This window comes from Staurois parvus, unplaced genomic scaffold, assembly GCF_062004578.1.
Source record: "Staurois parvus isolate SC_StPar_1 unplaced genomic scaffold, SC_StPar_1.0 ptg000556l, whole genome shotgun sequence".
Classification (NCBI taxonomy): Eukaryota; Metazoa; Chordata; class Amphibia; order Anura; family Ranidae; genus Staurois; species Staurois parvus.
The window spans coordinates 23,287-95,375 of record NW_028318352.1 but is presented as its reverse complement, the minus strand read 5'-3'; the positions used below and the strand labels follow the sequence as shown (position 1 = coordinate 95,375).

The 72,089-nt window shown below is 40.8% G+C and overlaps 1 protein-coding gene across 1 annotated transcript; it reads right to left on the bottom strand.

Annotated features, from left to right (window-relative positions):
* Positions 1 to 51,283: 51,283 nt before the first annotated feature.
* SELPLG (selectin P ligand) lies at positions 51,284 to 65,289 on the bottom strand. The gene is made up of 2 exons (XM_089691211.1): positions 64,949 to 65,289; positions 51,284 to 59,390 (listed from the first exon to the last, which is right to left on the bottom strand). Exon 2 carries the CDS (start codon positions 59,386 to 59,388, stop codon positions 58,240 to 58,242), a length of 1,149 nt encoding a protein of 382 aa, XP_089547337.1. The 5' UTR covers positions 59,389 to 59,390; positions 64,949 to 65,289; the 3' UTR covers positions 51,284 to 58,239.
* Between the last annotated feature and the right edge of the window lie 6,800 nt (positions 65,290 to 72,089).

Here is a 72,089-nt window from a genome sequence, read left to right as displayed (position 1 = left end):
TGAGAACATCTGTCAACCTCCAACTTCCACAAATAATATACTTCCTGTCTAAAAAACAAAAGGAAGCTAAGGTGAACCCAAAAATGACTGTAGCTTTATGCAGTCAGTCTTCAAGAAAAGAGTTCTTGGGCAAACATACATCTACAATTACATGAAGTGACGCAATTCTCATTATCTGGATCAAAAGAATTACAGTTGTGTTCAAAATAATAGCAGTCAGACATCACTAACCTGATCAATCACTGTTTTTGGTAGAAATTATATTTCTACATGGCAAATAATTTACTAGCAGGTGTAGTAGAGTAATAGAAATCCAACAGACCCAACAGTCATGACATGCATGCTGCTGATTCTGTGTAATTGAATCACTAATTGAAAGGGGCATGTTCAAAATAATAGCAGTGTGGAGTTCTATTAGTGAGGTCATTCATTCTTTGAAAAACAGGTGGAAATTATTGCCCTTATTTAAGGAAGGAAGGCAGCAAATGTTGTACATGCTGGTTACAGTGCATTTCTCTCTGAAATTCTGAGGAAAATGGGTCGTTCCAGACATTGTTCAGAAGAACAGCGTACCTTGATTAAAAAGTTGATTGGAGAGGGGAAAACATGTAAACAAGTGCAGAAAATGATAGGCTGCTCAGCTAAAATGATTGCAAATGCTTTAAAATGGCAAGCAAAACCTGAAAGACGTGGAAGAAAGTGAAAAACTACCATTCGAATGGATAGAAGAATAGCCAAAATGGCAAGGACTCAGCCAACAATCAGCTCCAGGAAGATCAAAGAAGGTCTAAAGTTACCTGTGAGTACTGTTACAATTAGAAGACGCCTATGTGAAGCCAAGCTATCTGCAAGAAGCCCCCGCAAAGTCCCACTGTTGAAAAAAAGACGTGCTGAAGAGGTTACAATTTGCCAAAGAGCACATTGACTGGCCTAAAGAGAAATGGCACAACATTTTGTGGACTGATGAAAGTAAGATTGTTCTTTTTGGGTCTAGTGGCCGGAGACAGTTTGTCAGACGACCGCCAAACACTGAATTCAAGCCACAGTACACTGTGAAGACAGTGAAGCATGGTTGCGCAAGCATCATGATATGGGGATGTTTCTTATACTACGGTGTTGGGCCTATTTATCGCATACCAGGGATCATGGATCAGTTTGAATACATCAGAATACTTGAAGAGGTCATGCTGCCTTATGCTGAAGAGGAAATGCCCTTGAAATGGGTGTTCCAACAAGACAACGACCCCAAACACACCAGTAAACGTGCAACATCTTGGTTCCAGACCAACAAGATTGACGTTATGGAGTGGCCAGCCCAATCCCCGGATCTTAATCCAATAGAAAACTTGTGGGGTGACATCAAAAATGCAGTTTCTGAGGCAAAACCAAGAATTAGAGAAGAACTGTGGAATGTAGTCCAATCATCCTGGGCTGGAATACCTGTTCACAGGTGCCAGAAGTTGGTTGACTCCATGCAACACAGATGTACAGCAGTGCTCAGAAACAGTGCTTATACAACAAAATATTCATTAAGTGATTCAAAGGAAAGCAAAATCTTCAAACATTTTTCAGTTTATATAGTGAATGTTTGAGTTTGTAAAGAAGAATACAAACACTGCTATTTTTTGAACAGTCTAATATTCACTTTTCTTCAATTTTTTTAGAGGAACAACACAAATTTGATATATTTTTCTTCATGTTTTGATTTGGAATAGAATGTGTGTTTTGATTTGGAATAGAATGTGTAGTGTTCCCAATGCATTTGTGTGTATGGAAATAAAAGTTATTAGAAGGACTTTGAGCTTTATTCACTTTTTTCAACACACTGCTATTATTTTGAACACAACTGTATATATATATATATTTATACACACAGACACTATGGTGTCCGTTTATGAACCAGCGGTAATAGATCGCTGCTCAGTTCTCCGGCATTCTCGGAGAACACAGTTATCCTGTGAATGCCTTTTATGAAGCAGTTCTCCGAACAAAGGGAGAACGGTCTCCAAACGCTGGAGAACGGTCTCCAAATGCTGGAAAACGGCTGATTTTACTATAATCTCGTGAGATTACAGTAAAAGATCAGTTTACTAAGCAGAGGTAAATTATCTCTGCTTAGTTTGGGGTCCCTCCAATTCTCCAGCTCTGGGCTGGAGAATCTGGAGGGAGAACACAGATCTCCAGTGAAGGGCTGAACATGTTCTCCGCTGATCTCCTGAGTGTCATAAACTGTGAATGACCAGAGAATAGCTGCGATCCTCTGAATCGCAGCTATTCTCTGTGTCATAAACAGACACCTATATTGCCAAAAGTATTGGGACACCCTTCCAAATCATTGGATTCAGGTGTTCCAATCACCTCCATGGCCACAGGTGTATAAAATCAAGCACCTAGGCATGCAGACGGCTTCTACAAACGTCTGAGAAAGAATGGGTCGCTCTCAGGAGCTCATTGAGATAAAGTGTGGTCCCATGATAGGTTGCCACCTGTGCAATAAGTCCATCTGTTTCCTTGCTACTAAATATTCCACAGTCAACTGTTAGTGGTATTATAACAAAGTGGAAGCAACCACGTAAAATGACAGAGCGGGGTCAGCACATGCTGCAGCGCACGGTGAGCAGAAGTCACCAACTGTCTGCAGAGTCAATAGCTAAAGACCTCCAAACTTCATGTGGCCTTCAGATTAGCACAACAGTGCATAGAGAGCTTCATGGAATGGGTTTCCATGGCTGAGCAGCTGCATGCAAGCCTTACATCACCAAGTGATATGCAAAGCGGCGGATGCAGTGGTGTAAAGCACGCCGCCACCGTTCTCTGGAGTGACAAATCACGCTTCTCTGTCTGGCAATCCGATTGACACGTCTGACACGGTGAGTGAGTTTGGTGTGGAGGAACTTGACTGGCCTGCACAGAGTCCTGACCCCAACCCAATAGAACACCTTTGGGATGAATTAGATCGGAGACTGCGAGCCAGGCCTTCTTGTCCAACATCAATGCCTGACCTCACAAATGCACTTCTGGAAGAATGGTCAAAAATTCCCATAGACACACTTCTAAACCTTGTGGACAGCCTTCCCAGTAGGGTTGAAGCTGTTATAGCTGCAATGGGTGCGTCAACTCAATATAGAACACTACGGACTGGGATGCCATTAAAGTTCATATGCGTGTAAAGGCAGGTGTCCCAATACTTTTTAGCAATATATTGTATACAATATTTACATATATATATATATATATTGGTATAGAGAGCTCAAACTCCAATGCAACTTCTGAGTTAAATGTCTTGGAAACCTAAAGTGGAATTTTACCCATAAAAATTATGTTCTTTACCAAGGAACAATCAGTACATTCCACATTCATAATTATGCTACCAAGATTAGTGTGTGCTTTAAATTGCCTCCAGCATTGCTTCTGATTCTTCTTGCTGAAGGTTGCCATTTTGCTGAAGCCCAGAGCCCCTGAGCAGAAGTAAATCATAAAGCAGAACTAAACCCATTTAGACACATTAGCTTATATCCTCAACCAAACTGTCAGACCATCAATTTGCTGATATGATGATAGGTTAACTGGTTCCTGTCTAAATTGCCCTTTATATGTGCATTAAATGTGAGTTAGGGACCTTAGATGGTAAGTTCTTTGAGGGTAAGGACCGATGTTAATGTACAGTATACTGTGTATATATATATATATATATATATATGTATATATATATAAAGCACTGCGTAAATTGCACTATAAGCCTGGGTTCACACTGATGCGGTATGAAATTTGCACCGGTTCCTGTGTGAATTCCACACCGCATCATATTCGCACCCCGTTCACACGAACCATTGCGAGTGTGTATTTTAAGTTAACGACACCCCAAAATCAGTTTGCAAAACGTGGTGCAATGTGCAGAATCGGATTGCATGGGTGTGAATACCCATGCAATCCGATTCTAGTGTGAACCAAAAAAAGGGTCCTGCACCTTTTTGGTGTGAATTTGGTGCAATTTGAGCCATACAAAATGTATGGCTCAAACCGCACCGCACAGAATTAGTATGTGAATTGCACAGGGATGCGGTGCGGTTCCTGTGCGAATCACATGCGTTATACTGCACAGGTGTGAACCCAGGCTAAGCACCTGTAAAAATATAATGTACAGTGCTTTGGCAGTTGCAGATCAAACATAGGCAGCTTCCTTTGCTGCAGGATAGGAGGGTTTAATTCCGCTTGAAGACTGTCAGCAGACTGGCCTCTTCAAATTCAGCAGTGCCTAGAAATAGAAAGCAACTGAGCATGTGCAGAGTGGGGTGTAACAGTGTATTACTGGATTTTAAACAGCATAGGCACTTATTTTCACTGTTTTATATAGCTATAACTGCACAAGTAATCTAGCAGGACCTTATTTTTGGACTAAAGTTCCACTTTAAAAGAAACTTGTGCTTTGGCCTGAAGTACAAATTGTCCTGTGTATTAATTGACCTATGAGCCACCAACACCAAAACCTGGTCTTTTATTTAACCCCTTCATGCCGGTGCCTCCCAGCCCTTTAAGAGTTTCAGAAGCCGGCAGGCGGGGTAGGGTTTAGGGTCATGTGACCACCGTGACACGCCGTCACGGCGGTCACATGATCGGAAAGGTCCCGATCGAAAGAGGAGATCAGGACCTTTCCGTGAGTACTGGACATGTGTGCTGGGAGCACACAGGGCGCGCGCTCTTGGCACATATGTCCTTTTTTTAATAGAATGCAAATGTGCGGCTGCTCAGCATCTAGGCCCAGATGCCAGGAGGCCGCACATTTGCATTCGGCCGGCATGAAGAGGTTAAAGAACATATACTCGTTATGTTCAGATCACCACCTTCATAGTGTTGTGCAAGCCTCTATTTGCAATACTGTGCAAACTACAAGTCACTGAAGTTGTATTTTACATAAAGCTGTGGACCCCCACCATGTAGCACTGCTGCTGATTGGCCTAGCAATCACACATGGAGTGAGTCATATGCGCATTGATATCCAGACATACCAGGTATTTTATTTTCTCCTGGCAGCTGAATAGAGTAGTGGAGAAGTGAAGGGGGAATAAGTATACACTGTTGGGGAGTGGAGGGAAGTCAAACAAACCAGTGGCTTTGCCCTACATATGCAAAGCAGAAGTATGCTTTAACCACTTCAAGTCCGGAAACTTTCACCCCCTTCCTGTCCAGCCCAATTTTCAGCTTTCAGTGCTATCACACTTTGAATGACAATTGCGCGGTTATGCAACACTGTACCCATATGAATTTCTTAGCATTTTTTGAGACAGATAAAACTTTATTTTGGTGGTATTTATTCACCACTGGAATTTTAATTTTTTTGCTATATAAATGAAAAAGTTCCAAACATTTTGAAAAAAAAAGTGTTTTTGTTATAAAATTTTGCAAATAAATAATCTTTCTTCATAAATCTTGGGCAAAATGTATTCAGCTATCTTTTTAATAAAAAATAGTGACACTGTACTACTTGTGGGGGGTGATGAAGATTTTTTTTTTACAGCCATAAAGGCTGTAACAGCAATCATTTCTCCATCTCTCTGGCTGCATTCTTGCAGCCATTGAGAAATACTGTGAGAGCTGTGATTGGTCACAGCTTGTCACATGGTACAAGGCTGTTGTGAATAGCCTTGTACCATGTGACCTCTGTGATCATTCACAGATTTCACACATAGTAAGCAATGATGTCAGAAGTGATATCTTGTTTACTACTATTCATGTGATCACTGATTGGCCATTCAGTGATCACATGATCGGGACCTCACACAGAGGTCCCGTACAGGGAGCGCGCACAGGCAGGGAAGCAGGAGGACGTTTATAAACGGCCACCCGCTCCTGCACTGCTCCCGTCCAGCCCATGTACATAAACGATTAAATACAGTTGTGACCAAAATTATTCAACCCCCAATGCTGTAAAGGGGTTTAGGGACTATAGTGTACATTTGGAATTGTATTCAGAATCAAATCCTACAAGGACGTTGTAACTACCCAAATGCAACTAAAATGACATCAATTGTTTATGTAATACAGTAGTAAATGGTTCTTATGTGGTTTCTTCATTGCCACAATTATTCAACCCCTTAAAGACTACCACTCTGAAGAACAGAGGTTCATACAGGTGCTTTCCATCAGGTATTGAAAACACCTGTGGATGTCACCGAGCAGCAATCAAGCATAATAAGCACCAATTAGGCAGCTTTAAAATGACTGTGATACTCAGCTCCTTCTAGACATTTACTGGTGTGGTTACAAACATGGTGAAGGCAAGAGAATGGTCCAGGAAGACAAGAGAAGAGGTGATTTCTCTTCACAGGAAGGGCAATGGCTATAAGAAGATTGCAAAGATGTTAAACATACCAAGAGACACCTTAGGAAGCATCATTCGCAAATTCAAGGCAAAGGGCACTGTTGAAACGCTACCTGGTCGTGGCAGAAAGAAGATGCTGACTTCGACTGCTGTGCGCTACCTGAAGCGTAGAGTGGAGAGAAGTCCCCGTGTGACTGCTGAGGAACTGAGAAAAGATTTGTCAGATGTGGGTACAGAAGTTTCAGCCCAGACAATAAGACGCACACTGCGTAATGAAGGCCTCCGTGCCAGAACTCCCAGGCGTACCCCCTTGCTGTCTCCAAAGAATAAGAAGAGTATGCCAAAAGCCATGTGGACAAACCACAAAAGTTGTGGGATAGTGTTCTGTGGACTGATGAAACAAAATTAGAACTGTTTGGGCCCATGGATCAACGCTATGTTTGGAGGAGGAAGAACAAGGCCTTTGATGAAAAGAACACCTTGCCTACTGTGAAGCATGGTGGAGGGTCAATCATGCTTTGGGGCTGTTTTGCTTCTGCAGGTACAGGGAAGCTTCAGCGTGTGCAAGGTACCATGAATTCTCTTCAGTACCAGGAGATATTGGATGGAAACGTGATGCAGTCCGTCACACACCTGAGGCTTGGGAGACGTTGGACCTTTCAACAGGACAATGATCCCAAGCATACCTCCAAGTCCACTAGAGCATGGTTGCAGAGGAAAGGCTGGAACATTTTGGAGTGGCCATCGCAGTCACCAGACTTAAATCCGATTGAGAACCTCTGGTGGGACTTAAAGAAAGCAGTTGCAGTGCGCAAGCCTAAGAATGTGACTGAACTGGAGGCCTTTGCCCATGAAGAATGGGCGAAGATACCCGTAGATCGCTGCAAGACACTTGTGTCAAGCTATGCTTCACGTTTAAAAGCTGTTATAACTGTAAAAGGATGCTGTACTAAGTACTAAGATTGAATGTCACTTGGGGGTTGAATAAAACTGATAATGCTGTGAGCACAGAAAAGACATTTGTGGTTATTTCATTATAACTGTTATGTTATATTTGTCTGACCTACAAGTGCCTCTTTAATGTAAATGTAAGCAAGATGACTGAATGATCAAAAGCAATGTCAAACTGGCCAAAACACTCAATTTCAGTGGGGGTTGAATAATTTTGGTCACAACTGTAAGTGGTTAAATAAGCCTTCATGCACACTGTATGTTTTGATAATGCTGGTAACGTTAGCTGTGTAAAGTCACGTTAAAACCTGAGTTTTTCAACTTTTTTTGCATTAGCGTTTAGCCGCAATTAGCGGCGTTTTTCCACTTTTGCGGGTTTTTTTGTGTTTTTTAGAGGTTTTTTTTTTACCAAATTTACAAAAATGCCGGTTTGCGGCGTTTTACCATGTTTTGCCACTTTTTTCAACGTAGAGTGGTTTTACAGCTAAAAAACTCCAGTAGAAACCCACTAGTCCTTGTTTTTTTTTCCAGACAAAAAACGTCCCAGCCAAAAACGTTGATTACAGTCAATGTGTGCATGGACACATAGGATAACATGCTGGGGGGTTTACTGGCTGTAGAAAAACGTCAAGTGTGCTTGAGGACTTAAAGGTAAAAAAAATTAAGATTTTAAATTGTAACAAGAATTTAAAAGAAGTCTTTACTGATAGGGACATGGAGACAGATCCAATGGCTTTAATTCTTTATTATTCACTGACTAGAAAATTAGAACTTCTGATTTGCATCAGAAGTGGTCAGCAGCAACAATTTTTCTACTTCCTAAGTACTGGTTTCCCTTTAAGCAGTTAAACAAAATGCTAGCATTTTTGTAACTTTAATTCATTAATTTAATTGATAATAATTATCCCAATAGATAACTTAAAAAGCAGAACTAGAGCGTTACTATTTATACATTAATACATATTTGCAAAAGTGTTTTTTCACTGGCTGTATGTATGTTTTCCAAGGTTGCAGTGAAGGTGCTGATGCAGCAGAACTCCTGCCTTGATCTATTCAAGCTGTGTAGCTTAGTGGTCATAGGCTTTCCTCTGCCTCCTCCTGTATACATTAGGACACCTGGTACTGTGCAAAATAGGACAGTACATGGTGTTGAAGAAATGATCAAAATCAATAAACTCCAACTTTGCGCTTAACAGTGAATTAACCACTTGCCCTTCAGAAGATTTACCCCCCTTGCTGACCAGGACATTTTTTGCGTTACGGTGCTGCGTTACGTTAACTGATAATTGCATGGTCATGAAATTTATGTCCTTTTTTCCCACAAATAGTGCTTTCTTTTGGTGGTATTTGATCACCTGTGCATTTTTTATTTATTGAGTTATAAGCAAAAAAAGACCAACAATTTAAAAAATGTATATATTTTTGACTTTTTGCTATACAATATATCCAATAAAAAAGTTTAAAAAATAAAATTTCTTCATAAATTTAGGCCAAAATGTATCTGCTACATGTCTTTGCTAAAACAAATTCCAATAAGTGTATATTAATTGGTTTACATGAAAGTTATAGCATCTACAAATGGCGGTATATATACTGGAATTGTTATTTTAATTTTTTTTATACTAGTAATGGTGGCGATCAGCGACTTATAGCGGGACTGTGGCAGGCATTCTGACACTGGGTGGAAACTGACTAACTGCCACTGACATCTCCAGTGATGCTAATACAGTGATCAGTGCTAATAAAAAGCACTGACACTGTACCAATTACACTGGGCAGGAAGGGGTTAACATCTGGGGGCGATCAAAGGGTTAACAGTGTACTGTGTGTATTTTACTATGTGTGCTATGTTGTGCTTTACTTGGGAGACATGCTGTATTGTATCTCCCTGCTGTGCAGAGATACAAAGCAGCATATCCATGCTGAGAGGAGAGAGATCTGTGTTGTTTACACACAGATCTCTACCCTCTCAGCCCTGCCGATGATCACTGAGTCCCGGACGGAAATCTTCAGCTGAGATCCGGTGATTGACATATGAACTGCCACTAGCGACCCGGAAATACAAAATCACATGATTTTGCGCAGCGGAGCCACCCTGCAGCGGTTTATCTGCTATGGGGCAGCTCTTAAGTGGTTAAATACCCAAAACTAGTATAAAATAATATTTAAATACACTGCTGCTGCAATAATGCCTCTAAATATGTTATACATTTCAGTGTTAAAGATGAACTCTGGGATAGGCAAAACAATCACCCATTTGTTCACCCCCCTACACACAAAACACTAAACAGTTAATACAATTTTGCAATTACTTACCATTTATGAGAAAAGTATAATTGAATTTTCATGACCTCATCTCTGTAATTCAAGCTGCAATAAAAGTAAATTACAGTTCCGGTCAACCCCAGGGAATTGTAGTGAATGTGGACGGGTACACTAAGCCTGTACATGTTGAATGTGCCAGAGTCTCGGTCCGCCCACCACTGCAAGTGGGGCTGAATGACATCACTGCTTCCTGGAGAAAGAACTACAGAAGGGATGTGCCAAGACCAGTGTCTGGGGGAATAGGAGGCATAGCAACCACCGATCTTACCAACAGGAAACCACGGTGAATTAATGGTTTGATTTGAAAATAATAGGCTATATCAAACCGAGGTGGCATTTGAAACCGAACATTGTACATAAACAATGAGTATAGTCTCACCGCTATGTTGGAGGGTATGTGGATCTAAGGGAACAATGGCACATATATCGTGGGATTGTCCAAAAATACAGGGGTTTTCGCAAGCTGTAATCCAGTTCATGCAAGAAATTTGGGAACAACTATACAGAAGGATCCGTGGGTGTGTTTGTTTTATAGGACAGAAACACCAGTGAAGCAGTATAAAAACAGTGCATTATACCACCTAATCAGTGCGGCTAAAGGGCTTATTCAAAAAGGCAGCTACAGGAGCCTCCAACAATAAGGGACTGGTTAGACATGGTGGAATATATAAATAAGATGGAGGAGTTATACCATATAGATGAAGGTAATATGGGTAATTTTAGAAAGGAATAGGGAAGATGGTCTGACTTCAAGGCATCTGGAAAATACACAGAAGCAGTGGGAGGCCCAGGGATCTGATTTGAGGTAGGAGAATAAAGGGAATGTTTGGCAAGGTAGTAGCAGGAATAGGAGAAGGGAAAAGAAAGGTTGGAGGGAAAGAAAGAATAGTAAGAAAAAGGAAGAGTTGGATCGAGGACCGAGGAGAAAGATCATAGGAATAGAGTGGAAAGTTGGAAAGAGAAGGGAAGAGCTATATGAACCGGGGTTAATCTTTCGGGGGTTTGGGAGAGGGGGGCAGTGGGAAGGTGGGTTTGCAAAATTTAGGGGAATGTTTGTATTTTGGATGTAAATGATATTTTGCTGTGCTTTTGTAATGGAAAAAAAAGTTCAATAAAAGATTTAAATATTTAAAAAAATAGGCTATTTCAGAGCAACTACTGAGTGAACCAGAAGATGGATGACTTATTCAGTGAAGTTAGGAAATCTGCAACAAGAACATGTAAAGACATTTTTGCCCGGAGTTATGCTTTAAATAAATAAACTGAAAAAGCAGAGCTGTGTCAATATGAATGTAATGTAATCAAATAACATCAAACTAAAGTGTTTGCTGAAAAACTATCAAAATACTGTATAAACAAACAAATATGCAATGTTGCACTTAGGTATTCCTCAACCATGCAACTGTGAAAAACACCCAGTGTGTGAATCCACATAAAAAGTTCACTTCTTTTATTAATTAAAGATCTTCCCAGTTGTGTTCACAGACTACCACCGATAACTGGAAAATCACTCATCCTCCTTCCTTGCCTTCTTAATGCCAGAAAGGCAGGCAGCACTTTATATTCAGTGTCTTAACGATCCCCTTCTCATCCAACTCAATAAATAAAAAATCTCCATATATAGAGGCAAAAACACCATATAGTGGAAAATCCATAAAAGTAATTTATTGTGCAAACTATTGTGAAACTACTACTAGCAAAAATACACAATACAATCAGCATTAAGCAAATATTGCCACTGGGCAGAGATCCTGTGAGCTGGCTGCAGATAGAGTAAGGCTGGCCATACATGGGTCGATTTTCTAATGATTTTTCGTTCGAAAATCGGATCTAAGAATAATCGGCCGATTTTTGCTCTGTTAGTGGGGGCAATGGCACTGGCCGATTTTCATAGTTCTTCCTCATTACGTTTATCGGGCATGTTGGAAAATTCATGAAAAATGACCGATTTTCGAAATCATTGGTGGCACCATTGAATTACAGAATTAACAATATTTTCATTTTTCAATCGAAAAATCATTCGTAATTTGACCCATGTATGGTCTGCTTAGGTCCTCTCCCCAATCCTAGAAACCGACAAACAATCCAGGTGCGTCACTGCAAGCCACTCCCTTGTTTCATCACTACTGACTTTTTTAAAGGGGAAAAAATGTTTAGCCTTTATAACCGCTTTATATTTTTTTATTGTAGAAATTGAATGATTACAGAAGTATGGCCATTTACAGCAAAGGCACAACATATGTTGCAGAAAAGATCAAATTTATTAGCAAAGCACTGTTTCAATAGTGATAACACATAAGCTTACAGACTACAGATTGCCTGAAGAGCATTTCCCTTGGAAGAGATTTAACCTCTTCACGCCGGCTGAACGCAAATGTGCGACCTCCTGGCGTCTGGGCCTAGACGCCGAGCGGCCGCACATTTGTGTTCTATTAAAAAAGAACATATGTGCTGAGAGCGCACGCCCTGCGTGCTCCCAGCACACATGTCCAGTATTCACGGAATGGTCCCGATCTCCTATTTCGATCGGGACTTTTCCCGATCATGTGACCGCCGTGACGGCGTGTCACGGCGGTCACATGACCCTAAACCCCGCCCCGCCTCCCGGCTTCTGAAACCCTTAATGGGCACCGGCGTGAAGGGGTTAAGATTACTGGGTCATCATATGATCCCCAAAGTCTTTGCAGATATCCGATTTAGTGGGAGACAATTCCAGAAAGCTGACAGAAGAGACGCCTGTAAGTGAAAGGGCATGAGTCTTCTGGTGGCCCCTGCAGGGGAGTGGGGGAAAGCTGCTTATCTTGAACCTCCTGATCTGAAAATTGATCATTCATTGACAGGACATCCTTGACGGGAGGCTCCTGAAGTAGAGGAATGCTGTTCATCCTAAGCCTCTAGACCAGATTATAGCATATTGGTGGTAATTATCACCACAGTGAGTCTGCAGAGCTGGGAGCAAGTCTCTTATTTATTTATTTATTTCATTTATATACTGCTTTACATATATATTGTACAGTCACATCAGTCCCTAATCCTCAAGGGGTGTACAATCTAAGGTCCCTACCTTACATTCATACATACACATATTAGGGCCAATTTAGACAGGAGCCAATTAACCTACCAGCATGTCTTTGGAATGTGGGAGGAAACTGGAGTACACGGAGGAAACCCACGCAGGCACAAGGGGAACATGCAAACTCCAGGCAGGTGGTGCCATGGTTGGGATTTGAACACTCTTATTAATGAACTAACTAGGGTTGTGGGGGGCGATGGAAGGGAGTCTGCACTGAAGACTGCATGTAGGTTGGGTTAGTTCTGAGGAAGGGGGTAGCTCCCGAAACACGTCAGTTTTCCAACCACTCAGTTAACGATTTGACGGTGGTTACCTACGGCTGGAGTTGTTATTTGACACGCCTGTTTTTACATGTGTTTGTGAGAATGTAATTGTTGATGGTGGTAATGTACCCTTCTGGGTGTGTTTTTGCAGTTTGTTTTAAAATTACCCAATCTGAGGAGGGCAGCATCGCATTAAATATTACTTGCAAGGTTCTATGGGAAGCATCTTTGTCTGAGAGCTGGAGTTTTGGATTTCTTCTGTTCAGCTAAGCAGTTTGCCTGATGGGCATTCAAAACCGCACATACTACCAAGCAGGAATAGATCATCGTAGAGTTAACCATGGAACAAAATGAAGTAGTTCTCACAGGTTGCAAGTTTTCTCCTTGTCTGCAATTTCTTCTTATTATTATTATTATTATACAGGATTTATATATTTCTTATGATATTTCCCCATTATTCACACTTACAAAACGTCCAATCTGTGTCAGAGTCACCGAGAAAGGGATTACTGCCTGGTGGGACATGACCTAGTTCTCGTTTGACAGCAGACACGTCTTGCTGGATGGGAATGATTCGGTCAGATATCTAATGGCACTCTGTAAAGCTGTTATAGGAGAGAGCAGTTTCTTTCTCCATTTAATGGCTTACATGGCCCTCCATATCTCTACAAACATTTGGTTGTTTATATCCAGGCCTGCAGAAAGAAGAGCCACAAAACCAAAGGACAATGACCCAAAGTTGATGGGTGGCCTCCTTTTTCCAAAATGTTTTTTCTCAGTCTCACCTAAGAGTGTATGCTACTCAAGATTTTGGATTTTTGATAGACCACAGTCTGAATGTAAAATGTAGTAGATCACATGGATAACCATTGTGTTCTATTTTTTTTTTTTTAATTTAAATATTTAGTAAATTTTTCATGTTAATACAAAAACCCAAAAAGGGAAATAATTCTCATACAAATCGATATTTATAACATTTCTACCTTTCCCTTACTAAAAACTCTTTTCTTTCCCATCCCAATACCCCCCCTTCCCGCCCCTCATCCCCCCTCCTCCCCCTCTGCAGACTCTAGCCCATTCTAATCTCTTGAGGCTTATTAATTTTTTTCTAACATCCTAGTTCATATTTTCCTATATTTCTCTTTCAATCCTGCTCTTTCCCACTTTTCCCATCTCCTAAAATAAACTCTCATCCTATCTTCCTGCATATGGTATGATCTTTCCATTCTACCTATCTGGTTTACTCTATTAATCCAGTCTTCCTCCTTCGGTACCTCAGCTTTCCGCCAAAACTTGGGTATCAACCCTTTCGCCGCATTCAAGAAGTACCAAATACCTGAATCTTTATATTTATTTACAGATGTCTCCACATTGTGTAGGAGGCACGTCGTTGGGTCTAACCCTATGTCAATTTCAGTTATTTCTTTAATCAATTTGACTATTATCTTCCAAAAAGCCTGGATTTTCAGACATTCCCACCATATGTGAAACACCGTGCCCATCTCTCCACATCCTCTCCAACACATATTTGAGTTTTCCCCATTCATCTTGTGCTCTACACTCGGTGTAATGTGCCATCGTGTCACACACTTATAATTAACCTCAACCTCTCTCATACTAACATTATCGTGTATCAATCTAAACATCTTTCTCTGTCTATCTTCATCAAACACAACTCCCATATCTCTTTCCCATTTTGTGATAAAAATTAACTTTGTGTTTGTGTCTAATTCTGTGAGTATTCTATACACTTTTGAAATACCATGCTTCCCATCCCTTTGTGTCTCTAACAACCTTTCAAACATATTCCACTCCTGTTTTATTCTCAGGGGTTTCGGTAGATTTCCAATAAAACATTTCAATTGATGATATTTCCACTCATCTATTCTAATAAAAATATCGCCCTTCTTCTCTATTAAATCTTTAAGTGGTCTCAATTCCCCCTCCACCAAAACATCTCTCAGTTGGGTATCCTCCTTTCTAAAACATCTCCCTGATATCTTATTCTTTCCCGGGGGAAAGTACTCAGTATTTGTGAGAGGCATTAATATAGAATTAAATTCCCAATTCATGTTTTTGTGTAAATTGTCCCATACCCTAAAAACATTTAAAGTGTAGATACTTGTGCTTTCTTTAATTCCCCTGAACTGTGGTGGAACCCATATCATCTGGCTCAATCTACTGCCACTAAGATCATTTTCAATTGTTACCCAACTTTTCCCCTTATGGTTAAATGTCCAGTCATATATTCTTGCTAAAACAACTGCTTTATAGTATCTCTTGACATCTGGTAGACCCAATCCCCCTTTCTCTTTAGTCCTACTCAATGTTTCATATGCTATTCTAGGTTTTTTATTCTTCCATATGTATCTTGTTAACATTTTTTTCATTATCTTAAAGAAGGCTTCTGGAATTTTAATTGGTACCATTTGAAATCTATACAGTATTTTAGGCATAATTACTATTTTGACTAGGTTTATACGTCCTATCCAGGATGGATTTCCTCCTTCTAGTCTTTTTAAATCTTCCCTGATCTCATTTATCAAAGAGATATAGTTTAATCTATACAAATGCTTAGATGAGGCAGTGAGTTTTATTCCTAGGTATTTTATCTCTTTTTCTCTCCATATAAAGGGGAATTCTTTTTGTAGTTTTTCTTTTTCATTCTTTGATATATTAATATTCAGGATCTCTGTTTTCGTTGGATTAATTTTTAAATTTGATAGTTCACCGTACTCCTTCAGAATCTTCATTATATTTGGGAGAGTTATTCGGGGATTCCCCACATAGAACAATAAGTCGTCCGCAAAGGCCGCTACTCTATGTTCTATGGATTCTATCTGAATTCCCTTTACCGATCCACTATTTCTTATTATTGACAACAGAGGTTCGAGTGACAATACATATAGCAGAGGGGACAGTGGGCAGCCTTGTCTTGTACCATTAGACATTCCAATGGGTTCTGATCTCTCCCGATTTACAGTGATGATTGCAGTAGGCTCCCTATATAATTTACTTATCCACTCTCGCATTCTATCACCTATCCCCAGCACTTTTAAGTTGTCTATCATAAAGCCCCAGTCCACTCTATCAAATGCCTTCTCTGCATCAATTGACAAGAGCATCACAGGGGCTTTCCCTTTTCTACTTTTCTGAATAAGCATCAGGGTTCTCAAGCCGTTATCTCTACCTTCTCTCCCCGGTACAAAGCCCACCTGGTCTTCATGGATCCATTCAGGCATCAGATCCCTCAACCTGTTTGCTAACACCTTTGCATACAGTTTAGTGTCAGTGTTCAATAATGAGATAGGTCTATAGCTGGAGCACTGAGATGGATCTTTTCCCTCCTTGTGAATAAGTACTACATGGGCCTGTAGGGATTCTCTCCTCACTTCCATCCCACCTCCCAGAGCATTCATATATTTCTCCAGCTTGAGTAACAGTACTTCACTAAATTTCTTATAGTACTTAACTGTATAGCCATCCGGGCCTGGGCTTTTTCCCCCCCCTGTGCTTTTTAATGCTATTTTAATTTCTTCCTGGGAAATTTCTGCGTCTAGGGAGTTCAACTGTGCTTCACTTACAGTTGCAAGAAAAAGTATGTGAACCCCTTGGGATTACGTGGAGTTTTGCATGAATTGGGCATAAAATGTGCTCTGAACGTCATCTAAGTCACAACAATAGAAGAACACAGTCTGCTGAACATAATACTACACAAACATTAGACGTTGCCATGGTTTAATTGCACATAACATGTAAACATTCACAGTGCAGGGAGGAAAAAGTATGTGAACCTTTGGACTTAATAACTGGTTGACCCTCCTTTGGCAGAAATAACCTCAACCAAACATTTCCTGTAGTTGCAGATCAGACCTGCACAACGATCTGGAGTAATTTTTGGACCACTCCTCTTCACAAAACTGTTTCAGTGTAGCAATATTCTTGGGATGTCTGGTGTGAATCGCTCTCTTAAGGTCATGCCACAGCATTTCAATCGGGTTGAGGTCAGGACTCTGACTGGGCCACTCCAGAAGGCGTATTCTGTGCCGTTGCAGCCATTGTTTTGTTGAATTACTTGTATGCTTTGGGTCATTGTCCTGTTGCATCACCCATCCTCTGCGGAGCTTCAGTTGGCGGACAGATGGTCGTACGTTTTCCTGCAAAATGTCTTGATAAACTCTGGAATTCATTTTCCCATCAATGACAACAATCCGTCCAGGCCCTGAGGCAGCAAAGCAGCCCCAAACCATGATGCTCCCTCCACCATGTTTTACAGTGGGGATGAGGTTTTGATGTTGGTGTGCTGTGCCTTTTTTTCTCCACACATAGTGTTGTGTGTTCTTCCCAAACAACTCAGTCTTGGTTTCATCTGTCCACAGTATATTTTGCCAGTAGTGCTGTGGAACATCCAGGTGGTCTTTTGCAAACTTCAAACGTGCTGCAATATTCTTTTTGGACAGCAATGGCTTCCTCCTTGGTGTCCTCCCATGTACTCCATTCTTGTTTAATGTTTTCCTTATTGTAGATGTATCAACAAAAATGTTAGCATGTGCCAGAGATTTCTGTAGGTCTTTAGCTGACACTCTGGGATTCTTCTTTACCTCATGCAGCATTCTGCGCTGTGCTCTTGCAGTCATTTTTACAGGACGACCACGCCTAGGGAGAGTAGCAACAGTGTTAAACTTTCTCCATTTGTAGACAGTCTGTCTTACCGTGGACACATGAACATCAAGGCTTTTGGAGATACTTTTGTAACCCTTTCCAGCTTCATGCAAGTCAACAATTCTTGATCGTAGGTCTTCTGAGAGCTCTTTTCTGCGAGGCATGGTTCACATCAGACAGTGCTTCTTGAAACCAGTAAACCCAAAACAGGTGTGTGTTTTTTAAGGGCAGAACAGCTGTCAGCAACATATCCAATATCATCACACTGATTGGAGTCAAGGTTGGCTCACTCCTGGCTCCAATTAGCTCTGGGAGAAGTCATTAAGCTAGGGCCTCACATACTTTTTCCTCCCTGCACTGTGAATGTTTACATGTTATGTGCAATTAAACCATGGCAACATCTAATGTTTGTGTAGTATTATGTTCAGCAGACCGTGTTCTTCTATTGTTGTGACTTAGATGACGTTCAGAGCACATTTTATGGCCAATTCATGCAAAACTCCACGTAATCCCAAGGGGTTCACATACTTTTTCTTGCAACTGTAGTTTTGGTAATCCCGCTTTTTTTAAGTATGTCATCTTTTTTTCATTAATTCCCTCTTGAGCTTCTTTTAGAGGGCCTTGGGGACTAATATTATATAACTTTTTGTAATACTCCGTAAACACTTTAATAATCTCTTTATTTGAGTGGACCAACTCCCCTTTGAACTTTTTATCTTTTCTATATAGTTACTATTTTTCTTTTTATTCAAAGCTCTCATTAGATATCTTCCTGGTCTGTCTCCCCATCTATATCTCTCGTTCAAAACCCTGTTGTATACTCTTCTCTTCTCCTCATCCATCAATCTCTCTAACTCATCTTTTTTATCCAATAACTTCTGTCTCGTATCTTTTGTTATTTTCTTCTTATGGATCTGCTCCAAGTCCAATATTTCTTTTAATAGCCCACTGACCCTCTCTCTTCTTTCCTTTTTCTTCCTTGCTCCTGCCGCAATCAAGATTCCTCTTATGAATACCTTATGGCTTTCCCAGACTGTAGCTATCGATACTTCCTCTGTTTCGTTCTCCTTAAAGTATACCTTAATCTCTTTCTCGATTTTCTGAACTACATCCTCATCCAGAAGAAGCTCATTTAACCTCCACCCTAATCCATACAGAAATTCAGGTCTCCAGCTACTATCAAATGCCCTTTTTTAAATTCCATTAATTTTTTCAACAGACCCTTCATATACATCTCCGGGTTTTTATTAGGGCAGTATATATTGGCTAAAGTACACTCAATCCCCTGAAGTCTACCTTTTAAGAATAAAAACCTCCCCTCCGGCTCGGTTCTTCTATCCTCCAGCTCAAATCTCATATTCTTTGCCAAACCTATTGCAACCCCTTTTGCTCTTTTAATTGGAGAATCTGCATAGTACCATATTGGGTAGTGTTTGGATTTCAATTTCACGTTTGCCTCTATCTCAAAGTGCGTCTCCTGTAAAAATACCACTGACGTCGCCCTATGATGTAACTCATTAAACAACCTAAATCTCTTCCCTGGACAACTCAGCCCGTTCACATTATAGGTTATAAACTGTATTTCTTCCATTGTTCCCAATTAACTCCATCTCTCTTCCAGATTGCCTCTTCCTCTTTATCCCTTCTGTCATGCAGAGTATTGACCCAATACCTCCTCCCCTCCCTCCCTCCGACCCAACTCCCGTCCCCTCCCCCCTCCCTCCCACCCTCCCAACCCGCCCCCCTCCCCCCCCTCCCCCAACCCTCGCCCTCTCTTCTTTTTCCCCTACCTATTTTTAGGCCTATAAACTGCCTACAAATCATTTGTGGATCCATTTCCACCATTGATTTAAAATTTGGGGCGTAAGCTCCGCCTATGTACGGCTCACCTCTCCTCCAACCCCCCCGATTCCCTCTCTCTATCGTCAAGGCTCAGCGAGAATTTTTACTCTTTACCTCCCTCCCCTAACCGGAGCCTCCAAGCGGGTCTCAACCTCCGGAGGGGGAAGACCAGGGGCGAGAGAGGGAAGTAAGAGAGAAAAAAAAAAAAAAATCATTTTCTACTTAATTCTCCCTCTCTTCCCTCCCCAACCCCGAGGCCTCCCACCCCCCTCCCACCGACATGTTGCCAGTCCTCTTTTCTTGTATCATTTATATTTCTTTTGTCTTCTTTTTCTTATTCCCACCCAGCTATCTCCATTCATTGTAAGTTCAGTCTATCACAAAAATCTCTTATATCCTCCGGGAATCTCAAATACGCTGTGACCCCATTTTTCCAGCCAATTAGGGATGCTGAGGTACCCCATCTATACTGCACATTCTGTTTTCTCATTTGCTCCAACAAGGGTTTCAGGGATCTCCTTCTCCTTAGGGTCTCTACTGTTAAATCCGCATAGATTTGGATAGTCAAGTCTCCAAACTTAATTAATGATCTTCCCTTGGTCTTCTTCCAAATCTCATCTTTGACCCCAAAATTTTGGAACTGGACAATTATGTCCCTCGGTCTTTCCTTCTCAGAAGCCTGTTTGAACTTTCCGATTCTAAACACTCCGCCTAACTTGATCCCGTCTGATTCCGGTCTGTCTCTTGTGGAGTTTAGGATTTTTTTAACTAATTCATATAGTATTTCCCCTTTAGCAGTCTCTGGGATTCCTCGTATTCTAAGATTACACCTTCTTTCTTTATTTTCTTGATCTTCCATCCTATAGATCATTTTTTTCTGGTTATTTTCTAATTGGCTTATTTTTTCCTTTAGATTATCTATATTCTGGGCCTGGGTTTTAACTTTCTCCTCCATTTCTTCTATTCTTGATAGCAGATGTCCTAAATCATTTCGAATAGCTGTCATTTCATGTTTTATCATTATTTCCAAATTTTTAAACATTTCTACCATCTCCTTCTTATTTGGTATTTGTAGTTCACCATCAGATTCTTTTTTTCCCAAGCCATCCACTGTTTGTTGGCCACCACTGCTATTCATGCCCAATGATAATCTAGGGCTAGTTCCTGAACTAATGTCCATTTCTCCCTTTGCGCCTTGGGCCCTTTCTGGCGTAGTAATTCCATATGATGTAAGTTTCTTTATTGTTCCTGTTTGGGACCCTTTGGGCCCTGCTCCCTTGGGACCTTTGTTCTTCATATCCTCTATATAACTTAATAGACTTGCAATTTTTCCTATATCCTTTACTCTCCTGGGACACCTGGGTCTCCTCTCTTCTTCTCTTCTCACCCCTGGGAATCCACCCCTCCTTCACCCCTTGGTCACCTGTGTCACTCAGGGGTCCACACCACAATAGGCCCCCAACAGCTTTCACTCACCCTTCCCTTCTCCGGACGGAGAGTCAAGACTTGTTTGGAGGGCCTTCACTGCTGCTCAGTCCTGGGGGGGATTCCTCAGGGTTTCAGGATCAAACAGTCGGCCAGGAGGTACAAACAGCTTCGAGCCGGCAGCCCCCTGTCACCTCAGATCAGCCACCCTCTAGCCGTTCGAATTTCCAGCCATGTAGGGCCGGGGAAGCCGGAGTGTCACTGCCGCCCTGTCAGGAAACCAGCCGGCATCTCCACTTCCCAGTAGTCCTTTGCGGCGAGTGGCGTGCTCACACCGCCCTGCATCGATTCCCCGGCAACCCGACAGCTGCACTGGGATCTCTGCAGCGTGTTCACCTCCCGGATGTCCGAGCCCGCTCTCCGCTCCCTTCACCGTGCCAGCCTCTCCTCCCTGGGGGCCCTCCTCAGTCAGGTAGGGCTTCGCACCATGAGGGTCTCGGGATGGTCAGTTTGGAGGTTATTGGAGAGCACTCACATCGTGCTCTCCGTCGCCGCCATGTTTAGGCTCCACCCCCAAAAATGACCATTGTGTTTTATGACCAATGTAAAGGAGCTTTTAATATAGCTACACAAGAAGGTCCCAATACCTTTATTGTAGATCTCTTTTTAAAACCAGCTCTTATTATACTGAAAATAAAAGTTACGTTAGCAGTCAGCTTATAGTTCCATGGCCTACATAAAATACAGGGCCTGCATGCTAGTCATTTAGAAGATCATAGTACTCATTGGGGTCATGGAATATCTGCCTTCATCTCGTGCTATTTTACAGTATTAATTATACTATCCATATTATAAAAATGTGAAAATATTAGTCTTTGCTCACGTTAATCTGAGCTTATCCTACAGGGCTAAATAAAAAACAAAAATCAGATATTTTACCTTGTATTTTTTTTTAATTTAATTAACCACTTCCTTCCAGGTGCCTGGAAAATGGTTAAGTCAGCACCAAAGTGTACATGAAATGTACAAAAAAGGATTGCCAAACAGATTGTATTCTCCTCCTCATCTGTATTCAAACCGCAGGGTTTTGAAGTAGATAAAAATAGCAAGAGAGGAATGCACAACGGTTTGGGAAGGAGGCTATGAAGCTGCTGCTGTCTGTAATTTTACAGACTTTGAACTCTAGGCTTATTATTTGCTTAAAGCAACAGTGATTCTTTGGAAGAGAATGTATTAATGTGACCTATGCTCGAAGTTGACAGCGCTGATAAAAAGTCCAGAGTCATCTAATGAAAATGTCCAGCTTGAGGTTTAAAAGGGGTATGATAAGTTTAGTAAACATGCCCAAGGTTAATAAACACATTACTGATGGAAAACAGATTACAGTTAGAATAAATTAGCTAATCAAAGTTTCCTTTATGGTCAGTAAAAAAGAAATAAAAATAAGAAATATTGTGCTTATTACATAAGGTACTGACAAAACAATGAAGATGTGTACAGTAGAAGATATAGTAACTCAAACAACAATAACAATGAGATTTTACCTTTCACTCATCAAAATGATGCAGGTCAATGAGAAATGATTACTGGTTGAATGTCTTATCAAATATTTCTGTAAATGTGACTTTTCAATGTACAATCGTGGTTTAGTAACATGGACCTTATAAACAGCTTCTGAATTACGTCCAGCAGACAGATGCAAACAGCCATCCAATATATTATGTTAACCTTCATAATTATCTTTTTTCATATTAAATGCAAAGTCAACATACAAGGAAAAGCAATACCAGCCAACCTGCAGTATGTAGACCAGCCTATCTCAAGCTTTGTAACACAGAGGAACCATTTTAAAAAAGTTCACATTTCAAGGAACCCTTTCTAATAGTCATCTCACTGTACTTTTGTATTAACAGTAAGCTAAGACATAAGAACTAATCATTAATAGGGATGTTCCATACGTATTTTACACCTAGGATTGTTTTACACAACAAAATTAATCAATGTAACAATTTTAATAAAATGAAACAAGTGACAATAATAATGGTTCGAAAAGAAAGGTCAACAATGAACATTTTCGTGTTCTGTCACACTGGTGGTCAGTTGAGAAGTTCCCCCGCACATTGGTTTTCAGTGGAGGAGGGCCCCCTTAGTCTAATAATCAGTGGGAGACAGACCACCATACATTGTGTTGCCATTGTGTAAAGGGCTTTATTACACTCGTGGTCGATGGTATATTGGTCCTTAAAGTGGTAGTCAGTGGAAAGAATGTCTCCCTTTCAGAAAAAGGATCAATGGTTACTTATCTGGGAGTCAAACCTCTGGAGAAACTCTAGGTTTCCACAGAACTCGGGATGAGAATGACTGATGTAGACCTTCTAAAAGTGGGGACATCATTATTTTGCAATTAGGTTTTGTGCTGTCATACTGGAGATCCCAAAAGCAGTGTTTAGAAGTTGGAGTTTGGACCTTGAGGTTGCACACATTTAATATTAATCAGGAAGAGAAACTTTCTCCAGCCCTTGTATACTAGCATAATGGATAGTTATTAACATACACACTTACCCAATGCTTTGTGTGCATCTTTTACCTGGCAGGTTGTAAATCACATGGGGTACAGTAATAACAAATCTCATTATGCACAATCTGCATGGACTTTAATCTGTGAAATACACATGTATAAAACCTGTACAAAGGGACTTTCACTATTGAACTTCTTTTTCCCAACTTTTAAGAGTTATAAACAATTATAGAAGATAAAGGCTGTTTTTCATGATACAAATGAATTAACTAAAACAGGTCTGAAGTTTTAAAAATTCTATTCGATAAATGATGTGTAAAGTGATCTCTTTGACTAGCACAGGCTTGCCATTGAAGACAGATCAGTGATTTTGTACAGCAAGGGAGGCAGAAGCACCTGCTGCAAAGAGCTATTAGAGGCAGGCCAATGTCTACGTAGGTGGCATGCCATCACTGGTACAGAAAGCAGAAGATAAACCATTATAGGCAGCATAAGCAGAGGAAAGATTTTAGCCAAAGGAGGCAAACACAACCAATTAGCCTTATCATGATAGAAGCAGTTTATTGTGGGCAAGAGAGAAAGTGTACCAAGTGTGCCATAGGGCACAGAAATTAGTGGCATGGTGATATAAATGGCATAATTTATTGTGACACTCATTTTCATATTTCAAGTATCATACATCTTTTTGGCTTTAGCATTCTGTTATATGATATCTCCTTCAAAGAAAGTTAGTGTTGGAAGACTTCCTTATGCCAGATGCTGTGATTGTTGGTTTAAATGAGGAGGGCATAGCTATATAGCACCCAGCATGTGTCACTGACTGATCAATGTTGCAATGGTTTCATTTCTCTACTTAAAGCTAAACCAGCTAAACAGGTTTTTTTTCAGTACTGGCCTGGGGAACTCATTCCGAGTGCTCAATTTGTTCACAAGCTGAAATCAGAGGAGATGGTACAGATCAGCTAATAAGACAGGGTCAAGACTAGTAGGTTTCTGGGTAATAATAAAGCATCAAGGCAGGACTCAAGCCTCGGCCAGGCACAGAAGAGTAGAGGTACTGATCAGTATGACAGGAACAAGAGTGGAAGACTGTCAGAAGCACAAGTCACAGGCACAAGGCACAATAAAGACTGAAGGTTTTTTACCATCATGCATTCTTTGCATGAAGGTAAAACACCTTTTGTGTGTTACAGTCCCCCATCCCCCCTAATACTTACCTGAGTACCATTGCAATCCAGCAATGTGCATGAGAGTCTCGGCTCTCCAGGGACTGTCCCTCCTCATTGGCTGAGACAGAAGCAGGAGCCATTGGCCCCTGCTGCTGCTGCTGCTATTAATCACAGCCAGTGAGCCAATGAGGGGAGAGAAGGGGTGGGGCCGAGACACTGTGTGTTTTATGGACACACAGAGCAGCGGCTCAGGAGCGAGCCTGCTTGGGTGCCCCCATAGAAAGCTGCATGCTCTGGGGGCACTCTGCAGGAGGGAGGGGCCAGGAGCACAAGCAGGGGAGGATCAGGGTTGATCTATGCAAAACTACTGCACAGAGCAGGTAAGCATAACATTGCCTTTAATATTGCTTTAAGAATGAACACCTCCAATTTGCTCCCTTTTGGTTTGCTAAATATACCACTGAAAGTATTATATTATATTATATCTGTTCAAAAACTGCAAAATATCTGTTGCTTTTCCAGTTATCCTGAGCTGATAACTTCCTGTGCTCTCTGTGTGTGCACAAGTGGGGTTTTGTAGATGAGGAGGGCAGAAGAGATATGGAGAAGTCTGTGATCTTTGTAATCCATCAAAAATGAAAGAGGCAGGGATGACACCCAGTGCTTAGGAATTCAGAACTAAAAATGCACTGTGTTGTCATGCTAAAGGGGAAGGTGGGTGAGCACTATATTTCTGGAATCCCTAAACTATTATTTTTCTGTACTTGCAGCATGTATAAAGGTATAAAACATGGGAAATGTGCATGTATTGCAGAGATGTGCATGTGAATTAAATGACAGTAATTGATTTATCACCAGTCAATATTTGATTAAAGTCACATTTGCTGCCTTTTAAATATGCCCTTGAAGCTGAAGAGAAGCAGAGCTAGGAGCAACAGTGAAGAGATCTTACCACTGAAGTCCTTAGGCTCCATTCACACCGGGCATTTTGATAACGCTGCGTAAAGTCACGTTAAGAACGTGAGTTTTTCAGCTTTTTTTTAGCATGTTTGCATTAGTGTTTAGCCGCGTTCAACGGCAATTAGCGGCGTTTTGTGTTTTTTTACCCCCCCCCAATTTTTTTGTTGTAGAAGAAAAGACAAAAAATGCTGGTTTGCTGCGTTTTACCATGTTTGCTGCGTTTTTCAGCATTAGAGCTAAAAAAACTCATCTAGAAACCCACCAGTCCTGTTTTTTTTTCCAGACAAAAAACGTCCCAGCCAAAAAACGTTACTTACAGTCTATGTGTGCATGGACACATAGGATAATATGCTGGGGGGTTTACTAGCTGTAGAAAAAAAACATCAAAAGCCAAAAACAGCCGCTGTAAAAACGTCCAGTGTGCATGAGGACTTAAAGTGGAACTTTAGTCAGAAAATGAAGTCCTGCTAGATCACTTCAGGCTGGCTCCTTTTCCAAGTATAGCTATATAAAACATTTAAAATAAGGGCCTATACTGTTTAAAATCCAGTAATACATTGTCTTACTCAGCTCTGCACATGTTCAAGTGCTCTCTATTCTTAGGCACGGTGCCAGAAATCAGAGCCACTAGAGGCCGATCTGATGACAGCCTATTGCTTTTGCCAAGGGGGTTTTGGCTTCAGCAAAATGATAGCCTCCAGCAAGAAGAAACAGGAGCAATGCTGGAGGCAGTTTACAGCACACACTCATTTTGGTTGCAATATTATTAATGTGGAATGTATGATTCTTGCTAAAGAACATTATTTATCAGTTGTTATGGCTAAAGTTCGGCTTTAGGAGATATGAGAAGTGAACCTGTGATTCGATGCACCAGACTCGTAAAATGGTAACATCACTTTTGGAGTGGACTGGGTCTTTATACACAAACCTGTGCCATTGGTAGCTTATTTGTGTAGATGAAATTTAAGATACTAAAGAAAAAAAAAAGAATGCAGACTAAAAGCATTCATTTCAAAAGCTTTATTGTACAATAATCACAGCGTATAGTAAATTTAATTATATTTCACTTTGATGCATGGCAATAACTGATTTTAATGCCATAATAATGCAGTTTAAAAACATCTTTATACTGGGATATTGCCAATGCTGTATATTATATTTTTGCTTGAAGCAGGATAGACTTTTCTATTTATTTTATTAGCGGTACAGTTTATGCAGAACTTTATATATACAATGTGTCAGGTCCATAAATATTGGGACATCGACACAATTCTAACATTTTTGGCTCTATACACCACCACAATGTATTTGAAATGAAACGAACAAGATGTGCTTTAACTGCAGACTGTCAGCTTTAATTTGAGGGTATTTACATCCAAATCAGGTGAACGGTGTAGGAATTACAACAGTTTGCATATGTGCCTCCCACTTGTTAAGGGACCAAAAGTAATGGGACAATTGGTTTCTCAGCTGTTCCATGGCCAGGTGTGTGTTATTCCCTCATTATCCCAATTACAATGAGCAGATAAAAGGTCCAGAGTTCATTTCAAGTGTGCTATTTGCATTTGGAATCTGTTGCTGTCATCTCTCAAGATGAGATCCAAAGAGCTGTCGCTATCAGTGAAGCAAGCCATCATTAGGCTGAAAAAACAAAACAAACCCATCAGAGAGATAGCAAAAACATTAGACGTGGCCAAAACAACTGTTTGGAACATTCTTAAAAAGAAGGAACGCACCGGTGAGCTCAGCAACACCAAAAGACCCGGAAGACCACGGAAAACAACTGTGGTGGATGACCGAAGAGTTCTTTCCCTGGTGAAGAAAACACCCTTCACAACAGTTGGCCAGATCAAGAACACTCTCCAGGAGGTAGGTGTATGTGTGTCAAAGTCAACAATCAAGAGAAGACTTCACCAGAGTGAATACAGAGGGTTCACCACAAGATATAAACCATTGGTGAGCCTCAAAAACAGGAAGGCCAGATTAGAGTTTGCCAAACGACATCTAAAAAAGCCTTCACAGTTCTGGAACAACATCCTATGGACAGATGAGACCAAGATCAACTTGTACCAGAGTGATGGGAAGAGAAGAGTATGGAGAAGGAAAGGAGCTGCTCATGATCCCAAGCATACCACCTCATCAGTGAAGCATGGTGGTGGTAGTGTCATGGCGTGGGCATGTATGGCTGCCAGGATGAATTCTGAAGTGTTTCGGGCAATATTATCTGCTCATATTCAGCCAAATGCTTCAGAACTCATTGGACGCCACTTCACAGTGCAGATGGCCAATGACCCAAAACATACTGCAAAAGCAACCAAAGAGTTTTTTAAGGGAAAGAAGTGGAATGTTATGCAATGGCCACGTCAATCACCTGACCTGAATCCGATTGAGCATGCATTTCACTTGCTGAAGACAAAACTGAAGGGAAAATGCCCCAAGAACAAGCAGGAACTGAAGACAGTTGCAGTAGAGGCCTGGCAGAGCATCACCAGGGATGAAACCCAGTGTCTGGTGATGTCTATGCGTTCCAGACTTCAGGCTGTAATTGACTGCAAAGGATTTGCAACCAAGTATTAAAAAGTGAAAGTCTGATTTATGATTATTATTCTGTCCCATTGCTTTTGGTCCCTTAACCACTTCCAGACCGGACACTTTTACCCCCTTCCTGACCAAGGCAATTTTCAGCTTTCAGCGCTATCACACTTTGAATGACAATTGCGCGGTCATGCAACACTGTACCCAAATGAATTTTTTACCATTTTTTTTTTAGACAGATAAAGCTTTATTTTGATGGTATTTATTGGGATTTTTATTTTTTTTTGCTATATAAATTAAAAAGTCCAAAAATTTTGAAAAAAAGGTTTTTTTTTATAAAATTTTGCAAATAAATAATATTTCATCATAATTCTTGCCCAAAATTTATTCCATTATATTTTTAGTGAAAAAAAAATCCAAATTAGTTTATAACCAAAAATTATAATTTTTAAACATTTTTTTTTCCATTTTTATTTTTTTATATTATTATTATTTTTTTTTTTATTATTTTATTATTTATTAGTGATCACATGATTGGGACCTCGTACAGAGGTCCCGTCCGACGATCGATGTTTCACTGTGTCCGGAGGACACAGCGGGCACCGGATCACGGTGCTGCGTGCTCCCAGGGAGCGCGCACAAGCAGGGTACGGGGAGGCCGTTTATAAATGGCCACCCGACCCTGCAGTGCCACCGTCCGGCCGTTTATATACACATAGGCACATATGCAAACTGTTGTAATTCCTACACCGTTCACCTGATTTGGATGTAAATACCCTCAAATTAAAGCTGACAGTCTGCAGTTAAAGCACATCTTGTTTGTTTCATTTCAAATCCATTGTGGTGGTGTATAGAGCCAAAAATGTTAGAATTGTGTCGATGTCCCAATATGTATGGTATTTATGGACCTGACTGTATATATATATATATATATATATATATATATATATATATAGGTGTGTGTATAGTATATGCGGTGTATTTAGGTTTTGTGCTGCCCTAGGCAACAACAAAAAACCTTCTGCCCCCACAGACACCAACCAACACAACCCCCTCTTCCCCCTCCTGTGGAGAAAGCCTGACACTGACCAACAACACCCCTGCTCCCCACCCAGGAGAGCCTTCCACTACCTCCACCCCCCATGATAGAGAGACACTCATCTTCACAACTCTGGAAATCCCAGAGAACAAGAGTCAGGCTCTACATACACCATCAAGCAGCCTGCAGCCTCTCTTGGTTCCCATGGTGCGAGTGTCCCTTCTTTCATCCCTTCTTCTAGGGGGAGATGCTTCCCACCTGAAAAATGCCGCCCTAGGCAAGTGCCTTGTTTGCCTTGTGGAAAATACATCCCTGAGTATATTGTACATTTTCAAAAGTCCCTAACCCTCAAGCAGCCTACAACCCAAGGTCCCTAACTCACATTCATACTAGGGTAATTTAGACAGGAGCCAATTATCCTACCAGAAGGTCTTTGGAGTGTGGGAGGAAACTGGAGTACCCAGAGAAAACTCACACAGGCACAGGGAGAACATGCAAACTCCAGGCAGGTCGTGTCATGGTTAGGATTAAAACCAACATCCCTAGTGTTCGTAGGCTGAAATGCTAACCACTTAGCCACTGTGCTGTCCTCTATTTGTAATGAATTCAAAGTGCACAGTACCTAATCCATCAATCTTAGCACACAGCAGGATCTGCACATGGGGCCAATTTCCCGTTTGGTACCTGGGTGTCTTAGCTTCTGTTGTGCTCTAGTATACTCCTATTGAGCCATCTTCCTTGATCAAGAGCCTTGTTCCCAACCTCCTTCCGCCATTCTAACTCTAACCCAGGGAGGCTATGAATCATACAAAAAGAAAAAAAGATATGGGATTTTATTGGTGCTGGTACTGTCCTCTAGAATAAGTCACACAAGATTTTTAATATAAAAACATCACATTTTATTAGAGAATTCCATTAAAAAACATTTCATGGGGAAATCACAAATGGATAAAAAGATGCACTGTAAAGATATAAAGCCACACCCCCCATAGGGGCACCACCCCTCCTTGTAAATTATATTTTATATCATAACATAGACTGACAATATACATATAAGAAAGGGGGTGCATAATTCTGATGCATTTCGCACTCTGCAAAAAACCTAGAAAACCTTAATGGGCCAAAAATGTCAGTAGGCTGCAATCATATCCAGGCTTTCATAAGATGCTCTCGCCTTGCTGCCCTCACGAGACTGGGGAAGTATAGAGATACTGCAATAACAAACAAACATAGCGCTTCACACTCTGGCTTCTTCAGAGGTTCAGGGGGTGCAATCAATATGGCAAATCTGTGAATTTCACTGAGCTCACTCAATTGAAGATGAATCTCAGATGGGTCCCACAAATTACTCTCGTCAGGCCTGGCTTTGAGCATGAGCAGCAATAGATGGAAAATGAGTGCCTGGAAATAACATCCAATGAGCTCATTCAGGGGTACCAGGAGTGCCACATACAAAGGGGGAGGGGGTGACAGCGTTCCCCAAAATATCCAACATAAAGATCTTAAGGAAATCTGTGTTAGTATCAGCAACTCACTGGATAAGATCAAAGAGCTCAAATGCCTCTGAAGATATGCCTGTATTCCTTAATAGTACCTTAACATGTGACCAAACGCCATCCCAGCCGCCATAAGAGAGATGCCAGACAAAATCCCATATCTGTTTTCCTTTTTTGTATGATTCATAGTATTTTGGGGATGTGGTGGTTGAAAGCTGTGAAAATGTAGAATAGACTCCCTCAAGAGTTGGTTCTGGCCAGCTCAGTGGATCGCTTTAAAAAAGGCCTGGATTGTTTCTTGGATACACAGAATATAACTGGATACTAACATTTATAGGTAAAGTTGATCCAGGGAATATCCGATTGCCTCTCGGGGGATCAGGAAGGAATTTTGTTCCCTGCAGGAGCAAATTGGATCGTGCTTTGCTGGTTTTTTTTGCCTTCCTCTGGATCAACTGTGGGTATAGGATTATAACTTTTTTTTTTTAATGGTTGGACTGTATGGACTTTTGTTTTTTTTTTCAGCCAGACTAACTATGTAACTATGGTGACTGACAATAGTTGAAAATACCCTAACCAGAAAAGCTAATGGGGCTTTAAAGGTACCACACCATAACAATAGAAGTATAGTAGAAACGTATGGACAATAGATAAAATTGAACAGTTTTTATTATGTTAAAAAAACCACCTATAGATGGAAAAGATTGATAAGGCATAAACATGGAAAAACATAAAATTACAATCAACAAAAAAGAAACGGTCACAGTAAGCTGTGTCTGACATCCTAGACACAATGGCATCGCGGGTGTCAGCCGCAATGAACAGCAGCCACTACATGAGAACATAAAAGCTAAACTATAAAAATATATAAAGATACATGGTTGACAGTGGAGATATATATTGATGTTGAATAAAACACCTAACTAGACAACGTCAAAGGTGTTCATAAACAAGTGATTGATTGTTATCCACTTGAAGCCCAGAGAGGTGTTTTTCTTGTGAATTCCAACACGTTTCATGGGACGCAGCCTACTTCTTCAGGGAACAAAACAAAACATAAATTCCAGCTGATGATACCAACACATTCTTAGATAGCTCCTGCTAGATATAAATCAGTAGTATCTGGATGAACAAGGAGGGGCCTCCAACAGCAATATGAAGTGATCATCGATTAAGAAAGAGTCCAAATACATTTGAAGACTTGCGGAAGATACAGTCATCATTCATTCAAACAAAAATGTAATGGCCAGGCACTAACAGTCATCAGGTATAGTTAGGCACAGATTGCTTTCCAAAGGTGGGGAAAGGAAGTCTTGTCGAGAGAGGGGGAGGAATAGACTTCAGACCCTCCTCCCTCCTGTGTAGTCTGTGCCTAATTATACCTGATGATTGTTAGTACCTGGCCATTATGTTTTTTGTTATTAACACAGGGAGGCTGCTGATACCACTAATAGATAATCAATGACACCAAGGATGAATTGGGGCTAGTCTCTACCCAGAAAGTTGGGTCAGTATGTTCATACACAATCCTGGGGTGCCCAACTTGAAACTGTTCCCCACAGCTAATAGCTAGAGTTGCCTGCTATATGCAGATGTCAGTTTGCTTATGCTTCATGTTTGCTGTAGCTTCAGAACAGAGATAGAAGCTTGTCACAGCTCAGTAAGAATAGCATTCCTTGTTGGCACTTGGAGAAAAAAATGTACAGGTGGGCGTCACATTCTCTACTTTTACCAGTAAAACTGTCATTGATATTACATTTAACTTTGACCACTTCAGAGGTAGCGACATTACCACATAGCCTAGAAGCTTAACTCTGCGATGTATATCCCACCCAACCAGCCTGGAACCCAACCCTCCCTGTGGCCAGGTTCTAATTAGAAGCATATAAGAATATTGTATATCTGTAATTAACTTCAGAGACCTTCTTCTTTTAGAATAATTGTTCTCGTTGTGTGTAACTCTGTCCTTGCTGAAGACTAACAGGCAGGGAAGGTGTTAAGAGCAGTACTGGCTGACGTAAGTTTTTTTAGGCATTACTCAGAGCACAAAGCATGCTGGGAGTCCCTTGGCACCAGATAAAGCTTAGCTGTTGATGTTCAGAGTTATTGGCAGCAATACAACATGTAAATACATCCTTAGGAGGCTTAATTTGGCTAACAAACCTTATTGGACATTGCATGGTGAATGTATTGCTTCCACTTGATACACTGGACTGAAGAAAAATTTAAGGAATTTACCAATGCCTTATTTAATTTCTGGGTATGTGACTTAGCTGTACTTGGACTTAAATGTCCATTTTAAAGATTCAAATTTTGCATTTAGCCACTTGCTCTCTGAAAGGTTTTACCCTCTTCATGACCAGGCCATTTTTGTTATTTGGTGCTGAGTTACTGTAACTGACAATTGTGCGATCATGCAACACAGTACACAAATTAAATTTACATCATTTTTTTCACACAGATACAGCTTTCGTTTGGTGGTATTGGATCACCACTGGGGTTTTTATTGTATTGCGCTATAAACAAAAAAAGACTGAAAATTAAAACAAAAACTATATTTTTTACTTAAAAATTATATCCAATAATAAATAAATAAATAAAATTTCTTCATAAATTTAGAGCAAAATGTATTCTGCTCCATGTCTTTGGTAAAAAAAATCCCAATCAGTGTTTATTAATTGGTTTGCATGAAAATTATAACGTCTACAAACTATGGGATATATACTGGTAATGGCGGGACTGCGATAGTACAGTGGGCATTCTGACACTGGGGGAACTTACTAATTCTGTGTAAAAAAAAAAAATCCACACCCAGGGTAAACCTATGATCACTGTCACCCCAAATATCTATAGAATGCACAAAATCCAAAATAAGTAAAAACTGACTGGTTGCCACTGACATCCCCAGTGACACTAATACAGTGATCAGTGCTAATAAAAAGCACTGGCACTGTACTAATGACACTAGGCAGGAAGGGATTAACATCTGGGGCGATCAAGCGGTTAAGTGTATGTTGGGGAGTGTGTTTAGTGTGTACTTTGTAGTGTTTTACTAGGGGATGTGTTTTGCAGAGAGATAAAAACCAGAACATCCCCACTGACAGCAGGCAGATCTGTGTTATTTCTATTCCCAGATGTCTCTCCTGTCAACTTCTCCGCCAATCATCGAATCCCGACCATGAATCGCTGGTTGGGACCCGGTGGTTGGCACCTAGAGGAGCCAATGATAGCGCAGGTAGGACTGCACGCGCATCTGCGCGCGCACGCGGCCCCCTACCCGGAAGTGTAGAATCACATAGATATACGTGATTCTGCACAGAGTGGCCACCCTGTAGCAGTAAAACTGCTCTGGAGCGGACACCAAGTGGTTAAATTGACTAATTGTACCAGCAGAATGGCTATGGTTTCCATCCTGGCATTTATTTCGTGGCTGTCTCGCAGTCTGAATCCCTATACTTGCTGGTATCCTTGTCTGAGCTTGTAAAAAGGGTCATTAGTGTAAATGCTGCTTTCTGAGCCCCTTTAGCCTAATAAAAGGTAAGTACTTTAACACACAAAGAAGCCAAGCTGCTGAAATAAAACTTACTGCTGAAATAAAAGTCAATAAGTTTTATTTTATCAGCTTGGTCTCTTAGGGGTTAATTTACTAAAGCTGGAGAATGCAAAATCAGGCTCGCGTCTGCATAGAAACCAATCAGCTTCCAGGTTTTATTGCTAAAGCTTAATTGAACAAGCTGAAGTTAGAAGCTGATTGTTTTCTATGCAGAAGTGAGCCTGATTTTGCTGTCTCCAGTGAGTAAATAATGTTTTAGTACTTACATTTCTTATTACTTCTATTTCAGCAGCCCGATTCTTCAGGTTTTTTTTGCATATTTTCTTTTTTATTCAAATTAAAGTGGAGCTCCAGGCTTCACCCAAGAAGAATTAAAGTCAGCATTTACTAATATTTTAGCTGGTGACTTTTTATAATAGAACACTTACCTGTCCAGGGATCCAGCAATGTCCCCACTCAAGCTGATTCTTCGATGCAGATACCCTCATTCAGCAAGGGAAACCAGAAGTGAAGACTTTCCTACTGCGCATGCGCAAAGCATGCTGCGCTTTGTGAATGTCCCGAAGTCTTCTAAGACCTGTGAAGTTTCCCAGAAGGCTGCAGGAGAAGGAGGGGAGTGGTGAACTTCCTGCTCAGATCACAGTAGCGCAAAACCAGGTACCAGCCAAAAAGTGCCAAATGTGGCAGTGGAGTAGGGGAGGATACAAACAAGCGGACCTTCTCCTTTTGGGTGAATTTCCACTTTAATATACTGTATGTTTACATTTTATATCCACTTTCTTTAATGAATGTAAATGGATTATGTTTTGAACATTCGATAATTCATTCAAGGCAACTGAAGTTCATGTGACAAGTCTGTTGTTATTATGTGATATTCTAGAACAGGGGTGTCAAACTGGCGGCCCTCCAGCTGTTGCCTCTGCCTTTCGGAATCATGCTGGTAACTGTCAGTCTTGCAATGCCTCATGGGACTTGTAGTTTGGCAACAGCTGGAGGGCCGCCAGTTTGACACCCGTGTTCTAGATTATTTATTCTAGATTAACCAGTTGCCGCTCGGCCTATAGCCAGATGGCGGCCGGGTGAACAGCTTGTCCCTCCGGGTGGACGCCATATGGCGTCCTTTCAGGAACCCACATTGCACATGCCTGCAGGGCCGCACTGAGGCGTGATCTGTCACCAGCTGTATACCTCGGCCCCGTTGCCAGTACCATGTGACCTGCTGTGACCAATCACAGCAGGTCACATGACAGTTGTATACAATGGATGTCTTCCTTTCATGCCATCCATTGTATACAAGTGTGTCTAGCTGTGAATGGCCACTGTGATCACGTGCACAAGCTGGGCCAATCACAGCCCAGCTGTGTCATGTGACTAGCCGTGGCCAAATAACAGCTAATCACAAAAAAACCCCAAAAACCCTGAATTAATTGATTTCATTCAGGTAAATGCTTGCTTATAGCAAAGTAATTCTTTGCAATAAGCAAATTGTGTAAAAAAAAATAAAATACTGATCACTTCCCCAAAGTAGTACAATGTTGCTATGGTAAAAATTATACTACTTTGGTCATAGTGAAATATGAAAAATAAAATCTTAAAAAAAGAGAAAAAATTTTAATAAAAAATTAAAAATAATAATAAAAAAAAATGTTTTTTAAAAAATTCTCAATTTTTTTTTTCCGTACTGTCACCAGTCAGTGTCCCTGATCACTGCCATGCCAGTTATATGATGATGCTGTACTGCACGGGTGACAGTATGTAAAAAAAAAATAGTAAAAATATTTTTTTTAATTTTTTCATTTTCCAAAAAATTATGACAAAAAAATTACAACTTCAAAAAACTCGCGATGCCTCTTATGAAGTACATCGGACTGTCTACTTTGCAAAAAGGGGTCATTTGGGGGATATCTGTACTGTTCTGACATTCTTGGACCTCAAGAAATTAGATTGGCTGTCAGTACTTCAGGATTGATCAATTTTCATATATATCCCATAGTTTGTGAACTCTATAACTTTCCTACAAACTAAATCATAAATACTGATTTGGGTTATATTCACCAAAGAAATGTAGCAGAATACATTTTGGCCTAAATTTATGAAGAACAATTATTTATTTGCAAACTTTTATAACAGAAACAAAGAAAAACTAGTTTTTTTTCAAAAAAAAGTTTTTTTTGGTCTTTTTTTGTTAATTTAGCAAAAAATAAAAACCCCAGTGGTGATTAAATACCACCAAAAGAAAGCTCTAGTTGTGTGAAGAAAATGATAAAATTTTAGTTTGGGTACAATGTTGTATGACCGCGCAATTGTCATTCAAAGTGTGAAAGTGCTGAAACCTGAAAAATTGGCCTGGGCAGGAAGGGGGTAAAAGTGCCCGCTATGGAAGTGTATCATATTTACTTGTTTTAACATTTTTTTTTCAGTTAATTCCTGGTTTCCAGGACTAGTCAGGCAAATTATGACATATATCCCAGGCGTCTTCAAGAGGGGTAGATGGGAGGAGGGGTTTTCTCAGATTAAAAACATCCTTCTGCTTGCATGCCTGAGCTAAGGGAAGGTGGATTCCAGGAAGTAAATGCTACATGAATTTTCTGACTTTATTGAAGATGGCCATGGCCAGAGATGCTAGGGTCATGGTTTTCAAATTGAATTCTCAGCAAACAAAGCATTAAGACATGGATGGATGGGTAAGTTTGCTTTGAATATTAAACATAATTTTTGGCTTGTGGTGCTCAGATGCAATGTAGTTCCACGTTAAGAATGCTTCCTAACTACTCTAAGACTGCCCACAGTATATATACTGTTGGTGGGCAGTCCCACTGCGCTGGATCACATACATGTACGTGATCCAACATTTCCAGGGAGAGGGCATGTGGGCGCACCCCTGGCCAATCTGTGCTGTAATTCAGTACGGCTCAAATTGGTCAGCAGGTCCGTGCCAATGATTAATGCCCGGGACCTGCTGATTGGCTTAGCGAATCACAGTACAGAGCCCTGTGTTTAAAAGAAAGCAGTGATGTGGCTGTGTTGTATCCCTGCAAAGCAGGGAGAAAAAACATCCACATTGATTAGTAAAAGCAGCACACATTATACACATTACATGTTATTAGGCACACAACCCTTTTATTGCCCCTAGATGTTAACCCCTTCCCAGCCAGTCTCATTAGTACAGTGACAGTGAACAGTATTAGCACTGATCACTGTATTAGTGTCTCTATTGACGTCAGTGTCACTTAGTGTCCCTCCCAGCCAGAGTCAGCTAGCACCAGATTTCCTGCAACACTATCACAGTCCCATTATAAGTCGTTGATCACCAACATTACAAGTATAGCGTCATAACTGCGTAAATTCTTTTTATCAAAGACATTTAATAGAATGCATTTTGGCCTAAATTTATGAAGGAATTAGATTTTTGTATTGGATATGTTTTATAACAGAAAGTAGAAAATACAGTTTTATTTTTTTATTGATGCATTAAAAAATAAAAAAAACCTAGTGGTGATCAAATACTGCCAAAAAAAGCTCTATTTGTGTAAAAAAAAATTATATTAATTTCTTTTGGGTACATTGTTGCATGACCACACAATTGCCAGTTAAAGTATTGCAGTGCTAAATAGCAAAATAAAATGACCTGGCCATGAAGGGGGTTAAAAAAGTATAGCCAACGGTCTTTTGGCTGTACTTCTCCTGTGGATCACAGGAGTGCAGTTCCTTGAAGCCCGTTGTTGGTCGAGGCCACTCTGGAGCAACTTCTGGCTCAGCCTCTCAACGAGTCGCTGAAAACCTGAGCCAGCTTCTCCCCCCCCCCCCACATCTCAGCGCTCCAGTGAGCCTGGGGGGGGGGGGGGGCTGAGCAGAGAGTGGTGACTGATAGTCACCACTCTCTGCTCACAGTAGCAGTAAGAATATGTGAAAACATGATCAGCAGTCATGCGATTTCTGAGTTCTCACATTTAGAGCCAGCAGGGTACAGATGCAGCATCTACCTAGGTAAGTATAATTTGGGGAAAAAAAACAAACTTCTCTTTTAAGTGGTTATATTTGGTGATCAATGTAGTGCCTCAGTAACACAGGTGGACAACATAAGGGTCCTCTACATGGTGGACAGTGTGGTGCTCCTTATCATTGGTGATCAGTGGAAAAATACCCTCTTATATTAGTATTCTATTTGGTACTGCCTTGTAGTGGCACAGGAACCCCCTTACATTGGGGACCACTGCTAAACTGCTTCTTTAAAGTAGAAGTTAGTGTAGTTCCTTCTTACTTTGGTAAATCAGTGGAATAAATCCTTCTTACTTTTGGTGGTCAGTGCAGTGCCCCCTTAAAATGGGGGCCAATGGGTAGAATGCTATATTAAATTGGGGGTGTATGGGAAGAATATTCATTAACTTAATGGTCAGTAGGAAGAATGACCACCTTACAGACAGCTAAAAAAAAACACTAGTGTCAGTGGTTGCTTACCTGAGTGAGCAGAGACTCCACTGCTCCCATCAGTGCTGACATTATGCAGCCTCTGTCAGGTGGGAACTCAATCAACCACTTCTCACTACTCCAGGAACCCCTAGGAATTTCTGAAGGAATCCTAGGGGTCCTACTTGGGAAAGACTGATTGAGACTGTATATACCCCATACTATGGTGCCACCTGGTGTTCACCACAGTATGTTACAGCTATTTCTACAGAACAATATTTTGTTCCGGAAAAAAAAACATTTTGTAATTATAGAATTATTGAATAATGATAATTATTTAATCCAGTGAATGTATTACTGAGTAACATGGCTTAAAAAAAGTCTATGAGGTTGATTTACTAAAACTGAAGAGTGCAAAATCTGGTGCAACTGTGCATGGTAGACAATCAACTTCTAAATTCAATTTGTTCAATTGAGGTTTGACCAAAAAAAAAAAGCCTGGAAACTGATTGGCTTCTATGCAGAACTGTACCAGATTTTGCACTCTCCCATTTTAGTAAACCAAATCTACAGTACATGTCAGCTGTTTTCGCTGTCTTGCTTTTTCTCCTACAGTCTAGATTTTCCCAAAAATGGATGGTCATAAAATTCTTCACAATGAAAGACAAATATTTCCCTTCCCTTATAAACAAGAAAATATTTGAATCAGAGCCTAAAAATGACATACATTACCCTTGAGTAAACAGGAAAAGAGGGTAAACTGATTCGCATATTTGGGAAACTGAAGCACTATGTTTCCCTGCCATTTGATAAGATACATGTGGAAGCTAGCTTGTGAAATAGGAATGCAGCTTTGCTTTTTTTAAGGAAACTAAAAATTAATGTACAGAACAGAGGAACTATCTTGTCATGTTTTTAGAAGAAAATATCTGTTTTTTTTTATAAATGCAGAATGATGTATTTTACAAAGTATGACCTAGACCACAGGGGTCTCCAAACGTCATAAACAAAGGGCCAGTTTACTGTCTTACAGACTTTCTGGGGGCCACACTGTGACCACTGTTTGCATCAGTAGGAGTAAACAATGCTTTATAATTGATATGAGTGGGAGGAATAGTTGGTATCAGTGGAAGGAATAGTGCCCCATCATTGGTGTCAGTGGGAGGAATAGTGCCCCATCATCGATGTCAGTGGGAGGAATAGTGCCTCGTCATTGGTGTCAGTGGGAGGAATAGTGCCCCGTCATTGGTGTCATAGGAGGAATAGTGCCCCATCATTGGTGTTAGTGGGATGAATAGTGCCCCATCTTAGCTGTCAGTGAGAGGAATAGTGTCCTATCATTGGTGTCAGTGGGGGGAATAGTGCCCCATCATTGATATCACTGGGAGGAATAGTGCCCCATTATAGCTGTCAGTAGGAGGAATAGTGCCCTATCATTGGTGTCAGTGGGAGGAATAGTGCCCCATCACTGATATCAGTGGGAGGAATAGTGCTCCATCAGTGGGAGGAATAGTGCCCCATCATTGGTGTCAGTGGGAGGAATAGTGCCCCATCATTGATATCAGTGGGAGGAATACTGCCCCATCATTGGTGTCAGTGGGAGGAATACTGCCCCATCATTGGTGTCAGTGGAAGGAATAGTGCCCCATCATTGGTGTTAGTGGGAGGAATAGTGCCCCATCATTGGTGTCGGGGAGGAATAGTGCCCCATCATTGGTGTCAGTGGAAGGAATAGTGCCCCATCATTGGTGTCGGGGAGGAATAGTGCCCCATCATTGGTATCAGTGGCAGGAATAGTGCCCCATCATTGGTGTCGGGGAGGAATAGTGCCCCATCATTGGTGTCAGTGGAAGGAATAGTGCCCCATCATTGGTGTCAGTGGAAGGAATAGTGCCCCATCATTGGTGTCAGTGGGAGGAATAGTGACCTATCATTGGTGTCAGTGAAAGGAATAGTGACCCATCATTGCTGTTAGCAGGGGGAATTGTACCCACATTTTTGGTGTCAGTCGGAGGAATAGTGCCCCATTGTTGGTGGGTCAATATAAGGAATTATGCCCCATCATTGGTGTCTGGTGGAGGAACAGTGGCAGTTGTTGAAAACAGGGGAAGAACTAGTGCCCTATCATTGGTGTCTGCGGGAGGAATGGTGCTCCATTGTTGGTGTCAGTCTAAGAATAGTGCCCCAAGGGCCAGATAAAGGCAAGTAAAGGGCCATATCTGGCCCCCGGGCCGCAGTTTGGAGGCCACTGCTTTACTATGTGATTCAGCATGCAGCTCATTCACACTATAATGCAAACTTTAAAGTGAGCATACCTGACTGGTACTCAGTGTAGTCTGTGCTCAAGTCTAGCTAGCTCTGATAAACAAAGCTAGATAATTATAGACCAACAAAACATAAAAAAGAAAGAAAGCGCCAATCAACAATATCAATCCTCTACAGCAGCAAACCTTCAACCCAAAATATTGGTGAAACACAAAAAATCAGCAATTGGAATGCGCTAAATACATCAAAATTAACATCACAAATAATATGTGTATAAAAGTCCCAACATCTTAAATACAAAAAAATCTCCAGTGAAAATAATCCATAAATTTCGTGCATATAAGTGTATAGAAAAAATATGTCCAACACCCCAAACAAAAATTCTTCTTTAAACATATAAATCCACCGTGCTTTATCCACCACCAAATGAATGGAATAAACTCACCAGAGCTCAATGCTGATTAGATTATAAATCAGCACAAGCGTGTTTGCTCTGGGAGCGATGAGAGTAGGTAGATCATGAAGCAGCACTCTATAGTATAGACACTTCCAGATATCAGGAACAATACTCTGCAGTGACTTTTGAGGTATGGCCAAGACTCCTTATATAACGATCCTCCTCCAAATATATAGTAATGTCACTCAAAAATAAAGAAAAGGCATGATGGTGCAGCAAGTAAGAACCATTAAAACTTTTTATTGCAATTTCATCTTACTCACAAAATAAAGTGTCCACCTGACACTGGTATAGCAAGCGATCAGATACCGCTCCGTGAGGACGTCAGAGTGACGAAACGCGTAGGGCGGAGCCTATTGGATGACGTCAGGACGTTCCCTGGAGCTGTCGGCGAGGTGTCCGCGGTGAACGGGGCTCGTCCATTCCGTGTATCTGATCGCTTGCTATACCAGTGTCAGGTGGACACTTTATTTTGTGAGTAAGATGAAATTGCAATAAAAAGTTTTAATGGTTCTTACTTGCTGCACCATCATGCCTTTTCTTTATTTTTGAGTGACATTACTATATATTTGGAGGAGGATCGTTATATAAGGAGTCTTGGCCATACCTCAAAAGTCACTGCAGAGTATTGTTCCTGATATCTGGAAGTGTCTATACTATAGAGTGCTGCTTCATGATCTACCTACTCTCATCGCTCCCAGAGCAAACACGCTTGTGCTGATTTATAATCTAATCAGCATTGAGCTCTGGTGAGTTTATTCCATTCATTTGGTGGTGGATAAAGCACGGTGGATTTATATGTTTAAAGAAGAATTTTTGTTTGGGGTGTTGGACATATTTTTTCTATACACTTATATGCACGAAATTTATGGATTATTTTCACTGGAGATTTTTTTGTATTTAAGATGTTGGGACTTTTATACACATATTATTTGTGATGTTAATTTTGATGTATTTAGCGCATTCCAATTGCTGATTTTTTGAATTATAGACCAACACCTATCAATTTTTTCCATAGTTTTTCCTAGAGTTGAGAGGGTTTAAAAGAGGCTTTTTACCCCTAGGGAATTCTTGAAAAAAATGTTAGGTTCTCAGGGAACCCCTGCTAAAATGAATAATTACCACTCATGGTACATAAGCGTGTCCAGTCATTTGAAGCAGTGGCATAACTAGAACCTTCAAGGCCCTGGTGCAAGAAACCATGAAGGGCCCCCTTGACCCTCGGCCGAGATCCTTCTGGTGGCAGAATTCCAGGGCCGGTTGTAAATGCGACCTTTGTGTCCCTGGTAGCTCTGCCACTGGTGCCAGGAGTCTTTTATTCTTGTTATTTTATTTTTTTACTTTTTTTTTCACAATATTATTTTTTTATATTTTTTACAATTTTTATAGAAACTCCATTGGGGGCTTTGGAGACATATCAGGGGTCTAAACAGACCTCGGATGTTTCACCTCTGGACAGAGAAAGGAGATTGAGGACACAGCCCTCAATCTCCATCACTGCAGCCTCAGCAGTGCAGAATGAATGGACAGAAATAGCTCTATACAGAGCTTCCTGTTTATTCACAAACTGAAGCACAGTAAATATAGTGTACTATGTTTCAGTTATGGATCAGTATGGATCACTGACTCTCCATTCACGAAAGGAAGGGGCTGGTAAATAACAGCCCGCTCTCTACCCTACACATGCCCCGTAGCAGCCAGCGGGAGAGGGGAGGGGGAAACCCACAGCAATGCAGAGGGCGAGGGGGGGTGGAAAAGGGCACACAAGGGCCTGGAGGGCACGGGGGGGGGGCAGCAGAAAGAAGCTAGATAGGAGGAGAGGCGGGGATGACAGCATATAGAGGAATTGATCTCTACATTTTTCCTCCTGCAGCCACTGAATGCGTACAGGGGGGCCACAGAGGCTCCCTGCAGCATGAGGCTGTGTCACAATTGCGACCCCTGTAGGTACCCCCCTGATTTGAAGGATGTTTTAAAGCCTAAGTGCATCTAAAATTAAACACAAAAATCAGCACAAGGGCTCGTTCACACTTGGCTGTTTTACCAACGCTTGCAAATAGCCCCTATAGCGTTTGGCAAGCGTTGGTCCGGCGTTTGTGGAGCGTTTTTTTAACGCTCAGCAAACGCTCCACAAATGCCGCATGCACGGTTTAGTGGCGGTTGCTAGGCATTTGCCGAGCGTTAATAATGCCCCACAAATGCCTATAATACAGTTTGAGTGGTGTTACCGCTCTGCAAACGCCCCGCAACCGCGTCGCAAACGCCGGCCGGGCGTTTGTGGAGCGGCACCATAGACGAGAATAGGAGGCTTCAAAGCCTCCTGACTCGACCAGAGGCATCCGTTTTGCCGTGACGCAACGCGACGCAAACGCTCCCATTAGAACAGCACCATGTGCTGTAATGTGCAGAATTGGCAGAGGCGTTTGGGAAGCAGTAAAAACGCTTCCCAAACGCCTCTCTGCCGCCTGCACACAAGGCTAGTGTGAACGTAGCCTTAGTCATTGTTCTCTGCTCTGCCACTCCCTCCAGTGTTCATTGGAGCTCTGAGCTGTGGAGGGGGCAGGGTTGGCTGGCTCAGCCTCTTAGCAGATTACTGAGAGGCTGAGCCAGGTGCCAGTCCAGGCTCCTGGGTGGATCCTGACTTTAAAATCGAGATCTTTCCCCAGCCTGGACTGGCTGAGTGATGTTAGCTGACAGTGGACTTTAGCCCTCTGTTGGCTGAAACGAGTCACAGATCAAAGTGCACTCTTGTGATCCACAGAAGAAGTACAGCCTTTAATGAGAAACCCTAGCATTCCACGCAGGGGTGGACTGACAACTCATGGGGCCCCCGGGCAATAGGGGATCATGGGGCCCCTTTGTCCTTGCCCAAACTCAAAAAAGCCTATGAAAAAGGTACCAGGGGCTGTCTGTGTCCTCATTGGAAATATTTTGCTTCATTTTCTGTCATTGTTAAAGGTTGCCACGGGGACAGAAAAGTATGGCAATCTCTCCAGTGGGAACAGGGAGAACAGCAAAAGCATCCTTTTTGATATTTGTGTAAGATTTTGAACCTCTGTCAGGTTTTTATTGCTGTTAGTGTCTTATTGTCTCAGTGCCACATGTTCCATTCAGTTGTTGTCCTGGTGTAAGAAAATAAGAAATCTTTGGCTTCAAAGCTAGCAATAAAAACATAAAATAGATGATATTCCTGCCTTACTCTATCCAAGACTAAAAAAAAACGTTTTGGTTGGGGTTGGGCTTTTAGTCTCAGCATTACAAATGACTCAAATTAGCATGCTGTTAATCACAATGACACAGCGTAAACATAGCAGTATCCAGGGCCTCCTGTAGGCCTCATCAATTAAAAAGGGGGCCCTTTTTCCATGCGTTCCATTCAGTCAGGGGGCCCCATGAGAGATCACAGCCACGGATGTCAGTCGCCGGGTCACCGCCGGTCGTTACCGGCTATGTCCCGGTGATCGGCGGCAATCGCTGACAGAGAGCACAGCTGCAGTAGCTGTGCTTTCTGTCAGTTCCCTGACAGCTCCAGGACACTCTGATCGGGACAGAAGAGTTTCTCTTTCCCGATCAGCGATGTCCTGTGCAGTACACACCCCCGCCCCCTAGTAAAACACTCCCCTCACACAGTTAACCCTTTCCCTGAATAATAAACTTAACCCCATCCTCCCCAGTGCCATTAGTACAGTGTCTGTGTTTTTTTTTCCGCACTGATCACTGTATTGGTGTCACTGGGGATGTCAGTGACCCCAAGTCAGTACCCCCCAATGTCAGAATGTCTGCCGCAGTCCCGCCATAAGTCGCTGATCGCCGCCATAAGTCGCTGATCGTCACCATTATTAGTATAAAAAAAAAACTAAAAATCCCAGTATCTTTCCCGCCAGTTGTAAACGCTATAACTTTCACGTAAACCAATTAATTTACACGTATTGTTTTTTTTTTTTAGCAAAGACATGTCGCAGAATGCATTTTGGCAGAACTTAATGACTAAATTTGATTTTTAAATTTTTTTTTACTGGACATGTTTTATAGCAAAAAGTCCAAAATATTGTTTTTATTCCTCAAAATTGTCAGCCTTTTTTTTTATAGTGCAAAAAATAAAAACCGCACAGGCAATCAAATACCACCGAAAGAAAGCTCAATTTGTGGGAAAAAAAAGGACATAAATTTCATTTATGTACCGTATTGCATGACCGCGCAATTGTCCATTAAACTAGCGCAGCGCTGTATAGCAAAAAAATGGCGTAAATTGCAGTATCTATACCATAGTTTGTAAGCGCTATAACTTTCACACAAAGCAATCAATATACACTTATTGGGATTTTGTTTACCAAAAACATGTAGCAGAATACATTTTGGCCTAAATTTATAACCAACTTTGAGTTTACTATATATTTTTTATAGCTGAAAGTAAAAAATATTGGTTTTCTTCAAATTTTTTGGCCTTTTTTTGTTTATAACGTGAAAAATAAAAAGCGCACAGGTGATCAAATACCACCGAAAGAAAGCTCTATTTGTGTGAAAAAAAGGACGTAAATTTTGTTTGGGTGCAGCATTGCATGACCGCGTAATTATCAGTTGAATTAGTGCAGCGCCGAGTAGCAAAAAGAGGCCTGGTCATTAAGGGGGGTAAATCCTCTGGAGGTCAAGCACTATGGCAAGAATCCATCAGAAACAAAACAAAAATACTTCAACTGACTTTTTTTTCAGTGTTTAAAGGGCTAGGGTGCCTCCTGGTGGTTGAACAAAACACTTTCATTTAATGCGTCTGTATGTCACTTGAATTTGCTGTTGTCACTTGAATTTGCCCCATAGCACTAACCCTTCATCACGGTGATGCATTAAGGGGGGTCTTGTGCTCTGAGGAACAATATATATCATATTTTGCATGCAAGGTTTGTTTTAGAGTTTTAAAAAATGTTTTATGGAGATCCCAGTTATCGATTTTTTTCATCTTTTTAATTACCCATGTACACACAAATACATTATCCAACTTTTGGATGACTGGGAAAAATAGTTTAAAAACAGAAAGTAGATATGTCTAAATTTACCACATTTTAACATTTTCTAACAGTTGCAACATTTTAACATTTAAATAAGGAACAAGATACTGGTCGATATTATTTTAAACTGCGTTTAAGTGTGTGTGTGTGTGTGTGTGTGTGTGTGTATGCACGTGTGTGCGTGTGTTTTGTCGAATACATTTTCTATACAGTAAAAAAATCAATGTCTAAAATAGAAGCTAACCAGATTTATGTTAAGGGCAACTTAACTTCATGTACCAAACTCAGCAAAGCGCCAACATGTCCATATTTTTTATTTGAAACTGCTTGTTGAGATAGTGGCAGCTATATAGAGCTTAGTCTAGACATCAGAATAAAAATAAAAGCCTATCACACTTAGTGCTTTAGATAGAGATACAGTGGGTACAGGAAAGAATCACCCTCCTGAAATGAAGGCAGAGACAGCTTTTGTTTTATCCAGCAATTTATAACATCCAAATGAAAGATATAACACCAACATGTCAGAAAACAAATTCTCTCAATTTTTTTAAAACAATTTTTAAACATTCTTTTTCTTTTTTGCTATTAAAAAAAAAATACTTTCATCAGAGTAGTGCAATGTTACCATATTAACATTGTACTACTCTGATAGGGTGATCAGGGACTTTTTTTTCTTTTTTTTTACACTTTGCATTGCATGAGCAATGAGGATCATTGCTCTGCAATGCAAAGTTTGCTTTGAACTGTCATAAATGTGTTACGTTCACGACAGTTCAATATAATAATGATCTGTGATTGGCTGCAGCTGGTCACATGGTACAGGGTGCTGTGATTTGTGTCATGGACCAATCACAGCTCTCTAGGAACAGAAGCAAAGCTTTTGTGAATCAGATTGATTCTTAGAAGCTTTGTTATCATTGTGATCATGTGATGATGATGATGATCACTTTGTCATGATTACTAGGATTCCCACTGCGGACATGGGGGGTGAGGGGCGCAGCGCCCCCCTGTGTTAGCAAAAGACCAGCAATGTACAGGCATGTGGCCTGAAAGTGGTTAAGTTTGTGTGTGGGTGTGTGTGTGTGTTTTCTCAAATACATTTTCTTTTTTTTTAATTCAAGAATTTTATGGTTGTTTTTCAAATCACCATTTTGAATATACAAAAGCTAATAAAACCAACAAAGTAATTAACACAAAACTGTCATACTTTCCCCACATATAACCTTAATCTTGGTTACCTTTTACCCCTCCCCTTTCCTCTCCCCCTCCACCCCCCTTTGATTATGCACTTTTCCCTTCATTCTAAGAATCCTGTTCCTTGAATAATACTGATATTATACTATATTTATCCCCTTAAGCTTCCTTTCCCTATTTCACATATTCTAGGTATAGATTTGACTTTTTAAATTGCTCCCACTTTTCCCACCTTGTACGGAAGACCTCTATTTTATCTTCCTCCATATGGTAAAGTTCCTCCACTCTATATATATATCTTCTCCACTCTTTCTAACCAGTCCTTTATTTTCGGTGCTTGTTGTTCCCTCCAAAACTTGGGTATCAATCCCTTCACTGCATTCAGATAATGCATTAATCCAGTTTTTTTATATTTTTTAACCGAGAACTCGGTACCATAAAGAAGACAAGTCTCAGGGTCCTTGGGAATATTAACCTCTGTTATTTCCTGAATTATACGCACTATACCCTCCCAGTATTTTTGAATTTTGTGACACTCCCACCATAAATGAAACATTGTACCTCTCTCTCTACATCCCCGCCAACATAAAGGTGAATTGTCTCCACTTATTCTATGTGCTACACTCGGTGTAATATACCATCTTATTAAACACTTGTAATTCATTTCCACTTCCTTCATATTTACATTCCCATGAATTAAACTATATATTTTCTTTTGTTTTCCCTCATCTATTATTACTTCTAAATCCCTTTCCCATTTCTCTATAAATGATAGCTTTATAGCCATGATTAGTCCTGTGAGAATCTTATATATTTCAGTAATCCCGTGCTTCCCATCTCCCCGTGTATCTAACAAGTGCACAAAGGGGTTCCAATCTTCTTTTTTTCTTAGTGGCATTGGGGGACTCCCTATAAAATGTTTTAGTTGAAAATAATGCCATTCATCCATTTTCGTAAATATTTCACTTTTGCTTTCCAGTTCACTAAGTAAACATATTTTTTCTCCTGCCATTATATCTCTTAGTTGGACATCTTTCTTCTTTATTCACTTCCCTGTAATACTCTCTTTACCTGGAGGGAACTCTGTGGATCTTAGGGGCATTAACAGTGAGTTAATTTCCCACCCCCTTTGTTTGTGTAAAGTCAAATACATTACCTATACAGTAAAAAAATCTATGTCTAAAATAGAAGCTAACCAGACTTATGTTAAGGGCAAAGTAACTTCGCGTACCAAACTCAACAAGGCCCCAACAACTCCATATTTTTTATTTGAAACTGATTGTTGAGATAGTGGCAGCTATATAGAGTTTAGTCTAGACACCAGAAAAAAAAAAAAAAAGTATATCACACTTTGTGATTCATTGTGCTTTGGATAGAGATACATTGGGTACTGAATCACTCTCCTGAAATGAAGATAGACAGTTTTTGTTTTGTCCAGCTGTATTTACTCAGTGCAATTTATAACATCCAAGTGAAATATATATATATATATATATATATATAACAGTATTGCAGAGTGTATGCAGCACTGACCGAGATAAAAGATGGCCGCTGGACCTGCACGTAGCTCCGGGTGCGTGATGTCACGGTGTGTTGGTTCCTCCTTAAGCTTTCCGTGCCATGCATCTCTTATCTCTCTTATTATCTCTTTTCCCTTTATAAGGAATTGACGTCTGTCACGGCAGTGTTGGTCTCCCCTCTGACGACGTGCGTGGCACGTAAAGCTTAAGGAGGAACCAACACACCATGACGTCACGCCGCAGGTCCGGCGGCCATCTTTTATCTCGGTCAGTGCTGCGTTCACTCTGCAATACTGTTAACCCCTTTTTAACCAAATTTCCATGGAATAAAGCTTTTTGAAATTACTACACTATGGGCACTTCTTCTGTGGCTCTTTTATGGAGCTATTAATTACAGAGCCTGCAGATGATCCTTACCTATCCAGCACCCAGAGGACGGAATCCCTGTAACCAGGCTGAGCACCCATCCATCCTAAAGGGGACCTCTGGATGAGCAGATTTCACTTAAATCCCAAGATCTACTGCTGTGCTGTTCCATACCTAGAAGGTAGTTCACCAGATGCCTGACGCCGTTTCCCTAAGTGGTCCGTGGTGGATATATTTATATGCACATATACTATGCAGATCTGGTGAGTGCACATTTTTACCGTTACTTCCAAGCACAAGCATTTGAATTCTGCTACAGTTGGGATCATTTATTATCATTTTATTATTTATGAACTTTTATTGTCGTATTATTTGTCATTTTATCAGCGCTGCACTTTATTTATTTTTACAACCACTTTAAGTTTTGCTGTAACTGCCCTTAAAGTGGTTCTTTGCACTGTTTGAAAAAAAAATAAAATTCAGCAGCTACAGACACTGTCCAGTATCTTCTGATTTTTAATAAAAATACACTCATCAGTCCAGGGGTCCTGCGCCAACCTCACCCAAACCGATTCTTTGCTGATCATTGGGTCCCTGGAATGTTTACTATGGGCAGCCAACTATGATTTCTTGCGGCTTCACAGCAGGCTGCCCACTATGCATGTGCGAGTTGCACTTTGTGAATGGTCCAGCAGCCTTCTAGGACCTGTGACATGTTACAGAAGGTTGCGGGGAGGAGTAGAACTTTTGAAAGATCGCCGCATTGGTTCATTCAGAAATGGGAGTAGGTACCTGTCAAAACCAGGTACCAGCTCATGCTAAAAAGTGCCAAAAGTAGAAGAGGAGAGGGGTGGAGGGCAAAAAGCGGAACTTCCCCTTTAGGGAATGTTTGTAATTCAATTAATTTAGTGAGATTTACTAGCTAGGGTGTCTGGATACATACAGTGTATCTTAAAAAACGTTCACTGAGAGGTGTTAATATTCAGCAGGGACTTAGCAAATTTTTCAACTCTGATTGCAAGTTTTATTGAATAGGCTGATATTCCCCAGGATGCTAGGTCTGCAGACTCCTGCTATGTGACATAAGTATGCAAACAAGAGATCCAGAATTAACTATGGTCCCCAAGGCCAGTGAATGCAGGGGCAGCAAATGTGAGCAGCTCCTCCTTAACCGGGTACAGACTCTTTTAACCGTCCCACATCTGGTTGGCCTGCTGCTTCCGCTACTGTCAGGTAATGAATCACTGCAGACCACTGGGACCAGATGCCAAGACTTTACAGGTTGCCACCACTGGCTGGGTGCAAGCTGTGTACCTTCCTCTGGTGGCTGGAAATGGAAAGGCACCTTAGAGATGACTGGCATCTGCATAGTATGAATATAGAAACACTGCCAGGGACAATGCTAGGATGTGCGTTTTACAGAAACCAACCACTCGAAACCTTGGCATATGGGGATAAATTGTAGCCTTGGGCGATTTGTGTTTTAAGACCACAGATTGCTAATTAACTAAGGCAGATTTATTATATAGACACGTCATTAGTGAGCCTATTTAGTAAAACAAGGCAAGGATCAAAGTCCTAACTGCAAACATTGTACATAGCAACCAATCAGAATCCATTATTGTTAAAACAGCCGTAGAGCTAAAATTTATTGGAAATCAATTATTTCTTATTACTCCTGATAATCTGCTAGCTCTCAGCACCCTGGTTTTGAATGTTAACTATCTTGCAAGTTTTAGTTTATATGTAAATTTATACCTCTCAATTTCAAAGGGAACCTTTTATAAACAAAAATATTTAGCAACAGTCATGACCTTGCTGTGCCTTCATTACGAAAAAAAGAAAATACAAATCACATAAAAGTATTATTGATTTTCCTTACCACCATCAAAAAATGTAATCGGTAATAATTTGGATATGAAGTCTAGCACAACATAAGCATTTTTAGTAAATATTACATTTATTCACACAGAACCCTAGTACAGCCTTAAAGAAACTCCTTGTGAAGACAAAAAAAAGCAATGGATGGATTTGGTAATCAAAACAGTAATAGACCTAGATGAAGGACAGGTGGAAGCTATGCAAATCTGTTATAGTCTGTATATTTGACGTTGTGTGCGGTTGCAAGGATTAAACACATCCAGGATTCAGTCTCACGCTTACCTTTCAAACAGAAAAACAGAAACCTGAGCAGAGTCATATCCAAACAGCGAAAACCCAGCAACTATAATACTGACACTTACTGTAATATATAGCTGAAGGACACCCTAATTAACCCTGGCACTCATGTATGACAGCAGGAGTAATACAAGTCACTCACCAACCCATGTCACTCAACTGTCAAATGCCATTGGCTCAGTTGGCAGTGAAGGCATTTGACACAGACTTACCACCAGAAAACCTGGGGCTCCATAATAGCTGGAAAGCCTTGTTCACACAGGCAACATCCCTTGCTGCTCCTCCTGAATGTCCATTTTTTTAGAGTCGAATTGGCATTTTGTATACAAGTACTGCGCTCTCACCATGATGTAGGGTTTTGATTCATGGTTGCAGGTTCAGCCCCATTTACTTAAAGGGTTTACGATTGGCATTAGTTCGGCTCACTGAACATTCCAGGTTATATAACTTTTGCCGAAGCCTCTGTGCAAACCTGAGCCGTGACATACTACAGGGCAATGGAAAGTATAAAATGCTTACCTTATACTTCAGCTTTAAAGGAAGCCAGTTATGGCAGAAATAAGGAGATCCCCTAGCTGACCACTTGAAAATTCCAGTTCCTTGATTTTCATTAGTTTTATTACTTTTTGAATCACTGACCCAGGACAAACAAGTGTCAAGTGAATTCAGAGCTCCTAATCAGTTGTCCTAGATCGCAGTTTATAAATCAATAGGACAGCCAAGCAATTATTAATGTTTGCAGAGGTCAGCAATGGCAGCCTACACAGTTCCTTCAGTATGTTTCCTTAATTTGTTTGACATTAAAGTATACAATAAAGCAGAAAGATGGAACCTTTCGTTGGGATGGGAGAAGCTAGGAACTCCCTCATGGGAATCTATCAGTTGGATCGCCTGGGTTCCTATAAGATGAAGGTCACTAAAGTCCAAGAATAATTAATATTAAAATCTGTGTTTAAGTGCCACATCCCTAATATTGTAAATATATACCAAAAAAGGGATCTGAAAATGGGGACTTTTGAGGCGCAACATAAACATAAAAACATGTTTTCATGTCTATGTTCTGCCTCAAAAGTCACCATTTTCAGGTCCTTTTTTTGGTATATAAAGTCCAAGTATAGCTGAAATATCACCTTTAAATGGGCCTTTTAAAATTCTTTTAGACGTTCTCACTAGTTCAATCTGCATTATCACCTCCTTTTATTGTGCCATCCCTGGAAAAAATTCCAATTACACTGTTCAACAGGTAAAAAGTTTTGGGCATAAAATTAGCTAATCTTACATAATTTTGGGGTGCTGAAAATGAAAATGACCCTAAAAAATGTTGATTGGCTCTAGTTTCCATGATATATTCACCCATCTAATGACGTAAGCCATTCAAAATTATGATGCAACTTCAGCTGCATATTGCGCAATTGATACTGGTGACCAATAGAAAATTGCATGTATACTGAGATGATGCAATATTAGCCTTTAATTGCATCACTTCACTGCATAAAAGCTGCAGTATCTGTAGCTGATTGTAGTTCGACAGCGTCTTTACATTTCGTTTTATGCTTATATAGGCTACTCAGTAATGCCTCGAACTTGTGTGAATAAAGCAGATAATTTCTGCTATATCTGCGGTGAAATAACTTTTATCTCACAAAAAGGAGGATAACAGGAATGATTAAGAAAGCCTACAACTTGTATTTTGGCTGCAAGATAGGAGACCAGGACAAGAGCTGGGCACCACATATATGCTGCAATTCTTGTGGGACGGCACTGGAGCAATGGTTGAATGGAAAAAAGGCATCTATGCCTTTCGCTGTGCCAATGATTTGGAGAGAGCCAACAGATCATGTTAGTAATTGTTACTTTTGTATGGTGCCTCCAACAAAAGGGCTAAATAAGAAGAAAAAGTTATCTGTGCACTATCCAAATATTCCATCGGCAATACGTCCAGTTCCTCATGGAGAGGGGCTACCAATTCCTAAAGCACCAGAATCATTCGTGGTTGAGTCAAGTGAGGAAGAACCTGAAGCGTGTAGTCATCAACCGTCAACCTCACATGACCCAGACTTTCTTCCATCCACACCCACTGAACCACACCTCATTACACAAGTGGAATTGAGCGATCTTATCAGAGACCTGGATCTTCCGAAGAACAAGGCAGGGCTTTTGGGGTCAAGACTACAACAGTGGAATCTCCTAGCAAGTGATGTTCGTACGTCTTTCTACTGTCATCGTCAGAAAGATCTGATCCCATTCTTCGTCCAGGAAGGTGATATTGCTGTATGTAACAATGTTCATGGTTTAATCTCAGCCATCGGCGTATGCTATGATCCCGATGAGTGGAGGCTGTTCATTGATGCTTCAAAGGCGAGTCTTAAAGCTGTTTTGCTCCATAATGGCAATCAGCTGCCGTCAGTTCCAGTTGCTTACGCAGTTTCAATGAAAGAAACGTATGAAAACTTGAAAGAGCTTTTAAGGTGCATCAACTATGATGAACATCAATGGTCGATTTGTGGTGACCTGAAGGTGATTGCTATCCTACTTGGACTTCAAGGTGGATATACTAAGTACTGCTGCTTCCTCTGTGAGTGGGACAGTCGTGCGAGAGAAATGCACTATGCCAAAAGAGACTGGCCATTACGCCAGTCATTGCAGCCTGGAGAAAAAAATGTTAACTATCCAGCACTTGTAGACAGCAATAAGATCTTATTACCTCCATTACACATCAAGTTGGGATTAATGAAAAACTTTGTTAAGGCAATGGACAAGAATAAAGCAGGTTTCAAGTACCTGATTAGCAAATTTCCAGCACTTAGTGCTGCAAAAATAAATGAAGGAGTCTTTGTTGGGCCACAGATTCGTAAACTTATTCATGATGATGAGTTTCTTTCTCTGTTGCGTGGAAAGGAAAAGGCTGCCTGGACAGCATTTGTATCAGTGACATCAAATTTTCTTGGAAACAATAAAACACCAGACTACAAGAAAGTTGTAGAAAAACTCATCCAGACTTACAGAAATCTGGGTTGCAACATGTCTCTAAAAATTCATTTTCTACATTCGCATCTGGATTTTTTCCCACCAAACTGTGGAGCAGTGAGTGATGAACACGGAGAGCGCTTCCATCAAGACATTGCAGCTATGGAAAGAAGATATCAAGGTAAATGGAGCCCATCAATGCTTGCTGACTATTGCTGGTCAGTTGTAAGAGATAGCCCTTTCCTCGAATACAAGAGAAAAGCCAAGAGAAGCAAAACCGACACAAACTGAAGACAAAACTAGTGAGAATCCTAAGTATTAAAATGATTCAACTTAGCTTATGGCTATAATTTTTCTTGGTAATCCTATGCAATATATTATGCCATTTAGGCTTTGTTATGTTGTCAATATCACTTGCTTTATATTTGTGGAAAGACATCTATCTATATAATTATTGTGCATTATGTAGTCATTACGCCTATAGTAGAAAACTTTCCGTTTACAGAAAAACTAGAGCCAATTGACAAATTTCATTGTTATATTTGAACTCAGAATGTGAAATTCATTAAGAAATAGTTCCTTTTGTTTCCAAAACTGGCAAAAAATAAAAATTTGTTGAACAGTGTTATTTGTAAACCAGAGCGAAAACACTATTGAATCTGCAAAAACTAACTTTAGGCTTATCCTCAACAGATCAGCATTAAACAGTCTTGAAACTATAATACATATATACAATACATTTAAATGGAATTAAATACTACATATAAAAACTCACAAAACAAGTCATTCTGTTAGTGAGATTTGATTTTTTTCTGTATTTATCACTACTTTGCTTGTATAGGATTCCTCTGTCCCTCTTGTAACAAGTGATAGACCTGATATCATCATGTTGATATGCTGATATTTAATGCTACTTTATAAGATGTTGCTCAGTCAGTGGGCCTGATTTGTTAAAGTTTGAAGTGTGATGAGGGATTGGCATACCAAAGCTGGAAGGTGAAAGCGATCAGCCCTGATTGCAGGCAATAAGGAGGTGCATTGTTTTCATGCAGGCTGTCCAGGTGGACAACATTCAGAAGAGCCAGTGACAAGAGACCAGGGGAGTGATAAGTAACTGCCAACATATTTTTTTCTGATGCAATTACCACCAATGTAAGGTGCATATTTATCACTGATCTTCAACGTAAAAGCAATCTTCATCCCATTGACCATCAGTGTAAAGGAGCACTTCTTCACTTACCACTAATAAAGGCGTGTACTTTTCCACTGACCACCAATGTAAAGGGGTACATCTTTACTAACTACCAATGTAAGGCGGCACTTCTTCACTAACCATCAATGTAAGGGGGAACTTCTTCACTAACCACCAAGATAAAGTGTACTTTTCCACTAAACATCATTGTAAGAGGGCAGTTCTACATTGACCTTCAATGTAAGGGGGCACTTCTCCACTGATCTCAGATTAACCTTCAATTTAAGTGAACACTTGCCCACTAACCACCAAGGTAAGGGAACTTTTCATCAAACCACCACAGTAAGACAGCAGTTCTGCATTGACCATTAATGTAAGGGGGCACCTCTCCACTAATGCCAATACAATAGGGCACTTTCCACTAACCACAAATGTAGAATTTTATAATATAAAGAGGTTGTTAAAAAAGAGAATTTCCACCAGGTATCAAATATGCTAGGTAAATATTAAGATGTCTAAGGCCAATATGCATTTGCTTCACTCCATATAATTTCAAGCCACCTCATTTCACAGTTTAGAGAATCAGCCTCAGTTTATCCAAGCCTGTTGTGGCACGCTATTAGATGACCACAACTTTCCTCATTATAATATATTTTCTTAATTGGATAATAACACTGTTCTTGTGTTTTATTGTTTTAGTTATTTAACACGTTTATTACATTATAATAGGCCACCTTATTTATTGTTCTGAGCATAATTAAATGGTGTAAAATTGTGCAGTATATCAAAATAAAAAGACACCCTGGAAATTAGATGCCATTGGTAGCATCCCATAAATATTTTTTTTTAATGTAGAGTAAATTTAGAGTCGTAAAATGTGTGTGTGAAGACTGATCTGTTAGATCGAGTAGATGCCAGCAGAATGACTTACCAACTGCTTCTATTACCTATTGTTATATTGTTAAGCTTTTTGCTGAGCCCCTATATGCTATTTAGGAGTTGAAGTGAATGGAAATGTTGAAACCACTGCCTGCAGGCTAGTTGTGACTATCTTATGAGACTTTGGGCCAAGCAAGAGAGTCATAGCTGTTTAGGTGGCAGAACTAGTACCTTAAATAGAGATCTCTGTCCCAGAGTTCCCAAGATACGGCAAGGAATATCAGTTTCAGGTGTATGTCATTTTTGATTACAGTAGATCAGTGTTTCTCAACCATTTTTCAGTCAAGCCACCCTTTAAAATTATGGAGAGTCCCGAGGCACCCTTTAAAATTATGGATAGTCTTGAGGCACCCCCTTGTAAAAAGGGGTGCCTCAAGACTGTCCATCATTTTAAAAGGGCACCCCATTCTAAAATGTGAAAAACTATTCTAATAGTTTTATATAATGCAGCAACATTCACACTTGTAGGACACTCAACATTAGAGGTGATTTATTCTTTGAAAGCAAATATACTTTTGCACACTGGTACTGACAATGTTTCTCTTCTCCCTCAGTTTTTATGTATCACTAATCTAATGTGACCCCAGCACTGATGGAGAAGGGCAGGGGAGGGTCAAACTAGGATGCTGTGAAAGCAGCTAACATCCTCCTTATTAACTGATGATGTCACTGGCTGTCAGGATACCGGCAGCTAGAAGGTCATAATGGAGCACAATGAATACATGTGGCTTTGTGTGACTAAAAGTCAGGCTTGTTCCACCCGCTGGTTTGTATACAAGTTTTAGGTAATTTTTAGACATTTTGCCAAGGCACCCCTGAAGAAACCTCAAGGCACCCTGGTTGAGAGAGGCTGCAGTAGATAACTCTTGTTAGAAACAACATTTTTTAGCTCTGAATTATCTAGGAGTTTCCAGTTTGTAATATCTTTACACATGAAGCGCGGTAAATTTCATGTAAAAAAGGTATAACACAGAAGAAACATGAAGATTGCCATTGCTGACTTCTTTTGAAAATGCTGGTAACCTGTAATGTATATGCAGATAATGACTTTTTACATCTTTCTTGATTTTCACATTTGTTTCAAGTTAGTAAGTTAAAACATTATTGAGGCCAGTATGTCAGAATAACAGCCAAACAAACAGGAAAATAAAGAGAAGGCAAGCAAAGGTAGCCCTCATGTGGCTGGCTTACTTTAAACAACTATCAATACCCTGCAGTTTTGCATGCTTCTTAATGTTTAACACATAAACTACTATCTTTAATTAACAAGATTAGAGAGATGAAAATCAACTGGCTTCTTTTTTATGAGATGTGTAAGGAAAATAACTTTTCAGTTTTGAATGAAAGTTTCACAACAAGTTCACACATGTCACACGTGACTCAGGATGAGCCATTGAGTGCCAAAAATTAGGGCTACTTCCTTTTTTGACTTTTAATATGCAGTTCTCCATTAAATCCATCTGAGTGAGATCTTTTGAACATGTCCAGTATGCACCAAAAGTTTGTAAAATAAAAAAAAACATATTCTAGTAAAGTTTTGATATTGATCCCGGTCACGCTGGTGTGAACATAGCATTATAGTCATCAAAGTGAACAGAAAAGTCTTACAAAATGTATTGCACTAGTGATCAGGCAAGAAGCTATTGAGCGTGGTGTTGTCACCATCACTCTCCTCTGGAGTGGCAAATGTCCTCAGTCTTTTGGGTTTTACTTTGTTCGGTTGGTCATTCTCTGGCAGTAGAGAAGAGATACATCTCATTTCTGTATAGGTGGTTGGATGACGCAGCTTCTGTTTTTGCCTCATAGTGGAAAGTTTGGCAGCAAGAGCAATGGTAGTTATAATAAAGATTGTGCACACAACAGAAAGAATTAGGATAGCGAGCATACACTGTTTTACTAGCGCCTGGGTAAGTATTTTATCTTCTGAAGTGGTGGATATGTGTGTTGCTGAAACAGGTGTTGTGGAGGAGCCTTTGGAACCTGGAATCCATCCAGTTGTTTCACCATGTGTAGTTGGCTCAGCTGATGTCAATATGGGTTTGGATGGCGTAACATTAGGTATTTTTGATGGTACAGCAGATGTAGTTTCTGTAGTTTCTTCCACCAATTTATTACCGGTACTATCAGGTATGCTGTTTGGAAATGTATTAATTGTTGAATGGATTTGACCAGATGTGGTGGCTTCATCAATCGTACTCTTTGTAAAAACAGTCAAATCTTTAGATTTGGTGGGACTTGGTGTAGAAAGTGTTTCTTGAATACTTGTAAATTTCATTTCTGTGGCTATTGTTTTTATTGCTACAATAGGTGATTTGTCTGTTTGTGTTGTTTCAGCTTCTGTGAGTTTTTCTTCTGTTGCAGTGTGATTTAGTTCACTTGAGGGTGTGGTTTCATCATCATCAAGTTGTGCCATGACCTGAGGCTTAGTATATGGAGCTTTGGAGGGCAACACAATATGTGGAATGACCCCTGGAGACTTTTCCAATGGGGGTTTTGAGACCTTTTCAGCCTTAAAAGGGTACTTCTTATCTGGCTGAGCTTCAGTTTTCTTTTTATCTGAAATTTCTCTTGCCTTGCGGATTAAAGTAAGGAGTGTTTTATCTGATTTGTCTTGTGTTTTCCATTCGAACACTAGAGGAGAGCTCCTATATTCTTCTCTTCTATGGGGATCAGTCAAAAAGGATTGATCTGGAAGGGAATGCTTGTAACCAATCGCAGAGGAGAGGACTGTTAGGTACAACAAAATCGAAGCCCATGGAGAAGACATCATTCCTATGCCAGAGATATTACAATTAATTCATATGAAATAATGGTACATCATTTATTTGTTAACAATAAGTGCCAAGGCAAATGCATTCATATATTAACATATTATGTGTGTTAACATCTAGCTAAGATGAGAAATGAAATGAATGAGTAATAGAAGAAGTGGTAGATTATAAACTGCCAGCAACTGTATCAATCATTCTACTGTTCTACATCACATTGACACTGATCAACTTTTAAATGTAACCCCAGCCTTATCTTAAGTCTTACTTAGTTGTACAGAATCTTCTTCTTTACTGAAATTACTCAGTCTGATTTTACTGCTGAGATTTTACTGCTAACGATTGCATATACGTTTAACCTTTCTTGTGAGTGTAATTTTAATATTATAAATAAAAGATACGTATACAGAGAGCACTATTAGTCTCTTTTATATCCTTTTATGGGCTGCATATGCTTGTACTAGAGTGGTCATATTACGGAGTCAACTAACATCAGAGAGCCATTTGCTCTAAGCTCATCCAGACTTCTAAATTGGAACAAGTGTAATTAGACCTTTTATAGTGTAAAGGTCTATAATACAAGGTGAGTGGCCATCTTTTGCTTTTTGGTGGTGGAACTTTCCATTCTACACACTGGAATTTTGGTGGAGTTCAATTGAAGATTTCCTTTACACTGCTTGATATTGACTGGCAAATGAATGGACTTTTTACAATGCACATTGCTCCTCTGTACTCATTCTTTAATATTTGTATTTAATCACAAGTTGTCACTACCTAAAGGATAAGTTCACCTCTGGGAACATGTTACATGTTCCACTCGTTTTTAGGGTGGAACATGTAACATGTTCCCATAGCTGCCCCCTCCCTCTGACAGACAGTACAGGGAGAAGTCTTCCCGTTCTGTCTGTCAAATTTGAAAACAGTGAGGCTGTGCGGGGCTTCCGTGAATGAATGAACTGCAAGTCCAGACTGCCTTAGTGGCTGTGGGCTTGTAGTTTTCAATGAACTAGCACAGCACTGTGGAGCGCCATGGTAGTTCATTGAAGCTTCCTGTCAGAATATCAGCTTGGCTGTACATCCCGTACATCCCGTATGGCAAGCAGATATTCTGACAGGTCTCTAGGAGGATGCATGGCATCAGTGATCTACTAATTGCTGGTACAATGCTTTCCAGGCTCCTGTAGACAAAAATAATAAATGCACATTTTATTTACCTGCACAAAAATGTGCAATTATTATTTTTATCTAAAATATGAACTTATCCTTTATATCCGGTTTTGAATATTTGGTTTGTGTGGAGCTTTTTAGTATTGTAAGTATATGACAGTTGGTGACTTTGGGGTGCTGCAGCTTTCCCCCTTTTTTCTTTTTAATTTTTTTTACAATAATTAACCTTGCCTACTGGGCACTCCCACCCCCTTCGTGCCCAGGACAATTTTCAGCTTTCAATGCTGGTGCACCTTAAATGGCAATTGCACAGGCATGCAACACTGTATCCATATGAAAATTGTACAATTTTTTCACACAAATAGAGCTTTCTTTTGGTGTTATTTAATCATCACCACTGAGTGTTTTATTTTTTTGGTTTCTATTATAAAATTTTGCAAACAGGTAATTTTTCTTCTTCACTGATGTGCGTTGATGAGGCTGCACTGATACGCAGCACCGATGGGTACTGATAGACAGCACTGATGGGTACAGATGAGGAGGCACTGATAGGTAGCACTGATGGGCACTGATAGGCTGCACTGATGAGGTGATACTGATGAGGTGGCACTGGTGGGCATTGATGAGGAGGCACTGATGATCCACTGATATGCAGCAATGATGGGTACTGATAGGCGGTACTGATGGGCCCTGACTGATAGCACTAACTGGAGGCACTGGCGTCACTGATGGGAGGCAGTGATGGGCAGCACTGCTGGCCACTGATGGGTGACACTGCTGGGTGACACTGTTGGCACTGCTGGGCGGCATTGCTGGGCACTGCTGGGTGGCACTAATAATCAAGGCACTGATATTCAGTGCCCTGATTATCAGTGCAGATCTCCTCTGTCACATTTGCCGATTATTGGCACTACTTTCCTCATGCTGCAGATAATTGGCAACTGTATTTACTTTGTGATCTGCTGTGTCATTGGACACAGCTGATCACATGGTAAAATATCACTGTGATTGGCCTTTTACCTTGTCATGTGATCAGCTGTGTCCATAGGACACAGCTATCACCGACAGCGCCAGCTGCGTGCCGCTGGGGACGCGTTCCCAGAACTGGACAACTGTGCTGTAGCTGTCTTTCAGCTATAGCGTGGTTGGTGGTTAATAGGTGAGTGGGAAGGAATTTGTTTTTTAAATTAAAAAAGCATTTTTTCTTGCACATGATTATATGGTAGAAGTTAGCAGAGCTTCACTTCACTCAGGAAACTCTAGTGGCAAGTTTCCTTGCAAAATGCATCTTCAATTGCAAACTGAACAGCTTATTTCCCTTTATAAAATCAACCGCAATACCTCCTGGCATATATATATATATATATATATATATATATACTGTATATAGCAGTATTTGTAACCTGAAGTTGACGGTCATTTCCAAAGCTTTAGTTATTGATACTCATGAAAAATAGCAACGTGCAAACCTCAATACTGTCACGTTAACATTCACTGTAAAAAATACCAAGGCTGTCTTCACCACCACTGTTTCACAACCTCCTTATGACATACATCTCCAGTTGTACACTACAAGATTTCAGGAAGTGATGCTTATGCTTCTAGCACTATGAAAACTGTTGTCGGAAAAGGACATCAGTAGCTAAATGCTGCCATGACACAATCTGATCGGTAACTAAATGCTGCCATGACACAATCTGATCAGTAACTAAATGCTGCCATGACACAATCTGATCAGTAGCTAAATGCTGCCACGACACAATCTGATCAGTAGCTAAATGCTGCCATGACACAATCTGATAGTAACGCATGACATTTTAACAAGTTTCTCTAATACAGTATACCTGTGTTTCTAAAATAAAAAATGATATTACTGTGGTTATAGCAATGACGTATGACCTCCCAATGTGCAATGTCATGGTCAAACCATGGGGGCATCCACAATATTCATGCATACCCTGTTCATCACAGTTTCGATGGATATTCCTGGACATGGGGAAATGTCCAACGACACTTGTGCACTGATAATCTCAACAAGCATAGCAAAACATGCGGAGACCAATGAATCCTACAGACAGACATGGCATTGTTGCTCTGTAGCTTTAGCACTATCACTCTACCATCTTTATTTATATATTAAAGAAAAAAAAAAAAAAATATATATATATATATATCTCGATCAGGCATTCAAAAATGATGCGCCAGCTGGAAACAAAACTATCTGTAGTGTGGGTGCAAGACTCACATTCTTGCTGTTTCATTACTGAAACTTGATGACTAAAACTGACAAAAACAAACAATAATATTAATGCATTAAATTAGAATCTAATGGGAAATAAATGAAAAGAATGTTGACCTTCATGCTTCATTGGCTGTATTTTCTAGATTCTATTCTGTGTCTTCAGTAGATAGAGGTCACTATTTTGGTTTATTCAATAAGGTAAAAGAAATGTGTAGCAATCAACTTCAATCAATATTGATGCATCTATTGCTGGTTTCACTTCAGTAAGGAAAATGTGTGTGCCTGCTACAGAATAATGATTGTCTCACATTGTCATACTGCTTATTATTGAAGTCTTTCTCTGTTGTGACACTATGATACTGTAATCCCATGTATATAACACAGCATTTTACAGACTGCACAGTGCCATTCAACTACTGTCCTATAGAAATTTACAGTGTAAAGTCCCTACCACAGTCATCTAATCACACATTCACTAGAGAAGTCTCCAAACTGTGGCCCGAGGGCCGGATGCAGCCCTTTGCTTGCTTTTATCCGGCCCTTGGGGCACTGTTTTATCCACTGATACCATCAAAGGGGTCATAATTCCCTCCACTGACACCAATGGAGGAGCATAAGTTTAGAAACTATTTTATATATTACATGTGCATATATATAATAATGCACATTTACATCAGTCCCTAACCCTCAAGGAGAGTCCCTAACTCATATTCATGCATATTGTACACATGCTAGGGCCAATTCAGACAGAATTTGCTCATTGTTAGGCTAGGTTCACACCTATGCAGGTTGCGTTTGAGCCATTTCTGCATTGCATTTTTTATGCATTTTTGCTGTGTTTATGATGCATTTTGCATTTTTTTCCCATTTGTTTTTTTAGAATTCTTGTTGCTAGGCAGATTTAAAACTCATCAAAACCGCAATACATGCTTTTCTGCAGTGTTTCAATTGAAGTCTATAGAACCAAAAAGGCAACTTCTTGCATTCAAAAAAGTCCCTGTTGCTAGGCAGATTTAAAACGCAAAACGCATCAAAAACGTGGCAAAACTGCAATACATGCTTTTCTGCAGTGTTTCAATTGAAGTCTATAGAACTAAAGAGGCAACTTTTTGCATTTAAAAAAGTCCCTGTTGCTATGTAGATTTAAAACGCAACACGCATCAAAAACACAATACATGCTTTTCTGCAGCGTTTCCATTGAAGTCTATAGAACCAAAAAGGTAACTTTTTGCGTTAAAAAAAGTCCCTGTTGCTAGGCAGATTTAAAACGCAACACGCATCAAAAATGCATCAAAAACGCAATACATGCTTTTCTGCAGCGTTTCCATTGAAGTCTGTAGAACCAAAAAGGCAACTTTTTTTGTGCAAAAAAGTCCCTGTTGCTAGGCTGATTTAAAACACAACACGCATCAAAATCGCCACAAAAATGCAGCAAAAATGCAATACATGCTTTTCTGCAGTGTTTCCATTGAAGTCTATAGAACCATAAAGGCAACTTTTTTCGTTCAAAAAAGATCCTGTTGCTAAGCAAATTTAAAACACATCAAAAATGCGACAAAAACGCAATACATACTTTTCTGCAGCATTTCCATTGAAGTTTATAGAACCAAAAAGGCAACTTTTTGCATTCAAAAAAGTCCTTGACTCTTTCCAAAAAATGCACCGGGTGAAAATGCGGAGAAGTGAACATGTCCCATAGAAAATCATGTTAAATGGACTGTACTGCGCTTCTGCAAAATGCTGCAGAAAACACTTAGGTGTGAACCTAGGGTAAGAGATATTTGCTGCTTTCAGCTGAATCAGTTTCAGGAAACAGAAACCAACAATTAATAAAATAACTATATATATATTAGTGGTCAAAAGAAGTAGTTCAATCTTGGATATTACTGATAACCAGCGACCTTTTTAACTTTTGAAGAACATACAATAATGTATATCTTCTGGGTTTTTTGCATTACAGCTACCCATGTATGCCCGGAATTGGGTCCCACAGCAGATTACGAAAGATCGGTTTAGACATCATTAACAGTTGATCTGCCAGAATGGGATCTTTTAGCGCCTAGTAATTAGTAAATGCTATCCTTCTGATATATGCTATAAGTGCTGCAAGGTTAAACAGCCACAATAAAAGCTTGATTGATCGGTACACTTACCGTAAATGTTCCTTTTTCTGCCAAACAGGATACCTTACCATTGAAGATAACCCAGTCCTGTCCTACTGAGCTGCATTTCAGGGCTGCCTTTAAACCAGGTACCTGGGCAAGACAGGAAGCATAAAGGAGGGTGTGGAGTCTTTAATAAATAAGGAAGGACAGGACCGCAGGCTGTGGTTTCCAGAGAGGCGGGGGGTGAAAGATAGAGTGTGTGAAATATACAGAACGAAAGAATACAGTTTTTGAAAACAGAAGAACAGATTAGACAAGACAGGAACAAACTTGGTGTAAAGATAAAAAAAAAGAAAAAAAGGCTAATATCTGCTGTCACCCAAATGTAGCACAGGTAGGGCGGATGGGTGGAAAAGGCTCAGGACGCAGCTATGCAGACATGATTTTACATGCTAACACACACTGCTTGCAGGCGAAATCTGCCTTTTTGGGAATTTTCAACTAATAGTTGCAGATCTTGTCAGAATTCTATAAGTGAGGACAATGTCGTTCTATTTCTCTGTTCTACAAAAAAAGCTGTTTAGGAAATAATTTAGGAATCGCTCTAAATTTATTCTGTTCACACCCAGATACTTTGATTACACCAAAAAATGCAAATGGTACAAATACTTGACTTGATTTCAGTCTTGTGTAATCTTCTGCACATCAGCACTCAAACTGGAAAAAGAAAGGGCAGCACTTGTAGCCAGGTGCTGAGAAGGAGCATGCTGACAGGTGGAGAGATCAGAGAGATGAACCCATCAGACTGCAGATGTTGTTCCTCCTGTGTGACGTCAGAAAACGGAAACTATGAGAATTCTGTCAGTTCCAGTTTTGGTTTGTTGTAAACAGGCCATTACCAGCTTGTAAAGCATCTGATCACACCGATCTTGGCATGGTCACATGCTTTGGAGGCCAGAAAAGAGATATGGAGTCTCATAGACCCCAGATCTCTCCATAGAGAGGACCTGTCATGGCCCTGCTATCACAAGGGATGTTGTTCATCCCTTGTTATAGAAATTAATGTGATAAATAAAATAACTAATAAAAAAAATGTAAAGAGCCCCTGTCTCCCTGTGATCACATGCAAAGGCAAACACACGCATAGGTCCTGCCATGTTCGGATCTAGGGGGGTGCTGATGTCGACTGCGCACCCCTGTATGCCCCCCCAGGCTTGCCACCCCACTGAAATTCTGCCTGGCTGCTGAGCTCCTCTCCCCATTTCCGCACTCAGGTCTGGGACAAGATGGGGGAGGAGCAACGAACTGACTTGGAAAGTCCGAGAGAACTCACTGGAGTGGAGAGGAGGTGCGGTCTGTGCTCTCCTCCTCCTGTCAGAACAGCGATCATCCATGCAGCAGGTGACACAGGATCGCTCATCAGGCTGTACTCACAGGTTTGATTATGCGCCCCCTACAGGGGCGGACTGTCCATTTGCAAACGAGGGTCCGGAGTCAGTAAGGGGCCCCGTGAGATGCCCATGGTACCTTTTTCATAGGCTTTTTTGAGTTTGGGCAAGGACACAAGGGCCCCATGATCCCCTATTGCCCGGGGGCCCCATGAGTTGTCAGTCCACCCCTGGCCCCCTATCCACATTTTCCGGTGCTGGGAGATGGGCAGGGGGGGGTTGCATTTGTGCAGCTACATTGAGGAATAGGAAGGGGTAATTTGTGCTAGGAGAGGCTGGTGGGAGGGGGAATGGGGGATATGACCCCCCGGTACCCTGTCTTTCTGACCCCCTGGTTCTTCATTCTGCTGGCCCACTCGTTCTCCATCCTGCTGACCCCCTGGTTCTCCATCCTTCTGACCCCCTGGTCCTCCATCCTGCTGATCCCTGTAAACTGCCCTGGTAACCCCCTGTCCACTACCTGCTGACCCCCTGACCTCTGTCCTGCAGACACCCTGACCTTCGTCCTGCTGACTCCCTGTCCCCCATCCTGCTGACCCCCTCTTCTCCGTCCTGCTGACCCCTGTACACTGCCCTACTGACCCCTTGTCCTCTGTTTTGCTGACCTCCTGTCCTCCGTTCTGCTAACACCGTCCGCCATCCTGCTGACCACTGTACACTTCCCTACTGACCCCCTGTCCTCTGTTCAGCAGACCCCCATACACTGCCCTACGAACTCCTATACATTGCTCAGCTGACCTTGCATCCTCTGCCCCCCTGACATTTTTTACTGCACCCCCACATCAGACATGCTAGATCCGGCCCTGGGTTCTGCACACACATGCAAAAGGCGATCGCTCGATGCATGTGAGCTATCACCTCAAACAAGAGAGCAAGAGCAATAATTCTAGTACCAGACCTCCTGTGTAACTGGAAAGTGGTAAACTGTAAAGTTTTTTAAAGTGTCACCTATGCAGATTTTTTAGGTACCGTAGTCTGTCGCTGTTCCACGGGCGTACACAATTTTAAAAGTGTGACATGTTAGATATCTGTTTACTTGGTGTAATACCATTGTTTACATTTTACCAAAAATGGGTATTCTATTGTGTTTGTGTTTAATAAAATTCATTAAAGTTAGTTTTTTCCCAAAAATTTGCTTTTGATAAATCACAATAAAACTTGCAACAACAACCATTTTGTTCTCCTGGGGCCTCTGGAAAAAAATTATATATATATATATATATTGCTTATATATATATAATTGCTTAGAATCATATATATATATATATATATATATATATATATATGATTCTAAGCAATTTTCTAGCCAAATAATGCTGATTTTTACATGTAATGTCAGCATTGGCCTGGGGGTCAAGTGGTTACAATGTATATAAACTCATAAGGACTAATTGCATATGACCATTAAAGTGGAAATGAAGTCAAAAAAGTGCTGACAGGCAGGGTTTTTATAACAGAAGAGGCCCTAGTGCCTCTCAGCAATAATATTATCTGAGCCATGCTTTGCAGCTCAGACCAGATTTAAGGCATCCGCTCTGTGCTGTCATGATGTGACTCCCGCACACGTGTAGGGATGATGCCATTGCAGCCGTTCCATTCAAACGGCTGAAGAGATGGAACTTGGAAAGAAAGATGGAAGTGCAGAGGACCAGTGGGAGTGGTGACAGCACAGTGCTGGAGAGCTCCGTTTGACAGGTAAACCCGCCATGATATGTATACTACCACATTATGGCATAAACTTGCAGGGTGCTTAGAAAAAAAAATTTGCAGCCTGATTTAAATAATGTTATGAAGACCATGTACCTCCACACCTCACTGTTCAATAGTGGGACAGAGATTAGAATTATAGGAAAGAACACATTTCCAGCATCCCTAATGGACACTGGGTGGTGGTGGCTTCTGCTTGTTCAAGCAGTTCCTGTTATTGAGTGACATCTGTCTGCCCATTGTGCTCCTGCGTTGTCACTTTGTTATGTGTCCCTGATGACTACAAGTGGCTATGCCAGCTCATACTGCGCTGACATAATCCATTGTTGTCAGGAAACTGGTACACAGCAATTATGTGCAACTGACACTGGAGCCTTGAAAAAGTATTCATACATCTGGCACCTCGGTGAAGATCCGGTAAAGAGTGTATATTTATTGACAAAGAATAGTAAAAACTTTTACTTTTTATGTGGCTGTGTTTAACTGTTTCTTTCCAATAAATGAACACTCTTTAACTGATCTTCACTGAGGTGCCAGCTTTCTTGTTGGACCATATACAGTGCTCTGAAAAAGTATTCATACCCCTTGAAATTTTCCACATTTTGTCATGTTACAACCAAAAACGTAAATTATTATACAGGATTTATATAGTGCCAACAGTTTGCTCAGCACTTTACAATATAAAGGGAGACGATACAGTTCAATACAAAAGGGTTAGGAGGGCCCTGCTCCTTGGAGCTTACAATCTAGGGGGGGTGATTATACAAAAGGTAATAACTGTGGGGGATGAACTGATAGGAGGAATAGAAGATTCGGTTATTAGCTGAAGGAAGGATAGGCTTCCCTGAAGAGATAGGTTTTCAGAGATCACCTAAAAGTGGGCAGAGTAGGCGATAGTTGGATAGATTGGGGTAGAGAGTTCCAGAGGATGGGGGAGGCTCTGGAGAAGTCTTGGAGACGAGCATGGGAGGAGAAGACAAGGGAGCTAGAGAGCAGGAGGTCGTGGGAGGAGCAGAGAGGACAGTTTGGCTGATATTTGGTGATGTAATTTGGGGCAGAGTTATAAATGGATTTATATGTGATTATTAATATTTTGAATTTTATTCATTGGGCAATTAGAAGCCAGTGGAGGGATTGGCAGAGAGGGATGGCAGATATGGGACGGTTGGTAAGGTGGATGAGTCTGGCAGCAGCATTTATGATAGACTGAAGAGGGGATAGCCTGCGATGAGGTAGGCCAGTGAGGAGGGAGTTACAATAGTCAAAGCAAGAGATAACAAGGGAATGATTAAGTTGCTTAGTGGTTTCAGTGGTTAAAAACAGGCGTATCTTGGAGATGTTGTGGAGGTGAAGTCTACAAGATTTGGACAGTGATTGGATTTGGGGCTGAAAGGACAGATGGGATTCCAGGATCACACCTCGTACCCTGGCATGAGGGGAGGGACTGATGGTTGTATTATTGATCTTGATGTCAGGGGAGGGGGCACGGGCTGGAGGGAATAGTATAAGCTCAGTTTTAGAAAGATTGAGTTTGAGGAAGTGGAGTGACATCCATGCCGATATGTCTCTTAGTAGGTTAGTAATGCGAGAGGAGACTGAAGGGCTGAGGTGAGGAGTAGAAAGATAGATTTGTGTGTCATCAGCATAGAGATGGTACTTAAAGCCATGGGATTTTATCAAGTGACCAAGGGAGGAGGTATAGTTGGAGAAGAGAAGGGGTCCAAGGACAGAATCTTAAGGGACCCCTACAGAAAGAGGCAGTGGAGAGGAGGAGACAGAGTTATAGGTAATGCTGAAGGAGCGCTGCAATAGGTAGGAGGAGAACCAGGAGAAAGCAGAGTCTCAGAGGCCAAGAGAGTGGAGTTTTTTGAGGAGGAGGGGATGGTCAACAATATCAAAAGGTGCAGAGAGGTCAAGTAGTAAGTATGGAGTAGTGGCCATTGGTTTTAGCAGTTTGTAAATCATTAGTGAGTTTTAGTAGGGCAGTTTCAGTGGAGTGAGCGAAAGCCAGACTGTAAAGGGTCAAGAAGGTTGTTGTCAGTTGGGTAGGAGCTCAGGCGATTGTAGACTAAGCGTCCTAAGAGTTTAGAGGTAAACGGGAGCAGGGAGATGGGTCTTAAGTTGTTCAGATTGGTGGGGTCCAGTGAAGGCTTTTTAGTATGGGAGTGATCTGTGCATGCTTTAGAGAGGAGGGGAAGGCACCAGTAGAGAAGGAGAGATTGAAGATGTGAGTGAGGGAGCATAGGATAGAAGATGAGGGTGACCATAGTAGTTGTGAGGGAACAGGATCCAGGGGCAGGTGGTGAGACAGGCTTCTGAGAAAACTTTAGTGACCTCTTCAGTAGTAGCAAGGTCAAAAGAGGAAAGTTGAGGGAAGTTTAGTATAAGGTATGCTAAGTGGGATAGAAGTCTGTGTTGTAGCGATGCCCTTACGAATTGCGTCAATCTTGTTTTTGAAATGATTGGCAATCTCGTAAGCAGTGAGTGAGTTACTGGGTGGAGGTGGAGAAAGTAGAGAGTTAAAAGTAGAGAAGAGACCATGAGGACTGGATGACAAGGTATTAATCAGTGACAAAGTAAGCTTGTTTGGCAGCATGGAGGGAGGAATTGTATTTTAAGAAAGCAGATTTATATAGGGTGAAAGCTTTCTGGGATTTGGTTTTATGCCAAAAATTACTCCAGTGCATGACTATGTCCCTTAAGATTTCTAGTGTCATCAGTCTGCCAAGTTTTTAATGGTCAGGGCCTGATGCTTCATGTTGTTAGAGGAGCAAGTGAGTCTAGTGTGGATGAAAGTGAACTGTTGTAGACAGAAGTGGCCAGGTGAGGGCAGGACAGGGGAGAGATTCTGTCATAGAGGTGGTCAGTTGCAGAGTGGAAAAGAGAAGGGTTAAAGTTGTGAAGGTTTCTGTGGGTAATTGTTTGCTGCTTGGAGGGATAGGTGTTTGAAGATGAGGACACTGTGAAGGTGATGAGATTGTGATCAGAGTGAGGAAAGGGGGTGTTTGTAAGGTTGTAGGGAGTGCAAAGATGGGAGAAAACAAGGTCTAATGTATTCCCATCAGAGTGAGGGGAGGAACATGTCCATTGTTTTAAAGCAAAAGATGAGGTTAGGTTGAAGAGTTGGGTTGTAGCTGGGTTGTTCACAATAATGGGGATGTTAAAATCTCCAAGAATGATAGTGGGTATTTCAGAGGAGAGAGATGTCATCAAGAAAGCGAGACATCGGTCCATGAAGCCAATAGATCACTGCAATCCTCAGAGAAATGGGAGAAAACAGCCGGATGCAGTGAGTCTCAAAAGAAGAGAAGGATAGAGAGGGAGGGGTAGGGAGGACTTGAAAGGTGCTCAGTGGGGATAGAAGCAAACCAACTCCACCTCCTTTGCGACCACTGGGTCTAGGTGAGTGAGTCTAGTGAAAGCCTCCATAGAAAAGTGCTGCGGGAGAAGCAGAATCTGCTGCTTGAAGCCAAATTTCTGTAATTGCTAGTAGGTTAAGGGAGTGGGAGACAAAAAGGTCATGGACAGAGGTGAGCTTATTACAGACAAAGCGAGCATTCCAGAGTGCACATGAAAAAGGGATGGTGGTTTTTAGGAGCATGGAGATTGAGACTAAATTGAGTGGATTGTGGCTATTCCTGGAGGAAGGAGGGTGCCTGGTGCCTGATGTGGGGTTGAGATACTGGAGGTTAGGAGAAGAAGGAGGGTGAGGAAAGTAAGATGGGAGCGGGATGTATATGAGTGTACATGCCTTCATGTCCTCGTATTTGGGTCAGGAGGTGAGTTAAGTATTAGCAGGAGGTGATGAGAGCACTGGTAGTGAGGGTGATATATATAAGCTTTATGGTGGAGTAGAGGGGTAAAGAAATTCTATTTTGAGAACAGAGGATAGAAATATGAAAAGCAGGAGTAGAGGGGGCATATTAAAGGTAGATGGAGTGGGAATCAGTCTTGTAGGAGATGTTTCCCAGGGTGTTTTGATTGCAGTCTATCCAGAGTGCAGTAAAGTTCTTTGTTGTATCTTCTTACTGCTT

What these genes read in the sequence shown, in the direction of transcription:
- SELPLG (XM_089691211.1), bottom strand. Translation starts at nt 59,388, where the DNA reads ATGATGTCTTCTCCATGGGCTTCGATTTTGTTGTACCTAACAGTCCTC.